This window comes from Erinaceus europaeus, chromosome 13, assembly GCF_950295315.1.
Source record: "Erinaceus europaeus chromosome 13, mEriEur2.1, whole genome shotgun sequence".
NCBI lineage: Eukaryota > Metazoa > Chordata > Mammalia > Eulipotyphla > Erinaceidae > Erinaceus > Erinaceus europaeus.
This window is the reverse complement of record NC_080174.1, coordinates 63,931,340-63,986,650: the sequence shown is the minus strand read 5'-3', so window position 1 is coordinate 63,986,650 and position 55,311 is coordinate 63,931,340. Positions and strand designations below refer to the sequence as shown.

The following is a 55,311-nucleotide window of genomic DNA, read 5'->3' as shown; positions in this document are numbered from 1 at the left end:
GCACTGTTCAGCTTTGGGTTGTGGTGATGCAGGGCACTGAACCTGAGACTTTGGAGTCACCAGCATAACCATTATGTTATCGCTACTCTCCCCCCACTCTCCTTCACAATTTTATCAGCGTCCTCTGACAGAACCAAGGCTGCCTAGGAAACGTGACTTTCATAGACAGCAGACAGGAGAAGAGGACAGTTGTTTATCTGAAGCACTGATAACTGCTTCTTCCAACAGCAGAAATGCCAGGATTCTAAGTTGTCCACAGTTCATGGCATAATGAAGAGGTTTTTGTTTGTTTGTTTTTTGTTTGTTTTTTCCCCACCTTTTACGGTCGGATTACATTTTATCCTTTCACCTCATCCAGGTTAGGGTTCTTCAGGACCCACCTAAATTCCTGGTCGCACATAACTGCAGTGGGGTGGGGTGTGGGCCTACGGGTTCTCGCTGGCTGGGTAGCAGACAATCACCACCGAGCTGGAGAGAGATGGGCCTCACGCAGCCGCAGCTGCAACTGTAGTCAGGAAGCTTCGCCCTAGCAGGTTACTAGGCAATTAGCTGCCTTGGTAGTTGGGAATCAGAGGAAAAAAACTTTAAAAAAATTTTAAAATTATTTTTTTATTTTCCCTTTTGTTGCCCTTGTTGTTTTTTATTGTTGTTGTAGTTATCATTGTAGCTGTTATTGATATTGTAGTTGTCAGATAGGAAAGAGAGAAATGGAGAGAGGAGGGGAAGACAGAGACAGGGAGAGAAAGACACCTGTAGACCTGCTTCACTGCCTGTGAAGCGACTCCCCTGCAGGTGGGGAGCCAGGGGCTCGAACCCATATTCTTAATCCGGTCCCTGCGCTTCACACCAAGTGCGCTTAACCCGTTGTGCTACCGCCCAACTGCTGAAAAACTTCTTTACAGGGCTCACGGAACAGAGCCCAGGGGAAGCTGGAGCTATCGCACTCATCCTTGGTGCTCTGAGCCTTTGTACTGATAAGTCTTTTTAAATTTAAATCTTTTGCAACTCAGTTAGGAAATATACAGTCTTCACCTTCAAATTTTCAAGGGGCTTCTTTTATTTATTTTATCTCGTTTCTTGACTTTATTTTATTTTTTTTAGATTAAAAAAATAAATTAAATTGTCTTTATTTATTGGTTAGAGACAGTCAGAAATCGAGAGGGAAGTGGGTGATATATATAGAGAGAGACAGAGAGATACCTGCAACACTGCTTCACCACTTGCAAAGCTTTCTCCCTGTACGTGGGGACTGGGTCCTTGAACCTGGGTCCTTGAGTATTGTAACTTGTGCCCTCAACCAGGTATACCACCACCCTGCTCCTTTGCCTTTCCTTTTTTGTAGTCTCTTGTTTTTATATTGTGGACTCAGGATTTGCTCATTTGTGTAATTCTGAGGATATCAGCTATGATTTGTGCAGTTTCCTTCTGCTTCTATTGTTTCTGTTGTGTATTTTTGGTCTTTGTCTTTCTACTGGGAAACTTTCCTCAGATAACAATAACTACATGTTTTAACTAATTTAGTCCTTACATGAGTCCAGAGAAGTAGTTGCCATTTCCCCCCCATCAATTTTTTCAATAGGGCAGAGAGAAATTGAGAAAGGAGGGGAAAATAGAAAAAGCGAAGAACGACATGCAAACCAGGAAACATCAAGATTGTTCTTTGCAGCACAGTTTGCAAAAGAAAAAAGCCCAGAAACAACACACATTTTTTTTTCTATCAGTGAAGGAATGATGAAACTATTGGTATAATCATACAACAAATATAGCAGTGAATGAATGTATTAGAGTGGAATGGGCAGAGCTGGGTGGGTTCAGTGTCTTAATTTAACTCTACCAAGAAAAAAGGGGAAGTAGTCCTTCAGTCCAAGAGTTTATTTAAGAGGCAATCCCAGGAATTAAAAACTGTGAGTGAACAGAAAGGAGAAAAACAAACACTAGAAAATACATTTTTAAGCTTCTCATAACCATGGACCACTGTAATCAGTCATGCTGTCATTGCTGAGGAATTGTGTGGACTATGGCTCAGAACTGCCCCTCTGAAGGTGTACAGAAAGAACATTTTCCATTTACTCTTTTCATAGCAAATTGATGACCTGTAGCATGAACTTTCCTGAGCTCCTTGAGTGTACATACTCAGAACAACGTCCCTAGGCTTTGTAGATAACTCCAGCCTAATCCTTGAAGAGATGCTGTGGTTTTTGAGTGGCATGCTGGCAGCTTGTCTCAAGTCTTAGCTACCCTAAAATCAGATGGGCTGAGAAGACATTGTGTGGGTCACCACTACTGTCTGCTAGAATTAAGACACTGATGTTGACAGAGCAGCCCCTATAGAAAAGACCATAGAGAAGGGGCTGGGCAGTAGCACACCCAGTTAAGACTATATAGTACTAACCACAAGGACCTGCGCAAGGTTCTGGATTCAAGCCCCTGGCTCCCCGTCTGCAGGGGGGAAGCATCATAAGCAGCGAAGCAGGTCTATAGTTTTCTGTCTTTCTACCTCCCATTCTTCATTTTCTCTCTCTGTCCTAACCAATAAAATGGAAAAAATGAATGCCAGGAGCAGTAGATCAGTAATGCTGGCACTGAGCCCCATTGATAACCCTAGAACCAAAAAAAAAAAAAAAGCAGAAGAAAGAAAAGACCACAGAGAGTCCTTAGAGGATCTAGTGGGGGCTGAAAAAAATTTTTTAATTGATATCATTGTTGTTGGATAGGACAGAGAGAAATGGAGAGAGGAGGGGAAGACAGAGAGGGGGAGAGAAAGATAGACACCTGCAGACCTGCTTCACAGCTTGTGAAGTGAGTCCCCTGCAGGTGGGAAGCCGGGGGCTCGAACTGAGATCCTTAAGCAGGTCCTTGCACTTTGCGCCACGTGCACTTAACCTTCTGCGCTACCACCTGACTCCCCTGGGGATTGTACTGTTATGTGGAAAACTGAGAATTATTATGCATGTACAAACTATTGTATTTACTGTTAATGGTAAAACATTAATACCCTAATAAAGAAATTTTAAAAAGTAGAAAATTGAAATGAAAAAAAAGAGTCCTTAAACAGGTAAAAATGGAATTAACTGATGAACCAGCAATAGCACTCCTAGGCATATATCCAAAAGACATGAATTCATAGTGACATATGCTCCCCTATGTTCATGTGGCCAAGAGTTCACAGTGGCCAAAGAGTAGAAGCAGCCTAAATGCCCATCACAGATGACTGGACAAAATACTACAATGAAATTAAATAAAGATGATATAATTTCCTTTGGGATAAAATGGACATATTGGAACTGGAGGAGGTTATACTAAGTGAAATAAGCAAAGAGGTGAAAGACAAATACTGGATCATTTTACTTATGTGAAATATAGATAATCAAAGCATATGAACTTTCAAAAAAAAAAGAAGACTATCAGACTTTATGAAGACTATGGTGGTTATTGGGGTAGGGCAGAGAACTTTGGTGGTGGGTGAAGTGTAAAATTATAACCCTAAAAATCTTAATTTTTAACCAGTATCAAATAACTAATAAAATTTATTATAAAAAACACTAATGGTGAGTTCTTTGAAAAAGAAAAATCATGAAAATTAGGTGCAGTGTGTTCTATCATTATAAGGTTCAAAGTACATCAAAGCACATAATGCATTTCCATGGGGACATTTTCAGAAGTCAATGTTATGAATATGTAATTACGGATATTCTGAAAACAAAACATGCGTTTATCACATGTGGGAGACAGTAGATGAACTTACTGGTTAGAAAATACATGTCATGGTGTTGCTGGAGATAAGTGTAATGAGTTAAGGAAGGTAGCTAGTTGGAGGGAGTCTTGGGGACCTGTCTTCAAATTTACTCTGATTTGGAAAGTTAAGGAGAGCAGGTCTTCCAGAATAAGACCGACAGGATCTAAAGGTATCCAAGGAAATCACCTAGTAAGAAGCCTGTGAAGGAGCTGAGAGGTGAAGGGCAGGCAACAGAGGTTCTCTCACTTTTAGGGAGGCATGTCTGGGTTCTGTTTCTTTATCAGGAGGTGACAGGCAGGGAGTGGCTTATTGGTGTGTAGGGTCAACTAGATGAGTTTGTTGGGTAGAGGTAGAACCTGAAGGAAAGCTGAAGATATTAGAATCTGTGAAGAGCTTTTCCTAGGCCTGCCTCCACAGCTCTTCCCAAAACTCCTGCCTGATGCCTAAGCTCCTTGAATCAGGGGAGGGAAAGTTTTGGGCTTGGAGACTCCAGCTGAGGTGGTGAGGGACAAAGGGCTTCTGACTCCAAAGTTGGTAAGTCCTCCCTCTCCCCTCTCTTGCGGCACTTGTTTATGCTGAACTCCTTGTTTTCCTTCTCTTTACTTACTAAAGATTCCTTTTCCTTATACAAACAGTTTAAAGAATGAAATTGGATAACAATTAATTGCTATTTGAGGAACAAAAAGGGGACATGTGACATCTAGCAACCTTACCTAGATGGGTTTTTGTCTAAAGACTTAAAAAAAATTTATTATTTATTTTCTCTTTTGTTGCCCTTGTTGTTTTATTGTTGCTGTAGTTATTATTGTTGTTGTTGATGTCATTATTGTTAGATAGGACAGAGAGAAATGGAGAGAGGAGGGGAAGATAGAGAGGGGGAGAGAAAGACACCTGCAGACCTGCTTCACAGCCTGTGAAGCGACTCTGAGCCTGCAGTTGGGGAGCCGGGGGCTCAAACTGGGATCCTTACTCTGGTCCTTGCACTTTGCTACCTGCGCTTAACCCACTGCTCTACCACCCGAACCCCCAAGACTTTTCCTTAATATCGTCATAGTTATTAATTATTAAACCTAAGATTTTCCAGTACTTGCTGTTAGGTTGATCCTGTGCTCTGTGCTTTCAGAATGGTTATTTGCAGATTTGCAGGGTTTTCTTAATCTTCTTGGTGTTACTAAGGGAATTTGGTGCATTTTTTTCTCCTTTAGAATAATTTGAAATTAAACAATTTTTATTTATTTATTTTAAAATATTTATTTATTTATTTCCTTTTTGTTGCCCTTGTTGTTTCCATTGTTGTTGATGCTATTATTGTTGTTGATGTTGTCGTTGTTGGATAGGACAGAGAGAAATGGAGAGAGGAGGGGAGACAGAGAGGGGGGAGAGAAAGACAGACACCTGCAGACCTGCTTTACCGCTTGTGAAGCGACTCCCCTGCAGGTGGGGAGCCGGGGGCTCGAACTGGGATCCTTGAGCGGGTCCCTGCGCTTTGCGCTATATGCGCTTAACCTGCTGCGCTACCTCCCGACTCCCTAATTAAGCAATTTTAAACTTATGCTAATGACTGCCTGGATCAAGAATATTTCCAACATATATAGCAGAAAAAAAAGTTACTATGTGAAGAAATTTTGCAAGGCATTAAAGAAACATATACCCAAGTAAGAAAAAGAAAAAATATAGAGAGAGACAAAGAATGAAAGAAGTCTAGGTAGCAAATAAATAATCAAAGAAATACAAATGGAAAATCATTAATTCCTTTTTAAAAGTTCTCATATTTACTCATTAAATTGGCAATTTTTTAAAAAGGATAAAATCCAATAATGGCAAATAGTAAGAAAACAAGCAATATCATACACGTTAGAAATTTGCTATTACCTTTCTGAAGGTAAATTTATATATTTATTTATTTATTTTTAAGTTAAAAAATTATTTATTTATTTATTTTCCCTTTTGTTGCCCTTGTTTTTATTGTTGCTGTAGTTATTACTGTTGTCATCATTGTTAGATAGGACAGAGAGAAATGGAGAGAGGAGGGGAAGACAGAGAGGGAGAGAGAAAGATAGACACTTGCAGACTTGCTTCACCGCTTGTGAAGTGACTCCCCTGCAGATGGGGACCCGGGGGCTCGAACCAGGATCCTTACTCTGGTCCTTGAGCTTCGCACCAAGTGCGCATAACCCACTGCACTACCTCCCGACTCCCTTTGAAGGTAAATTTAAGAGTGCAAATTAACCCTCCTCATTTTAAAGATACAGATTTAAGACATAAGAGTTTAAGTGACTTAGGTGAGGTTACAAATAGAACCAAGCTAAACCTAATAAACTTAAATTTCTCCTCAATGCACTATCAATCATGGCAATGTTTATAGTAGCAATTTATAACTCTAATGTATACATTAGAATTACAGTTTTTTTGAAAACTTTTGTCCTAGTTGGGGAGACAGCATAGTAGTTATACAGAAAGTCTTTCATGCCTGAGGCACTGAAGGTCTCAGTTTCACTTTTATTACAACCATAAGCCAGACCTGGAGCAGTGCTCTATAAAAATTTTTTTTCTTCCATTTTATTTATTTCTAGATTTCCCATCATTAATAGGATAGAAAAAGTAATACATTATACTTAATAAGAATCTAAAAATGTAATTCAGGACTAGCGAAATAGCTCACTTGGATAGTATGCTGGGTGGCCATGCATGTGACCCAGTTTGGAGCCCAGCATCCATTGCATTGAAGGAAACCTTGGTGCTGTAATCTCTTTCCCTCTCTCCCTTGGTCTCTCTGACCCAGTCTATAAAAAAGTCAGCATAGGGCAGGAGAGATAGCATAATGGTTATGCAGAAACACTCCTCTATCTGAGACTTAGAGGTCCCAGGTTTAATCCCTCTCATGGCCATAAACTGGAGCTAAGCAGTGCTCTGGTTAAAAAAAAAATTAGTTCAAGTGGCATGAGGCTGGACAGGTGGTAAGGTGAGTTGGCTGACTGATGGAGGCCTGTCAGAGCAGGAAGAACCCATGCCAGGTGACAGTGTGAGGAACTCAGAGTCTAAGGAAATTTGAGACCATGAACTAGCAGAGATAAGAAGAGAGGGCTCATGGGCAGGAGAAATAGTTGATGGGGGAGGGTACATGCCTTGCCATGCACAAGGCTCAGGTTCAAGCCATGGCACACATGGGAGGTGCTACAGCAAAGGAAGGAAGCTCCAGCACTGTGATGTCTGTCCTTCTCTGTCTCTTTGTTTATATTTTAAATAATTATTTATTTATTATTTTCAATGAAAGATAGATAGATACAAGAGCACTGCACAGCTCTGCTTTATGGTGGTGTTAAGGACTGGACCTGGGACCTCAGAACCTCAGGTATGAAAGCCTTTTGCATAATCATTATGCTGTCTCCCCAACCCCGAGTGGTGAAATCATGCATGTGTGAGACCTGGGCTCTGAAAAAGAGTGAAAGAGATGTCTTGGCTCCCTGAAGTTGGCAGGGTATGAATAACAAATTAAAATATGAGATATTGCAATGAAAATATATATTTACATAGCAATGTATTTTGAAAAATCAAGTATATTTGATGTGACTTTATTGACTCACTACAAATTACTGTGCACATTTGCTTTAAGGTATATATTTTCTCCTAACTTATTGGTACATGTACATATGCCCTATCTTATGGGCCCTGGTCTATATATAGGTTTTGAGGTTTTGTTAAGAAGTGGTTAACTTTGAAAATCCCATTGTTAGGATTTGCTATATCAAAAATTCCCCTGTATATGGAATACTCAAGTGCTCTTATGCATCACATTTCTAAATTAAATTATTTCTAGCAGGTAATTGAAAGTTAGACAAATGCTCTTGAAATATAATTTTATCCTTTTTTTGAAAAAATATTCCCTTTTGTTGCCCTTGTTTTATTGTTGTATTTATGATTGATGTCATTGTTGTTGGATAGGACAGAGAGAAATGGAGAGAGGAGGGGAAGACAGAGAGGGGGAGAGAAAGATAGACACCTGCAGACCTGCTTCACCGCTTGTGAAGCAATTCCCCTGCAGGTGGGGAGCTGGGGGTTTGAACCGGGGGCTCGAACTGGAATCCTTACGCTGGTGCTTGTGCTTTGCACTGCATGCCTGTGCTACCACCTGACTCCCATAATTTTATCCTTTTTACAAGGCAGAATAACAGGCTACTGGAGATGGGAAAGAAATGCAAAGCTTTTTGCTAGTTAAAATTCCTTAATTAAATAAATTAATCCCTTTGCAATTTAAATGGTGTTACACAATTTGTTACTGTTATACCATGTTGGTCTGCTTCTAATTCTGCTTCAAAGACCCCTTCTGTTTTGGTCATCACATTAGGTTAGCTTCCATTGCTTAACACTGTGGTCTATTTACATAATCATTGCTTTACCTGAGACCCACCCTGCCTACAGGGCATTGGTTTAATCCCACTGGTTCACACTCTCTTTTTGCTCTGCCCCCTCTCCTAGTCACATCCTGTTTTCCACTGTTTAATCCTCACTGGTTCGTGTTCTTTTTCCACTCCACCCCCTATCCTACGTACTTCTTCTTCCTGACACTTCCGCCTCAGGAGATATAAAGGACAGGATTTTCTAATGAAGAGAAATTAGATAGATTGCACTGAATTCCTGCTCATCAATAAAGATTGAACTGCGTTCCCAGCTTAGCCATGAGTCCCTGGTCGGCTCTCTCCTGCCTGCAAAGCTAACCCGTCACCTGGTGCCTGAACAGGGACTGGCAATACCATACTTTATTAATAAGTTTGGGAATAGAAATAAGAAGAAAGTGTTTCTGCCACCTTAATTATTAACAACTATATATATATATATTTTTTTTAACTTTATTTTATTTTATTTTATTTATTTATTCCCTTTTGTTGCCCTTGTTGTTTTATTGTTGTAGTTATTATTGTTGTTGTCGTTGTTGGATAGGACAGAGAGAAATGGAGAAAGGAGGGGAAGACAGAGAGGAGGAGAGAAAGATAGACACCTGCAGACCTGCTTCACCGCCTGTGAAGCGACTCCCTTGCAGGTGGGGAGCCGGGGTTCGAACCGTTATCCTTATGCCGGTCCTTGTGCTTTGCGCCACCTGCGCTTAACCTGCTGTGCTACAGCCCGACTCCCACAACTATTTATATTTTATGGGTTCCTTTCTTATGCACTATTTAATGTAGTCATAATCACTGTAAAATATTTTTTTACTTGGCTTTTAACACATAATTAACAGTTTTTTTATTTATTCACTTTTGTTACCCTTGTTGTTTTATTGTTGTAGTTATTATTGTTGTTGTTATTGATTTTGTCATTGTTGGATAGGACAGAGAGAAATGGAGAGAGGAGAGGAAGACAGAGAGAGGGAGAGGAAGATAGACACCTGCAGGCCTACTTCAATGCTTGTGAAACAACTCCCCTGCAGGTGGGGAGCCAGGGGCTCCAACCGGAACCCTTACCAGTCCTTGGGCTTTGTGCCACGTGCGCTTAACCTGCTGTGCTACTGCTCAACTCCTACATCATTAATAGTTTTCATTTGAAACACTGACTTGAGTGGGAGAGATAGCATTATGGTTATGTAAAAGGCTTTCATGCCTGAGGACTGAAAGTCCCAGGTTCAGTCTCCCCTATCCCCCCATCATAATCTAGAGTCAAGCAGTGCAGTGGTTAAAGGAAAGAGAGAAAGAGAGAAGGAAACATTGACTTGGTAAGCCATATTTTATTAAGCCACCTCCTTTTTATATACTGGCAGATAGTCCAGTTTTTCACAATCACAAAAATGCTACTGAGTTATATGATTATTTGTATTTTATTTATTTATTTATTTATTTATTTATTTATTTTTTACCAGAGCACTGTTCAGCTCTGGCTTATGGTGGTATGGGGCCTTGAACCTAGGACTTTGGAGCCTCAGGTGTGAGAGTCTGTTTGCATAACCATTATGCTGTCTGCCTTTTGCCCTGATTATTTGTATTTTATATATTTTCCCTTAAAGTAGACTTACAGAATGGGGCCAGGTGGTGGTGCACCTGGTTAAGCACATACATTACAGTGCACAAGGACCCAGGTTCAAGCCCCTGGTCCCCACCTGCAGGGGGAAGGTTTCACAAGTGGTGGAGCAGGGCTATAGGTGTCTCTCTGTTTCTCTTCCTCTCTATCTCCCCCTCCCCCTCTCAATTTTTCTCTGTCTCTATCCACTAATAAATAAATAAAATAAAGATTCAAAAGTAGACTTACAGAAAATGTTTACTATTTTTTTCTTTTTTAATTTTTTAAAAATTATCTTTATTTTATTTAATGGATAGAGACAGCCAGAAATTGAGAGGGAAAGGGATGATAGGGAGAGAGACAGAGAGACACCTGCAGCACTGCTTCACCACTTGCACAGCTTTCCCCCTGCAGGTGGGGGCTGGGGGCTTGAACCCAGGTCCTTGCACATTGTAACATGTGTGCTCAATCAAATGCACCACCACATATCTATACTAATTAAGCAAATTGCTTGAATGTCGTATGCTTTACATTGGTTTGTTCTAGCCCTCCCCCGCCAAGAGAATTGGATCAGTCCTGTTAATTTTGCGGGCCTGCTTGGCCCCGCCCCAAGGAAGCCCGAGAGAGGGTTCCTGAGTTCGAGAGTGCCAGAGTTGGAGGGTTCCTGAGTTCCTGAGTTCGAGAGTTTCAGGGTTACAGAGTAAGAGAGAGTTCCACAGTGGATGAGTTTCAGGGGGTTCCCCAGTGCCAGAGTTACAGAGTTCCAGAGTTGGAGAGTTCCCGAGTTACAGAGTAAGAGAAAGAGTGCTTGCGCCGCCGCAAAGAGACAGCAGAGTTCTGTTTGGTGATTAGTTTGTCTTAGTTTATGAATCATTGTTCCTGAATAAAGAAATACAGCTTCCCTGCCCAGCCGTTTTCTCCGCGTCTCTGTTCACCACCGTGAAGCAAGCCAGCACGGCAAGAGCCTTCCGAAATTTTAACAACACTTGAAAGAACTGATCTGCTAAAAACTCACTCAAGAAAAACATAAATAGCTCAAATTATCCTATAAATAAATTGAATGTGGTACCAGGTGGTGGCACACCTAGTTGAGCATACATATTATATGCAAGGACCAGGGTTTAAGTCCCCAGTCCCCCCCTGCAGGGAGGAAGCTTCATGCGCAGTGAAGTAGTGTTATAGGTATCTCTTTCTCCCTGTCTCTTCTTCCCCTCTCAGTTTCTCTTTGTCCTATTAACAACTACACACACACACACACACACACACACACACACACACACACACACACACACGATTCATAGTTATAAGCCTTTGTGTAAAGAAAATTCCAGGTCCAGATGGCTTTACTGGTGAGTCCCATCAGATATCAAAGAAAGAAATATCATTGTTGCACATACTTTTTCAGAAAACTGAAAAGAAGCAAATATCTTTCATTTCAATGGATGTGGTCAACATTACTCTAATTACCAAGATCAGAAAACAATGTTACAAGAAAAGTATTGGTCGCCATTCCTCACAGATGTAAAAGAAAACTTTCTAAAATTTTACTAAAATAGATACATAAAAGGATGCTATACAGTGATTGATTGGGATTTTTTAAATGTGTCACCTCCAGAACCACATTTTATTATTTTTTTTAACCAGAGCACTGGTCAACTCTGGCTTATGGTGGTGCAGGGGATTGAACCTGGGACTTCAGAGCCTCAGGCATGAGTCTCTTTGCAATTATGTTATCTTCCCCCACCTCAGAAACTTCATTTGATGAAATATATTATGCATTCCTGACTAAATTATCAGAAAACAAGGAATTGAAGGGAATTTTCTTGACTTGACAAACATGACTAACAGTGTACTTAAGATTTTACAACAAAAAATGTTATTATAAAAATGAGGGGTACTGTTGAATGTAAAACACTAATTCCCCAATAAAGAAATTAAAAAATAAAAAAAGAGGGGCAGGCAGTGGCATATCTGATTAAGAGCACACATCACAGTATGCAAGGACCCAGGTTCAAGCCCCTGCTCCCCACCTGCAGGGGGAAAGCTTCACAAGTGGTGAGGCAGTACTTGAAACAGGCATTTCCTAAGGCTGGCCTGGGACGTTGAATGTGACCAGACACTGTTACTCTGGTGTTTACTTGATTAGTTTGGGGTGGAAACATCCTATCTTCCAGACTTCTCCCTATACCTTCTCTCTTTTTTATTTTTAAATTTTTATTTATTTATTTATTTATTGGATAGAGACAGCCAGAAATTGAGAGGGGAGGGCAGATAGAGATCCAGAGAGACAGAAAGACACCTGCAGCCCTACTCCACCACTTGTGAAGCTTCCCACCTGCAAGTGAGGACCAGGGGCTTGAACTGGGACCTTGTGCACTTAACCAGGTGCCCCACCTCCTGGCCCCTCCCTGTACCTTCTCATCCACACACAGTCTCATCACACCTATCTCATGTCCATCCTTCTCCCCATCTACATCATTTATAGGCTTAATCATGATGCCAACTTCCACAATAGACACTTGCCTCCATCACTTCTCACAATAATCTTACAAGAGGACACAATTTTTATACCAATTAAAAGAAAATGAAGAAACAGAATCTCCGAAAATCTGTCACAATGTTACCTAGAGGTAAGCAGCAGAACTGGTTCTTCTGCCCAAACCCCTCCCCCCTGGTTTGTACAGCTCACCGATACTCCCTGGTGTCTCCCTCTGTCTCACCTCTAGTTTGGATGGAGATGGCAAGTTCCTGGCTCCTTAGTTGCCTCATCATGTTGGTCTTTCTCCAACTAATGGTCCCCATGTCAGGTAGGAGATTCTGAACCTCTTTGCTGCCTACTCCATCTAAAGGTGGATCCCAAGAATTAAGAGGCCTAGCCAGAGGCCTTATTTCTTCTTGGTTTCAGTTCTTCTCTTAGTCCTTTCTGGTGCCTCCCCACCTCACCCTACCCCAACCCCCATGATCTATACCTTTTCTTTTTGACTTATTGAATTCTTGTTCTCTTGTCTTCCCATTTTTGCCCCCTCCACACAGGGGACAGCAAGTCCCACATGGCCCCACTAGGGGGCACAGCCGAGCTGCTCTGCCCTCTCTCCCTCTGGCCGGTCACTGTGCCCAACCAGGTGAGGTGGCTGCGGTCCCCACATTTGGGGCACTCTCAGGCTGTTCACGTGTTCCTGAATGGACAAGACCAGGATGACGAACAAATGCCTGAGTATAAGGGGAGGACTGCACTGGTGAGAGACTCCCAAGAGGGAAGTGTCACTCTGAATATCCATGATGTTAGACTGGAGGACCGAGGGTTGTACCTGTGTCAGGTTCACATTGGAAACCTGAGTCGAGAAGGCTCCGTTACTTTGCAGGTTGCAGGTTAGTCACTCCATCCCCAGCCCAATATTTCCCCTTCAGACCTTAGCTCTGATTTACCGAGGTGCTGGGAATTGGTGTCTCAGGCATGAAAGTCTTCTTTGCATAACCACTGTGCCATTTTCTCAGCTCCATTTTTTTTTTTAAAGGGAGACACAGGTACCCATAAGACCTATATCACCTGAGGCAGTGACATTAGGGAAGGATTTACAAAGGTGTTAGCCTGAATCTAGAGAGGCTCTTGGGGGAAGGCAGGGGGAAGGGAGGAACACTTGCCTGGGTGCACATTTTACAATGCACAAGGACCCAGGTTCAGAGTCCCAGGTCCCCACCTGCAGGGGAAAAGCTTCACAAGTCTCTTTGCCTCTCTTCCTCTCTATCTTCCCCTTCCCTCTCAATTTCTGACTTTATCCATTAAATAAATAAAGATAATAAAAGAGAGAGAGAGAGGCTCATGGGATTGGCGAGATGGCAGGCATCCAAAGTACCACTGAAAGCGGAGGAGGTTGTGGGAAAGGGAAGTGTCTGCTAGCAGTCACTTTGTAAGGACATATAGGACTTCTTTACTCTCCATTTTCCCTCCAGTTCTAGGCTCTGACCCTTACATACAGGTGAGGGGCTTCGATGCAGGGTGGATCCAGCTAGTGTGCAGGTCTGTGGGATGGTTCCCAAAGCCTTGGGCAGAATGGAGAGACCCTCAAGGCAGGGTACTTCCATCCTTGTCGGAAGACCATTCCCTGAATGAAGCTGGACTCTTCGAAACAACAGTCTCCAACGAAGTCAGGGATAGCACCCTGGGGAATGTGACCTGCATCCTCCGCAACAGGGAGCTTGGCCAAGAGAAGACCACAGCCATGCTCATAGCAGGTAAGCTCTGGAGCAGAAAACAGGCCCAAGGCACCTAATGCTGCCAAGAGAAAATGCTAACCCTTGTGGAAGGACTATAGAGTTTTTTTTAAAGAAAATATTTTAAATTATTTATTATTAGGTAGAGACAGAAAGAACTTAAGAAAGCGTGGGGGAGAGAGAGAGGGAGAGAGAGAGAGAGAGATACCTGCAGCCCCGCTTCACCACTTGTGAAGCTTTCCCCCTGCAGGTGGGGAGCAGGGGACTGAACCTGGGTGCTTGAGCATTGTAATGTGTGCACTTAACCAGATGCGCCACTGCTTGACTCCCCCCTTTTTATAATAACATCTTTTTGTTGTAATATCTTGAAAAATACAGAAAGTTTAAAGATTTTTTTAAAGGCCTATGATCTCACCAGTTGGAGAATACTATTGCTAACACTTGGGGGCATTTCAAGATTTTTTTTCTTTATTTTATTTGAGAGGACATTGAGAACTTGAGAGAGGAGGGGGAGATAGAGAGGGAGAGAGAAGAGGCCAGGCAGTGGTGCACCTCATTAAGTGCACACATCACCGTGGACAAGGACACAAGTTCAAGCCTCTGGTCCCCACCTGCAGAGGAAAAGCTTCATAAGTGGTGAAGAAAAGCTGCAGGTGTCTCTCTGTTTCTTACCCTCTCTATCTCTTCCCCCTATCAATTTCTTTGTGTTTCTACCCAATAATAAATAAATGAAAATACAGTTAAAAATTTTTTTTTAAAAAAGAGAGAGCAGGAGAGAAAAAGAGAAACATCTGCAGCCCTGCTTCACTGCTCCTGAAGTGTCCCCTGCACCCCCGCAGGCTTATGGTAATGTGTGCACTCACCTAGGTCCATCACAGCCTGCTCACTGGTGTATATATTTTTGAAACACTGCTAAGCCAGTTGTTTTCTCATGCTTAGGTTGTTGTTGGTGTTAATATGCTAGAAGTTTCTCTTTTTTTGATGGAAAAATACATTTAAATTTTTAATTTTCAGGTCTTGAATAGACATTACTATTGCAATAGGTTATAGTAATCACTGCTTTTTTTTTTTTTACCTACAGAGACAGCTATAATTATTCTTGTCTTTCTCATATTTTTAAATTTCTTTATTGGGGAATTAATGTTTTACATTCAACAGTAAATACAATATTTTGTACATGCATAACATTTCCCAGTTTTCCATATAACAATACGACCCCCACTAGGTCCTCTATTATCCTTCTTGGATCTGTGTTCTCCCCACCCACCCACCACAGAGTCTTTTACTTTGGTGCAATACGCCAATTCCAGTTCAGGTTCTACTTGTGTTTTCTTTTTTTTTGTTGTTGGGGTAGAACCTTGTATAATTTATTTTATTCTTTATATTTTTCTAGTTTGGACAGATATTTTATAAATTATTAACTGTTTAGTATAAGAAAAAATTTTTTACAATATTTTTTATTGAATTAATGTTTTACATTCAACAGTAAATACAATAGTTTGTACATGGATAAAATTCCCCAGTTTCCCATATAACAATACAACCCCCACTAGGTCCTCTGAATCCTTCTTGGACCTGTATTCTCCCCACCCAACCACCCACCCCAGAGTCTTTTACTTTGGTGTAATACTCCAATTCCATTTCAGGTTCTACTTCTGTTTTCTTTTCTGATCTTGTTTTTCACCTTCTGCCTGAGAGTGAGATCAACCCATAATCATCCTTCTGTTTCTGACTTATTTCACTTAACATGATTTTTTCAAGGTCCATCCAAGATCGGCTGAAAATGGTGAATTCACCATTTTTTAGAGCTAAGTAGTATTCCATTGTGTATATATACCACAAATTGCTCAGCCACTCATCTGTTGTTGGACACCTGGGTTGCTTCCAGGTTTTGGCTATTACAAATTGTGGTGCCAAGAACATATGTGTACACAGATCTTTTTGGATGGGTGTGTTGTGTTCCTTAGGATATATCCCCAGGAGAGGAATTGCAGGGTCATAGGGTAGGTCCATTGCTAGCCTTCCAAGAGTTCTCCAGATTGTTCTCTACAGAGGTTGGACCAATTGACATTCCCACCAGCAGTGTAGGGGGGTTCCTTTGACCCCACACCCTCTCCAGCATTTGCTGCTGTTACCTTTTCTGATGTGTGACATTCTCACAGGAGTGAAGTGGTATATCACTGTTGTCTTTATTTGCATTTCTCTGACGATCATATACTTGGAGCATTTTTTCATGTGTTTCTCGGCCATTTGGATCTCTTCTGTAGTGAGTATTCTGTCCATGTCCTCCCTCCATTTTTGGATGGGGTTATTTGTTGTCTTGTTGTTGAGTTTGGCAAGCTCTTTATATATTGTGGTTATTAAACTCTTATCTGATATATGGCATGTAAAGATCTTCTCCCATTCTGTGAGGGGTCTCTTGGTTTAGGTAGTGGTTTCTTTTTCTGTGAAGAAGCTTTTTAATTTGATGTAGTCCCATAGGTTTATACTTGCCTTAGTCTTCCTTGTAATTGGATTCGTTTCATTGAAGATGTCTTTAAAATTTATGTGGAAAAGAATTCTGCCAATATTTTCCTCTAAGTATCTGATAGTTTGTGGTCTAACATTCAAGTCCTTGATCCACTTGGAATTTACTTTTGTATTTGGTGAAATACAGTGATTCAGTTTCATTCTTCTGCATGTTTCAACCCATTGTTTCCAACACCATTTGTTGAAGAGACTCTGCTTTCCCCATTTAATAGTCCGGACATCTTTGTCAAAGATTAGATGTCCATAGGAGTGGGGGCTCACTTCTGGGCTCTCAATTCTATTCTACTGGTCAGTGTGTCTATTCATGTTCCAGTACTAGGCAGTTTTGATGACAGTGGCCCTATAATACAATTTGAGATCTGGGAGTGTGATACCTCCGGTTCTGTTCTTTTTTCTCAAGATTGTTTTGTCAATTCTGGGTCTTTTCTGGTTCCAGATAAACATTTGTAGCATTTGTTCTATTCTCCTAAAAAATGTGCTTGGGATCTTGATGGGGATAGCATTAAATTTGTAGATGACTCTGGGTAGTATATTAATTTTGATGATGTTAATTCTTCCAACCCATGAACATGGAATATCTTTCCACTTCTTTGTGTCTTTTTCAATTTCTTTGAGTAGTGACTCATAATTTTCAGTATACAAGTCTTTCACTTCTTTGGTTAGGTTTACTCCTAGATATTTTATTGTTTTAGTTGCTATAGTAAAAGGAATTGATTTCTGTATTTCAATTTCTTCTAGCTTAGTGTTTGCATAGAGGAATGCCACTGACTTTTGAATGTTAATTTTTTAGCCTAACACCTTACTATATTGCCTGATGATTTCCAAAAGCTTCTTGCTGGATTTCTTAGGTTTTTCTGTGTATACTACCATATCATCTGTAAATAGGGAGAGTTTGACTTCTTCTCTTCCAATCTGTATGCCTTTAATTCCTTGCTCCTGCCTGATTGCTATGGTAAGAACTTCCAACACTATGTTGAATAGTAATGGTGATAGTGGGCAGCCTTGTCTAGTACCTGATCTGAGTGGAAATGCTTCCAGTTTTTCACCATTGAGTATGATGTTGGCTGTAGGTTTTCTATGTATAAACTCCACTATCTTCGGGAATTTTCCATCTATTTCCATTTTTTGTAGTGTTTTGATCATAAAGGGATGTTGTATTTTGTCAAAGGCTTTCTCTGCATCTATTGATATGACCATGTGGTTTTTGGTCTTGCTTTTGTGGATGTGGTGGATCACGTTGATTGATTTACGTATATTAAACCAACCTTGCATGCCTGGGATAAACCCCACTTGGTCGTGATGAACAATATTTTTAGTATACTGCTGTATCTGGTTGGTTAGGATTTTGTTCAATATTTTAGCATCTATGTTCATCAGAGATATTGGTCTGTAGTTTTCTTTTTTGGTTGTGTCCCTGTCTGCTTTTGGTATCAGAGTGATGTTGGCTTCATAGAAGCTGGCAGGGAGTATTCCAGTGTCTTCAATCTTCTGGAAGACTTTTTTTTTTTTATAATTTATTTCTTTATTGGGGAATTAATGTTTTACATTCAACAGTAAATACAATAGTTTGTACATGCATAACATTCCCCAGATTCCCATTTAACAATACAACCCCCACTATGTCATTCATCATCTTTCATGGACCTGTATTCTCCCCACCCAACCACCCACCCCAGAGTCTTTTACTTTGGTGTAATACTCCAATTCCATTTCAGGTTCGACTTGTGTTTTCTTTTCTAATCTTGTTTTTCAACTTCGGCCTGAGAGTGAGATCATCCCGTATTCATCCTTCTGTTTCTGACTTATTTCACGCAACATGATTTTTTCAAGGTCCATCCAAGATCGGCTGAAAACAGTGAAGTCACCATTTTTTACAGCTGAGTAGTATTCCATTGTGTATATATACCACAACTTGCTCAGCCACTCATCTGTTGTTGGACACCTGGGTTGCTTCCAGGTTTTGGCTATTACAAATTGTGGTGCCAAGAACATATGTGTACACAGATCTTTTTGGATGGATGTGTTGGGTTCCTTAGGATATATCCCCAGGAGGGGAATTGCAGGGTCATAGGGTAGGTCCATTTCTAGCCTTCTGAGAGTTCTCCAGACTGTTCTCCACAGAGGTTGGACCAATTGACATTCCCACCAGCAGTGCAGGAGGGTTCCTTTGACCCCACACCCTCTCCAGCATTTGCTGCTGTTACCTTTTCTGATGTATGACATTCTCACAGGAGTGAAGTGATATCTCACTGTTGTCTTTATTTGCATTTCTCTGACAATCAGATACTTGGAACATTTTTTCATGTGTTTCTCGGCCTTTTGGATCTCTTCTGTGGTGAATATTCTGTCCACGTCCTCCCCCCATTTTTGGATGGGGTTATTTGTTGTCTTGTTGTTGAGTTTGGCAAGTTCTTTATATATGTTGGTTATTAAACTCTTATCTGATGTATGGCATGTAAAGATCTTCTCCCATTCTGTGAGGGGTCTCTTGGTTTGGGTAGTGGTTTCTTTTTCTGTGAAGAAGCTTTTTAATTTGATATAGTCCCATAGGTTTATACTTGCCTTAGTCTTCCTTGTAATTGGATTCGTTTCATTGAAAATGTCTTTAAAATTTATGCGGAAAAAAGTTCTGCCAATATTTTCCTCTAAGTATCTGATAGTTTCTGGTCTAACATCCAAGTCCTTGATCCACTTGGAATTTACTTTTGTATTTGGTGAAATACAGTGATTCAGTTTCATTCTTCTGCATGTTTCAACCCATTGTTTCCAACACCATTTGTTGAAGAGACTCTGCTTTCCTCATGTAATAGTCTGGGCCCCTTTGTCTAAGATTAGATGTCCATATGTGTGGGGCCTCATTTCTGGGCTCTCAATTCTATTCCACTGGTCAGTGTGTCTGTTCATGTTCCAGTACCAAGCAGTTTTGATGACAATGGCCCTATAATACAGTTTGAGATCTGGGAGTGTGATGCCTCCGGTTCTGTTCTTTTTTCTCAAGATTGTTTTGTCAATTCTGGGTCTTTTCTGGTTCCAGATAAACATTTGTAGCATTTGTTCTATTCTCCTAAAAAATGTGCTTGGGATCTTGATGGGGATAGCATTAAATTTGTAGATGGCTCTGGGTAGTATATTAATTTTGATGATGTTAATTCTTCCAACCCATGAACATGGAATATCTTTCCACTTCTTTGTGTCTTTTTCAATTTCTTTGAGTAGTGACTCATAATTTTCAGTATACAAGTCTTTCACTTCTTTGGTTAGGTTTACTCCTAGATATTTTATTGTTTTTGTTGCTATAGAAAAAGGAACTGATTTCTGAATTTCAATTTCTTCTAACTTAGTGTTTGAATAGAGGAATGCCACTGACTTTTGAATGTTAATTTTATAGCCTGACACATTACCGTATTGCCTGATGATTTCCAAAAGCTTCTTGCTGGATTCCTTAGGTTTTTCCATGTATACTATCATGTCATCTGCAAATAAGGAGAGTTTGACTTCTTCTCTTCCAATCTGTATGCCTTTAATTCCTTGCTCCTGCCTGATTGCTATGGCAAGAACTTCCAACACTATGTTGAATAGTAATGGTGATAGTGGGCAGCCCTGTCTAGTACCTGATCTGAGGGGAAATGCTTCCAGTTTTTCACCATTGAGTATGATGTTGGCTGTAGGTTTGCTATATATAGACTCCACTATCTTCAGGAATTTTCCATCTATTCCCATTTTTTGTAGTGTTTTGATTATAAAGGGATGTTGTATTTTGTCAAAGGCTTTCTCTGCATCTATTGATATGACCATGTGGTTTTTGGTCTTGCTTTTGTTGATGTGGTGGATCACATTGATTGATTTACGTATATTAAATCAACCTTGCATGCCTGGGATAAACCCCACTTGGTCATGATGAACAATCTTTTTGATATACTGCTGTATCCGGTTGGCTAGAATTTTGTTCAATATTTTAGCATCTATGTTCATCAGAGATATTGGTCTGTAGTTTTCTTTTTTGGTTGTGTCCCTGTCTGCTTCTGGTATCAGGGTGATGTTGGCTTCATAGAAGCTGGCAGGGAGTATTCCAGTGTCTTAATCTTCTGGAAGACTTTTAAAAGTAGAGGTATTAGTTCTTCTTTGAAAGTTTTGTAGAATTCATTTGTAAAACCATCTGGTCCAGGACTTTTATTTTTGGGAAGATTTTTGATAACTGTTTCAATTTCATTAGCTGTGATGGGCCTATTCATGTTATCCACTTCCTCTTTACTTAGTTTTGGAAGTTGGTAGGTATCTAGGAAATCATTCATTTCTTCCAGGTTCTCTAGCTTGGTGGCATATAGTTAGTTGTTCATAGAAGCCTCACATGATATGTGGAATTTCTGCAGTGTCTGTTGTGATTTCTCCTCTTTCATTTACTATCCGATTTATTTGGGTCTTCTCCCTTTTTTGTTTTGTGAGTCTGGCTAAAGGTTTGTCGATTTTGTTTCCTCTTTCGAAGAACCAACATTTACTTTCATTGATCTTTTGTATGGTTTTCCTATTCTCAATGTTATTTATTTCTGCCCTAACTTTAGTGATTTCTGTCCTTCTGGTTGCTTTAGGATTCCTTTGTTGTTCTTCTTCTAGGTCTTTGAGATGTGCAATCAGGCTGTTTATTTGTGCCTTTTCTTGTTTCCTAATGTGTGCTTGTATAGCTATGAACTTCCCTCTTAGGACTGCTTTAGCTGTGTCCCAAATATTTTGATAGCTTGTGTCTTCATTTTCATTGAACTCTCAAAACATTTTGATTTCTTCCTTGATTTCCTCTTTGACCCAGAAGTTGTTAAGAAGTGTACTGTTGAGCTTCCACATTTTGGCACTGTTACTAATCTTTTGTTGATTGTTAAGTGTTAGTTTAATTCCACTGTGGTCTGAGAAGATGCTTGGGATGATATCAGTGCTCTTGAATAGGCTGATGCTGTCTTTGTGGCCTAACATATGGTCTATCCTTGAGAATGATCCATGTGGATTTGAGTAAAATGTGTATTCTAGTTTCTTGGGATGAATGACTCTGAAAATGTCCAATAGTTCTAGTTTATCTATCTCTTCATTTAGCTCCCTTATGTCTTTACTGATTTTCTTCCTGGGTGATCTGTCAAGTTGAGAGAGTGGGGTGTTGAAGTCCCCTACTATGATTGTGTTACTGTTAATATATTGCTGTAGCTCTTTCAGTAGAAGTTTGATGTATTTAGATGGCTTCTCATTGGGTGCATAGATGTTAATAATTGTTAAGTCCTCTTGATTGACTGATCCTCTGAGCATTAAGTAGTGTCCATTCCTATCTTTTTTAATCTTATCTATTTTAAAGTCTATCATGTCAGATATGAGAATAGCTGTTCCTGCCCTTTTTTGTGGGCCATTGGCTTGAATGATAGTTTTCCATCCTTTCACTTTAAGTCTGTGTTTGTCTTGTTGAGTTAGGTGAGTTTCCTGTAGACAACATATTGTTGGGTTGTGTTTTCTGATCCATCTTCCTACTCTGTGTCTTTTAATAGGTGAATTCAGGCCATTGACATTTATTGATATCAAAGATTGAAGATATTTTAACGCCATTCTTGTAGAGTTTTAGAGTGTTTTGATATATGTCCTATTTGTGGTGGTCTGGTTGTTTATAGGAGACCTTTCAGAACTTCTTTCAGGGCAGGCTTGGTGATGGTTGCTTCCTTCAACTGTTGCTTGTCTGAGAAGGTTTTGATGCTTCCATCTAGTCTGAATGACAATCTAGCAGGATATAGTATTCTTGGCTGAAAGCCTTTCTCATTGAGCACTCGATAGATATCTTGCCATTCTCTTCTGGCCTGTAGTGTTTGTATGGATAAGTCTGCTGCTAATCTTATGGGTTTTCCTTTGTAGGTGACTCTGTTTTTCTCTTGCAGCCTTGAGGATCCTTTCTTTATCCTTATTCCTTTCCATTCTAAGTATGACGTGTCTTGGTGTCTTTAGGTCTGGGTTAATTCTGTTTGGGACCCTCTGGGCTTCTTGAATCTTTATGTCTTTGGTGTTGTCTAGACTAGAGAAATTTTCAGCGATTATGGCCTGGAGAATGCTTTCTTCCTCTCCTTCTCTTTCTTCCTCTGGTAAGCCAATAATGCGTATATTGTTTCTTTTGAAGTCATCCCATAGGACTCTGTTGTTGTTTTCAGCATCTCTTAATCTCTTTTTGAGATCTCTTACTTCTTTTGTAGTTGTCTCTAATTCATCCTCAATCTTGTTACCAGCCACTTAATCTCTCCCTAGGCTCCTCTCTGACGACCAGCCACATGTGTTTGCACTCACTGGTGATTTGGTGGGTTTCTGGAGTCGTTCTAGTCCTGTCTTGTTGTGGTCCCAGGTGGTCTCTTTTGGTATTCCTAGTTGATCCAGGAGAGGAGAGGAGAGGAGAGATACAGATCTACTACTGCTCATAGCCCCGCCTCATTTTTTTTTTAAATTGGGGAGATTGGCGGTTTACAGTTGACAGTAATATAGTAGTTGGTAACATGTTCAAGATTTTAAAATAATTTTTTAAATTAATATCTTTGGGTGGTGGCACACCTGGTTGAGTACACATGTTAACAATTTGCAAGGACCTGGGTTTGAGCCCCCACTCCCCACCTGCAGGGGGAAAGCTTTGTGAGTGGTGAAGCAGTGTTGCAGGTATCTGTCTCTCAGTCTCTCTCCATTTCTATCTCCTCTACCCTCTCAATTTCTGACTGTCTCTATCCAATAAATAATTATAATTAAAATTTATTTAAAAAATTATCTTCATTTATTAGATAAAGACAGTCAGAAACTGAGAGGGAAGGAGGTGATATAGAGGGAGACAGAGAGACACCTTCAACACTGCTTAAACCTGGGTTAATCTGGGGTCCTTGTGCATTGTAACGTGTGCTCAACTAGGTGAGCCACTACTCAGTTACCATGTTCAAGATTTTTAAAAAACATATTGTTATTTACTAATGAGAGAATGAGGGGAAGGAAGAAGCAGAGCATCGCTCTGGCACATTTGACACTAGGGATCAAACTTAGGACCTCATGTTTGAGAGTTTAGTACTTTACCCACCACACCAACTCCCAGACCATTTAAAACATTCTTGTATGAATGAATATATCTCTCTGAGTGAGCATATGCTGACATGTGTTTATTTTTGTGCCTCAGTTTTTTTCCTCTTCACTTATAATGACTTTATCATTAGTATTCTTTGTCCATGTCTTTAAGAATTCTCTGCAGTAAGACTTCTTTATTTTATTTTATTTATTTAATTTTTTGAGGATTATTTTTTATATTTATTTATTTATTTTCCCTTTTGTTGCCCTTGTTTTTTTATTGTTTTGTAGTTATTGTTATTGATGTCATCATTGTTAGGACAGAGAGAAATGGAAAGAGGAGGGGAAGGCAGGGGTAGGAGAGGAAGACAGACATCTGTAGACCTGCTTCACTGTCTATGAAGTGACTCCTCTGCAGGTGTCGAGCCCGGAGCTTGAACTGGATTCCTTATGCCAGTCCTTGTGCTTAACCCACTGCGCTACCATCCAACTCCCTGCAATAAGACTTCTAAAAAATAATTAGTTTTATTTCATTGATAGAGAGATTAGAGAACTGCTCAACTCTGGCTTATAGTGGTGCTCAAGATTGAACCTGGGAGCTCTGGGTCCCAGACATGAAAGCACTACCTTGAGCATACACGTTACCACATGCAAAGACCCAGTCTCAAACTTCTAGTTCCTGCCTTCAAAGGGAAGTTTCATGAGTAGTGAAGCAGTATTTCAAGTAGCTCTCTTTCTCTTTCCCTATCTATTTCTTTCTCCTCTCTCAATTTCTCTCTGTCCTGTCAAATAAAATGAAAGGAAAAAAATTAAGCTTTTTATTTATTATTGGATAGAGACAAAGAGAAATTGAGACAGAATGGGGACATAGAAAGATAGAGACAGAGAGACACCTGCAGTCCTGTTTTACTATTTGTGAAGCTTTTCCCCCTGCAGGTGGGGACCAAGAGTTTGAACCCGAATCCTTGTGCACTATAATGTGTGCACTTCACGAGATACGCCACCTCCTGGCCCCTAAAAACTGATTTGTTTTTTGGCCCCTGAACTCTGATGATAACCCTGGTGGTGGTGGTGGGGCAGTGGGGAACAGAGAGAAAGAAAAAAGAAAAGAAAGGAAAGGAAATCTGGTGTGCACAATTACTGTTATCTCCCTGGTCTGCAGCAGGACTTTTAAAATTTTTAAAAAATATTTATTTATTTTCCCTTTTGTTACCCTTGTGTTTTTTTTATTTGTTGCTGTAGTTATTGTTGATGACGTCATAGTTGTTAGGACAGAGAGAAATGGAGAGAGGAGGGTAAGACAGAGAGGGGGAGAGAAAGATAGATACCTGCAGACCTGTTTCACTGCGCATGAAGGGACCCCCTTGCAGGTGGGGAGTCGGGGCTCCAACCGGGGATCCTAAGGCTTGTCCTTGCGTTTCGTGCCATGTGTGCTTAACCCGCTGTGCTACCGCTACTGCCTGATTCCTTGCAGCAGGACTTTTAAGGGTTGTGTAATAATTTATTGTGAGCTAATAGTCTAATACAGTTCATCAAAACCTTACTTCTGGATCTGCACATGTGGATGATTTCTAATTTTTCTTCATGTGATGGTGCAGTGAACATCTTTAACATAAGTTGGAAAGTGATTCAGGTTATTTTACTAGAATGTATTTCTAGAATTAGAATTAATGGATCCAAGTGGAATGGACATCTTAAAGATCCTTGAAACATGGGGCAATGTGGCAGAGAAGGGTGGTTTTGGAACCATGAAAGAGAGACAGAAGCGGTTGACAAAATTGTTCATTTGGATAATGCAGTGCTTTGCATGACCTATGTTTGAGCCTACCTCTTACTAAATTGAAGGAATCTTTGGTGCTGTAGTGTCTCTTATAGAGACAGAGTCAGACAGACAGATATGGAGGCCTGGGACACCAGGTAGGCTGAAGGCATGGACCTCTAATCTCCTTTCCTGCTTTACACTCTACACCCTCCTATTTCATACTGTGATCAGTGCCTCTCATTAAGTGCTTAAGGTATCTGATCTTTAAATCTCCCAACAACTCAGTGGGCGGGACAGGATTGTTGCCACTTTGGCTTATTAGATTTGTATTGGTTCACACAATGGTTGAGCAAGGCCTCTTCAACAGTTACCATTGCACCTCTTTTATTCCCCCACCCCCTTTCTATTTCTTCTTGCCTTTTCTCCTTTCTCTTCTGTCTGGGCTTTTTAGACTTGCTGCTTTGGCACTAAATAAATTGTTTTTCTGCTACTGGTAGAGCTCAGGACAAAAGGCTGGTAGGGGAAGGCAAATGATTGCTCAGGAAGAGACCACAAACAGCGACTACTGGAGAAGCATCTCCCTTTCTACAAAGTCCCTCAATGATTTTTTCCCACTGAAATATAGGGCAAAATGAGGTTGCTATTCACCCCTTGAGTTGGGGTCTTGGCAGGGGAGAAGCTCTTGTACAGCTCCTGAGAATGGCCATTTGTGGTTTCTATTTCAGCCCCGTCTCCTGGGAGAATTTCCTCCTCAGAAGTGGTTCTTGCTGTGACTCTGCCTGTTTTGGGACTCCTGATTTTGGCTGGCATTGGCCTTATCTGGAAGCAAAGAAGATCAAAAGGTAAGTAAGTGGTTAGAGAGCTCAGGATTGGAGTAGGAACTTCTTTGTAAAGTGGTCTGGAGAAAGGAGATGTGGACAGGATGGTTCTCAATTAGTGGGAGACCTTGAAAATTGGCTTGGAAGTAACTGCTGGGACTGTGTTCTTGGGTTTAGGCAGTAGGGAGGGTCAAAGAGACACTATAGAGAGCTCTTGGGAAAAGCTGTAACTTCTCATATTTTGAAAAATTATAGGGCATCTAATCATACCAGTCTTTTAATGAATTAGGAAATCCAAATTCTATCAAGTTATCTTTATACATATAGTGGCATTTCACAGAATCTCAGGTTTGCAGAGGACTTTGAAAGTCATAGTTCAGTACTCCTTCTGATAGTTTGAAAAGGAGAAAAGTTCTACTCATGCAGCTTGGGCTGTTTGTGGACAATTCCACCTGTTAGAAAAAATCCTCTTGAAAACTAATATCTCCCCCCTCCCCCACAGAGAAACTTCTCTATGAACAGGTGATGGAGGTAGGTAAGTGTCTTGGGCTGGGTGAGGATGCTTCTCTGTTTTGCTCATATTTATGCTCCTTGTACCCACTAATCTAAATTCTCTTCTTGAAACCCCCAACATATGCTGTCTTTGGTGGTGGAATCAAACCTGTCATTTCTACTTTTTACTGACTTCTCATTGTAATAGCTTGCCCCCTGATATGTTGAAGACTTTTGTCTCTAGACTTTTTTCTTTTTTTTTTTTCTTTTTTTTTTTATGCTGTGGGAATCATGTAGGTTTCATGCTGAAGTGAAACCATTTATTCATCCAGCAGTAAGTGATAATTGTCTACAAAACTACAAGTTGCTAGAGTTACAGTGGTGATTGGCAGTGGACATAGTCTTTGCTCCCCTTGGAGTTTTCAATCTGGCCAGGAAACTAATGTGTGGATTAAAAAAAGGTACATGACAACCATACAGACGCTACACAGGAGTTCTGAGGGCTGTAGAGACCATGATCAGGAGAAGCTGAAAATGCTGAAGAGATGGGAGCCGACTGACTGCCCAGAGGAAGTCCTATTTGATTTGGAGAATGGGCATGTACTAGCAAGAGGGATGAAAAACCATCCCCAGCAGAAAGAACAACTTGAGAAAGAAACACGGTCAGGTAGAGTGCAGAGTTTATTTGAAGAACTAAGAAGGTGGAGCAGTAAGGGGAGCAATGACAGGGGACCAAACTGTAAGATCTTGCAGATCTTGGAATGGGTTTTAGTGTTTCTCCAGAGCAGTGACAAAGCAGCAAACAGAGGTATGCTGGCTATAATTGTGCTAGAGAAACTCTGTAGTACTGAGATGATTGCAAAGGGAACAAGGTAAAACCTGGGCAAAACATTGGACCACTATTTCTGCAGTCTGCATGAGAAATTATGGTTTAGAGTTAATGATAGTTACAAAGGCAGCAAAATCAGTTAAGAGTCAGGGACCCTCAAGATAATGGCATACAATGTCATTTTTTTTAAACTTTCCTTCCTCCAGAAAATCTTCTCTCAGACCACGCAAAAGAAAAAGGTAATTATAAATTCAGAGTAAGGGATACATAGATATAACAAATAACAACATTTTTTCTTCTATATAAATGCTGATAGTCGGGGATGAGTGGTGGAACACCTGGTTGAGCACACATGTTACAGAGCACAAGGACCTGGGTTCAAGCCCCTGGTCCCCACTTATATAGGGATAGCTTTGTGAGTGGTGAAGCAGTACTTCAGGTTTCTCTCTGTTTCCCTCCAAATCACTTCCTTCCCTCTCAATTTCTGGCTGTGTCTATCCAATAAATAAAGATAATAAAAACTAAAAATTAAAAAAATAAATGCTGATAGTCTATACATTACATATGTACACACACATATATATTATCCATTAAAATCATTGGGATTTACTTTCCATTGTCAATGGGGCCATAAGGCTGATGGAAATGCCACCAAGCCCTTTTAAAATGTATGAATTTTGACCTTGGACCCATGGCTCAGGAGAAGAAATGAGATGCCAAGATCACTGCATCTGGAACCATTCCTGAGCCAGTGACTAGTCTTCCCAGCTAGACTTTCAAAAGACAGAGCTGTTGGGGGTGGGGGGCGGGGGCAGGGGGCGGGGATGAGATATGGCCAAGACTCAGGCAGACTTGGGTTTGAATTCTGACTCCTTGGTCAGATTTCCATGCCACAGACCACTATAAGAACTCTGTAAAATTGGAACAGTGATAATTGTATGCACTTTACATTGTTGAGAAGATTTAATGCCTACTTCATTATAAGAACTGAACACAACAGATGGAGGCTATTAATGGTATAAATGGTAAAAAATGGATTCTCAGAGGTCATAGCCTCTGCACTTTCATCACCTCAATACCTAATGCCTAAAATATGCTCAGACCTTAGTGCAGGGCCTGACAGTGGACTCAAATATGTAGATTAAACTCTTACTCACTCAATCCCCTGCTTTTCTTTCTTTCTTTTTTTTAGGGAGACTCCACAAAGCCCTGAGTAAGTTCTGCTCTTCTTTGTCACAAACCTACTTCTGCTGCCATCTTTGTTTTAGAATGAATGTTTCAGTTTCACTTCCTGGGGCAGAAGGGAGGGCAATGGTATATCAAGCTATGGAGGTTGGGTATTGCAAGGCTTTCAGAGGTCTCTTTTTCTCAAATATTTCCTGCATGATTGTCAACTAGTCTCAAAATGGGAAAGGCTTTACTGAGAAGATAAGTTTTGGTGAAGTCACTTGGATGATCCATATATATCTTTATTGGGGGATTAATGTTTTACAGTTGACAGTTAATACAATAGTTTGTACATGCATAACATTTTCCAGGTTTCCACATTACAATACAACCCCCACTAGGTCCATCCTGTTCCATGGATGATCCTTTTATGGCCTAGGCATGCCATCCTCTGGTAGGGTCCAAGATGAATGGATTCTTACTAAATCTTATATGTAGAGCAGTGCTTCTCCATCCTTACATGTGAGAGAGCCTCCTTAGAACAACAAACTTCACACCTGGTTTTCCATCTTCTATTAAAATATGCATGAGTGGCCCAAGAGATGGTATACTTGGATCTAACAGTATGAGGTCCTGAGTTCAATCACTGGCATTGCTGGAATCATGTTCTGGTTCTCTTGCCCTCTCTTATAAATAAGTAAACCTATTAAAATATGCTTGAGAAAATTCAGTAAACAGTGAGAACTTTTTTTTCCGTTAGTGATAGCTTTTTGTAAACTTAAAAAATTTGAATTTATTTTCTTGATAGAACAGAAAGAAATTGAGAGGGAGTGAGATAGAGAGGTAGGGAGGGTGGTGTAGAGAGAGAGAGGGAGAGAGGGAGAGACCTGCAGCACTGCTTCACTATGAAGCTTTCCTTTTGGTGGTGAGGAATAAGGGCTTGAACCTGAGTCCTTGTGCATGATAATACATCTACCACCCAACCCCACCTTAATGATAATTTTAAATGAATGTACATTTTATTACTATTTTAAAAAATATTTAAAAATATTTATTTATTTATTTCCTTTTGTTGCCCTTGTTGTTTTATTGTTGTAGTTATTATTGTTGTTGTTATTGCTGGATAGGATAGAGAGAAATGGAGAGAGGAGGGGAAGACAGAGAAAGGGAGAGAAAGATAGACACCTGCAGACCTGCTTCACCACTTGTGAAGTGACTCCCCTGCAGGTGGAGAGCTGGGGGCTCGAATAGGGATCCTTATGCTAGTCCTTGCGTTTTGTGCCATCTGCTCTTAACCCACTGCACTACTGCCCGACTCCTTTATTATTTTTTCTAACATCTTTTGCACACATTAATATTCTCATTACCTATGTGTGTGGGGTATATTATCTCTAGTCTGCAGGTCAGGGCTGACATATACAGGAATTGTTGGGGCCCCGTGACCCATGGCTGAGAGCAATTGCTGTTGTTAACATTGTTGATCTGGGGAGCAGGAAAGGGGGATTCAGGCTATTGCTTTCAAGATGTGCCAATGGCATATAAATAGAATGGGACTGTAGCATTAAGGGAATGTAGATAAACCCTTGTTCTGATTTGTCACACTGTCTTTTTATTCTTTAGAGAAACTCCGGAGTGAACTGAGTAAGTTTCACATGTTTTTATAACTTCCAAACCAACTTACCTCATCTTTATTTTACATTGTTTGGGATTCTATATTTTTAAATCATGACTTTTGTTTTCTCTCTTACAGAGTTAAAAAGAGCGGCAGCAAATTCTGGTGAGATGCACTTTCTGTTTGCAAAGTTTTCCCTTGTAGGTATCATATGCACTTAACCCAAGTGTGCCACAGCTTGTCCCCCATTTTCCTCGTACTAGACCCCCACATTCTGAAAATTCTCTATTTTTCCTTTGCTTTAAGATTTAAAAAAAAATTTTTTTTTATATATCTTTCAGGCTGGAGGAGGGCCCGGCTACATTTTGGTAAGTTAAAACTGCCAAATAGATTAACATTTAAGAGTTTTACTGCTCTATTTCTTTGGCATGGAGACTGTACTTAAGATTTTAATAAGGGAGTCGGGCTGTAGCGCAGAGGGTTAAGCACAGGTGGCGCTAAGAACAAGGACCGGAGCAAGGATCCCGGTTCAAGCCCTGATTCCCCACCTGCAGGGGAGTCACCTCACAAGTGGTGAAGCAGGTCTGCAGGTGTTTATCTTTCTCTCTCCCTCCCTCTGTCTTCCCCTCCTCTCGCCATTTCTCTCTGTCCTATCCAACAACAATGACAACAATAATAACTACAACAATAAAACAAGGGCAACAAAAGGGAATAAATGAATAAAATATTTTTAAAAATCCTTAAAAAAAGATTTTAATAAAATCTGCATGTCTATGAAATTTAAATGTTTTTCATGATTTTTGGGAGTCAAATTTAAGATTTAGAAAGTCCCCCTTCCTTTAGAACAATGTTTGATTTAACTTTTTACATATTTAAAGTAGTTTTTCTTATGTTTGTTGGTTACTTGTGTTTCTTTTTCTTTCTTTCTTTTTTTTTTTTTTTTTTTTTGCCTCCAGGGTTATTGCCCTGGTTCGGTGCCTGCACAATGAATCCACTTCTCCTGGAGATCATTTTTTCCCCTTTTGTTGCTCTTTTTTTTTTTCATTGTTGTGGTTATTATTATTGTTATTGTTGTTGCTGTCGTTGGATAGGACAGAGGGAAATGGAGAGAGGAGGGGAAGACAGAGAGGGGGAGAGAAAGACAGACACCTGCAGACCTGCTTCACCACTTGTAAAGCGACTCCCCTGCAGGTGCAGAGCCGGGGGCTCAAAGCCGGATCCTTACTCCAGTCCTCGCACTTCGCACCATGTGCGCTTAACCTGCTGTGCTACCGCCCGACTCCTGGTTACTTGTATTTCTCAACTGTGACTTTTCTGCTCCTGTTATTCTCGTTGCTTTTTGATTTGTGAGGATGTTGTGCAAAGTTTATTAACTCAGACAGGGAAGACAGCATAATGGTTCTACAAAAAGCTTTTTTGCCTAAGGCTCCAAGGTCCCAGGTTTCAATCCCCAGTGCCACAATAAGCTAGAGCTGATGAGGCTTTAATGTCTGTATTTCTCTCTCATTAAAATAAAACAAAATAAAATAAAATAACATAACATAAAACAAAACAAAACAAAATAAAGCAAAGCATATTAACTTTCAATATTTCCCCAACTTATATTTATGACTATTTGCATTTTAATTTATGTATAGCATTTGTTTGTATGTTTGTTTTTGATGCATGATGTTTTTTTTTAGATAGTCAGATTATTGATCATTTCCTGTGTAGTCTTTTCCATACTTTCAGGCTTGGAAAGTTCTTTCAGTTTTGCAGCTGGATAAGTAAACAGTGCTTCTGTCTCTTTCTACACATCTATCACATTCCTTTTTCACTGCAGGGTCAATTTTCTTGGGGGTGAGTGACTGACAGTATCAGGGGAGAAGGAAATATGCTGGGCAGGTGTCACTACAATGTAGACCACCAAAAGCTGTCTTATTTTATTCTAAAATGTTTATTCTTCTCTCAATTTACTCCTGTTTCGTTTTTTGAAGCTATTTGAATGCTATTTTTTGTTTTCATCACTTTGAAGTCCTTATTAATTTTCCACACTGGTGAGTTAGGTGGTGGTGCACATATCACCCTGTGCAAAGACCTTCACAATCGGTGAAGCAAGTCTGCAGGTGTCTATCTTTCTCTCTACTTCCCCTTCCCTTCCAACTTCTCTCTATCCTATATAGAGAATAATAGAGAGGAAAGAAGAGAAGAGAAAAAAAGAAAATAATGGCCACCAAAAGTCACACTGTCTTCTGAATTGACCACTTGAGAGAAAGCCAGGTCACCTTGTCTGGCATTCTGGAAACTCAAATGCTTCTCACACTCAGTCTATCTTACTCCCAATAGATTTTTATGGATTTAACTCTCCAAGGAAAACCCTGTTCTTAGGGAAGCTGGGAGACTTACTGTAACCTTCATAATTCATAATTTTATTTGTTTACTTATAACCAGATTACTGCTCAGATTTGACTTGTGATGGTGCCAGGGGTTGAACCTGGGACCTCAAAGTCTCAGGCATGAAAGTTTTGGCATAGCTACTATGCTATCTCCTTGGCTGCAATTAACAATTTTAAAGAAGCATCTATATAGTATCATTTAAAAAAAGATAATAATAGGGCAAGGAGTTATCATAATGGTTACACAAAAGACACTAAGGTCCTAGGTTCAAGCCTCCACATCACTGTAAGTTAGAGCTGAAAAGTTTTCTGGCTAAAAAGAAAAACAAACAAAAAACACAGAGTAAAAAAGAAAATAATAAGCAATAATTTTAGGTAACAAAGTACATATCATTCACTCATTGTGTCAAGGAGGCACCACCTCATGCACTAGCTCTTCAATTCTACACAACAACTCTATCATATAAGTGCTATTTTTTATTATTTATTTATAAAGAGGAAACACTGACAAAACCATAGGCTAAGAGGGGTACAACTCCACACAGTTCCCACCACCAGAACTTCACATCCCATTCCCTCCCTTGATAGCTTTCCTATTCTTTAACTTTCTGGGAGTATGGACCCAAGGTCATTGTGGGATGCAGAAGGTGGAAGGTCTGGCTTCTTGCTTCCCCACTGAACATGGGCATTGACAGGTTGATCCATTATCCCAGTCTGCCTCTCTCTTTCCCTAGTGGGGAAGGGCTCTGGGGAAGCTGAGCTCCAGGACATATTGGTGGGGTTGTCTGTCCAGGGAAGTCTGGTTGGCATCATGCTAGCATCTGGAACCTGGTGGCTGAAAAGAGAGTTAACATATAAAGCCAAACAAGTTGTTGACTAATCATGAACCTAAAGGCTGGAGTAGTGCAGATGAAGGGGAGAGGGTCCTCTGTTTTGTAGATAGCTAGTAGGCATATTTTAGTTATATTCCAAGGGCCTGTGGCTATACTAGTTTTTTTTTTTTTTCCCTGAGCCTGAAATCTGATATGCAGGTGAATCCAAGTTATTGTCTGGGGAGATGATGCCATGGCTGGCTGGAAAAAGGACCAGAAAGCTGGACCAGGGAAGAGAGTAGCTCCCACATATGGGAAAGATGTATAAATACTGTTGACTGTAAACCCCATTGATTTGATGTGACCTGGGGTCCATAATCAGCTTAGGAGGCTATGTGACCTCTGCATCCCTGTAGATCTGACCTCACATTCTGTGGTCATGAGTAGGAACATTTCAAGCTGCCCCAATATCAGGACCAATCTTCCTTAGATGTAGCATAGAGTATGTTGTCCAGCCTCCCTTCGGAGGATGGAACATTCTCTACCGTTGTTGATCTAAGTTGAGGGATAAGTGCTATTATTATCATTATTCCCACTTGTAGATGAAGAAACTAAGTTTGGAGATGAGTAACAAGTCATGGGTAGGGGTAGATAGCATAATGGTTATGCAAATTGTCTCTCATGCCTGAGGCTCTACAGTCCCAAGTTCAGTCCCCTACACCACCATAAACCTGAGGTAAAATAATGCTCTGGTAAAATAATAATAATAATAATAATAATCATCATCATCCAAGGTTACATAACTAACATACTGCTAGTACTCAAACATTTTACATAGCTGCTGGGTCTAACATCAGAACTCACTATTTATATAATAAATATAATGTGCAAAAGAAGTAATTTTTTTTAGAAAGTCATTCTTTTTTTAAATATTTATTTTCCCTTAAAAAAAAAAGAACTCACTATTTATACATTAGATTCTTTTGTACCACCAAGGTCAAAGGCTTCCTTAAGGCCTAAGGCAACATCACAGAGTACACATCTTACTCTTTTACTTAATTTAATACCAGGAGATCTAGAAGACTAGAAAACAGTACTTTTTGGTTCTAGGACAAAAGGAGGAAGGGGAACCAGGAATTAAAGTATGTCAATGACAAGAGTTGCAGACCTAGAGGTTCTTTTCCTTTTTTTTTTAAAAATTGTTATTATTGCATAGACACAGAAAGAAATTGAGAGGGGAGGAAGAAATAGAGAAGGAGAGAGACAGAGAGACACCTACAGCCCTGCTTCATCACTTGTGAAGCTTTCCTTGTATAGTTGGGGAACGGCCTTGAACTTGGGTCCTTCCTCACTGTGATGTGAGTGCTTACTGATGTGCACCACCACCTAGCCCCTGAGATTATTTTTCCCTCTAAGTGACTGAATAATCCTTTAATATCTATCCTTCTGAAACCTCACAACTCTCTTGACTATCTGCAGTGGCGGTGACCTTGGACCCAGATACAGCACATCCCAAACTCATCCTGTCTGAAGACCGGAGATGCGTGAAGCTTGGAGACAGGAGGCAGCCTGTGCTTGACAACCCCCAGAGATTTGACTTTGTCGTTAGCGTGCTGGGCTCTGAATACTTCACAGGAGGCTGCCACTACTGGGAGGTGTACGTGGGGGACAAGACCAAATGGATCCTGGGGGTGTGCAGTGAGTCAGTGAGCCGGAAGGGGAAGGTCACCGCCTCACCTGCCAATGGGCATTGGCTTCTGCGACAAAATCGTGGGATGGAGTATGAAGCACTCACCTCCCCACAGACCATCTTCCGATTGAAGGAGGCCCCGCAGTGTGTGGGCATTTTCCTGGACTATGAAGCAGGAGTGATTTCCTTCTACAACGTGACTGACAAATCCCACATCTTTACTTTCATCCACAGTTTCTCTGGCCCTCTTCGCCCTTTCTTTGAACCTTGCCTTCACGATGGAGGGAAAAACACGGCTCCCCTAATCATTTGTTCAGAACTCCAGAAATTAGAGTCATCAGTAGTCTCCAAGCCAGAAAAAAAAAGCTGTGCGAATGGAGACGTGGCCCTGAAGGCAGACCCTTCCTTACATCCCATTCCCGGTGAACTCTTCCCACATACAGATAGCATCCTGCCCTGGTCCTCTGACCTTGGCCCTGCCCTGCAAGGACTCAAAGCTCCCTCTTTCTAGACAGCCTCATTTCTTGCTCTCCCACTATCCCACCCAGTGCCTGATTCTGGAACATCCTCTTTCCTCTTTAGATTTAAGTTTTCCTTTACCCTGGAAGGGAATTTTGAAAACACAAATAGACAATCAGACTAAGTCTAGGTGATGATGTTGAGTGTGTCACTGAGCTATGAGGGTTCTCTAATCTATGGAGTATTTAGAAGAAAGTCATTCTGTTTCATCCTGCAAATGGATGTTAGTCAGGCCTACTTACTTAACCCTGCCAAAAATTGCTTTTCTCCTTTTTTTCTCTTTGAAACCAAAACTTCTAAGCCCCAAAGCCAGTTTTTGAAAATTAGACAGTTTTGTACCATATTAACTTTTTTTTTCCAGGAATATGGAGTGGGGACAAAGGCAGAGGGGCAAAACCTGTCATCTTTATTTCCTAATGTCTAGTACAGCAAAGTTTGGTGACATTTAGAGTTGAAATACATATTTTGAAACCAATTTATCTATCGATGACAGTCAGGTGCAAAAATTTTTAAACATGGCAGTCATAATCCTTAGAAGACTCAGGAGTACCATCAGTTGGGAGCAAGGAATAGTTTGACTTTAAATCTGGCTTTCAAAAGACAGATGGAACTAGCCTGTTATGCTGACCATTTTGAGCTCTCTCCTGGGATTCAGAGAAGCCCAGCTTGAAGAAATAGCAGTTAATATTTAATAAACCATTTAGGGGTTCCTTTCACCAAATACATTATACTGGAAAACTTGACTGTGTAACAAACAGCCTGCAGAGAATCGACAGAATCATGAGATCGAGTATGAAACACTCACTTCCTCACAGACCACCTTCTGATTGAAGGAGCCCCCATAGCATGTGAGGCTATTTAGAATGTTGATTTCATATAGGAAGTTGGTAGACCAGATAGATATAAGGATAAAATAACATTGGGAGAGGGTACAGAAAGATCTCTTGCCCCATTAAGTCATACCACAAATGTGATCTGGTCTCTTTGTGGAGATACTGGATATTAGCTCACAGAGGGGTAGACAGTTTTACTTAGCAGAAACTAGAACTGTATATTTTTCAGAGACAATTCTACTAGTTTCTACATTAGTCAAGACTTACCAGATTGAAGGCTAACAGGCTTGAAACTCAGGAAAAACTGTTTCATCTTGAGTTAAGTAGAAAAATAGAAAGTCAGGTAAGAAGACCTCTCTCTTACTTGGGATTACTTTTTTTTTCCTATTCAACTGATTAGTGGGACCCACCCACACTAGGAAGGCAAACACTCAGTCTACCAATTTGAATGTGAATTTCATCCAAAAACGTTCCAATGAAAACACTTAGAACAATATTTCACCAAATATCTGGGCATCCTTTGGCCTGTCAGTTTTTGACACATTAGCTCAATTATCACAGTGGCTAAGGGGTATTTTTGTTTTCTTTTGTATAGTTGTTAAATAAAAGTTTGGTGACTGTTATTTGGCATGCTATTCTTTTCATTGTGAATGAGAATGAAAGGAGATGCTGTTATTTTCAGTGTTTACTTTGGGGTGGTAAGAGAAAAACACATTATAGGGACTGGCATGAGGAACCTGGTTCAAGCTCCCAGCTACCCACCTGTGGGGGTCACCTCACAAGCGGTGAAGCAGGTCTGCAGGTGTCTATCTTTCTCTCCCCCTCTCTGTCTTCCCCTCCTCTCTCCATTTCTTTTTGTCCTATCCAACAACAATGACATCAACAATAATAACTACAACAACATTAAAAAAGGATTAGTTTCCAAACCATCCTAACACATCCTAAGCTCTAGCCACAGTTAAAAACAGTCACATTTTTTGTTTGAATCTATCTTCTCAGCACTTTATATATCAATTTATAAACTAATGATATTTGTGAAGGATTTATATTTCAATCATCAATACACAGTTTCAAACATGCTTTCCTGAATATATTAATCTTTTTAAATTTAAAAAAATTATCTTTATTTATTTATTGGATAGAGACAGGTAGAAATTGAGAGGGAGGGGGTGAGAGGGAGGAAGAGAGACAGAGAGACACCTGCAGCCCTATTTCACCACTAGTGTGGCTTTCTCCCTGCAGGTGGGAACCAGGGAATCAAACCTCGGTCCTCTTGCATTGTAACATGTGCGCTCAACCAGGTGCGTCACCACCTGGCCCCAAATATCTCAATCTTAAAGCTAACTTACATTGTCCACACAGGGCACACCCAAGATAATTTACCATAGGGAAAGAGAAATGACATTTGTGGAAGCATAAGCTATATTTGTCAGCTCACTTAATCCTTACAACAATTCTGCCAGGAATTTCATTTACTTATTTTAATTTTATTAGTTATTTAATATTAATTTACAAAATTAGAAGGTAACAGGGGTATAATTTCACCTTTCTCACCACCAGAATTCTGTGTTCCTATTCCCTCCATTGGAAACTGCATTAGTTCTCCCAAAATTACAGGTATGAGTTGACTATTATTTTTGTAACTAACTATATTTATATATACTTGACTATTTTTTTTCTATGGTCCTACCTTCTCTTCTTTTCTAAGTCACACCTATACCTCTTACTACTTCTGAGTGCCCTTCCTCTTTTCCTAACTTTTCTTCCCCTCTGGGAGTATGGAATAAAATTCTTTTTGGGGTGCAGAAGGTGGGAGTTCTGGCTTCTGTAATTGCTTCTCTGCTGGACATGGACATTGGCAGGTTTATCCATACCCTCAGTCTATTTCTATCTTTCCTTAGTGGGGTAGGGCTCTGGAGAGGTGAGGTTCCAGGACATATTGGTGAGGTCATCTGCCCAGGGAGTTCAGGATGGAATCATCTGCAACTTGGTGGCTTAAAGACAGTAAGATATAAAGTAGAACAAAATGCTTAATAAAAGGGGACCAAAAAGTAGCAATGGGGCAGATGGGAATAGGGATCTTAGGGTGGAAAAGAAGGTAGGAAGTCTATTTAAGGTGTATACCTAGGGTCCCATGACTTTGGTAATTTTTTCTGGAGTTTGATAGCTAAAATGGAGTTGGTCTAAAAATATTGTCTGGGAAGATGGTATCAAAGTTGAGAACAGGACTAGAAAGCTGGATCAGGACAGAGAGTAGCTCCCAAACTTGAAGAAAATATATAAAAACAAGTAACTATTTACTATGTCTATCTCATCTAGGGCCCACATATATTCATACATAGCACAGGAGCTTGTCTAATCTCTGAGTCTCTGTTAGTCTTTGCAATACATGGTCACAACTGGGAACATTCTAGGCTGCACTCACTTCAGAAACAGTTTTCCTCAAGTGTCAGAGTAGGCTGACCCAGCCTCCCTTTGAAGAATAGGGTAATCCCTGCCACTGATAGTTCATAGTGAGGGTACAGTCTTGGAAAAGCCCACATGAGGGCTTATAATGACATTCCTGATGTAAGTGACCAGTGAGTGAGAGAGAGAGAGGTCTATCAGAGGTTTAGCTAGGCCCAATGAATCTATAGGTAGCAGGTGACGAGGTCTGCCAGGGGTTTTATAGGGGAGAAAAATGGTGCTTCAGATGGCTAGATGCTAGAACTTGGATTATAAGTTTGGTTTATTTAGCTCTGATGTATGCTCTGAAATACTGAGCAGATAAAAGAAACTTGTAGAATTTTACCCTACATATTGGGTTTTGTTTGTCTGCTTGTTTAATGAGAGAGACCAGAGTATTACTTAGGCATATACAGTGCTAGGGAATGAAACCAGGACCTCAAGTTCACAAAATATGCAGTTTACCCTCTGACCTACCTCCCACTATCTTCCTTCCTTTTCCTCCCTTATTTCCTTTCTCTCTCCCCCTTCCTTCATTTTACATATATATATGTAAAGTGGACCAGGTCCATTTTACAAGGCCTGCTTCAGAACCTTAATACCCCCCAAGATTGGAGGGATGTAACTCGCGCTATACTCCCAGGCCCCCTCTTCCTGCAATGGGAGGCATTCTTTCGCGACGAATGTTTACAACAATCACAGAAAAATATTCAAAATCAGCCAGAGGGGAATTTTGATGCATTGTTTGGAACAGGCCAATTAGAAACAGGGATTCAACAGGCAGAAGCCAAGTTTCCACCGGGGTATTTTGATCAAGTACGCCTGTGTGCATTAAAAGCATGGGAGCAATTAACACCACCCATGGGAGCGGCCTCAGCCCCCATTCTCTCCCTTCAACAAGAACCTGATGAATCCCTCGCTAAATTCATTGCCAGGGTCCAGTTTGGAAAGGAAGATTTATAAACCTGACGCTCGTTTTCTCCTCCTGCGATCCATAGTCTTGGATGGAATGCTTCCGCATTTTCAACAGGCCTGTATCACTTTTAAAAACGAACACCCAGATACTTGGATTATAGCTACACAGGATCTCAGATCAAGCTCTTTTCAAGGACCTATGTTACAGGCCTATGCAGCTACCTTACATAAGCAAAAAGGGGCTTGCTTTCAGTGCGGTCGCCAAGGGCATTGGCGTAACCAATGTCCAGAAAATAGACCGCGACTCCGCCTCCAGTCAGGGAAACCCCGCCTCCAGTCAGGGCAACCCCGCCTCCAGACAGGGAATCAGAGACCACGAATGCCTTGTCCCAGATGCCAGAAAGGATTTCACTGGAGAAGAGATTGTTGGTCAAGGTTCCATAGGAACGGCACGCCTCTGCCAAATGTAAACAGGGATTTAAACTAGGTGTGGGACTTCCCTTAGCCCCGCCCCCAAGAGGGAAGGAAGCAGGTCACCCGCTTGGTGCTGTGCCCTTCTTCCACAAACAGAAGCCCAGCTTGGGACCCAACCCGTCGCTACACCCACCACGCCAAGTAACAATAACAGAGGGCGAGCAGAAGGAGGAACCCGTGCTATGTGGGAACTTCCGGCATAGAAATAACTGGCTGGAGCAAGAGAACAGCTCGAATTCAGAGCCTGAGATTTTATGGACCACCCCTGTTTTAGAAAGGGGTCACCCAACTATGACAGTAAAGATTGGTAATATTCCTTTTAAGTGTTTGATTGAAACGGGAGCAGATAAGACAATCTTAAGACAAGCAGAGGTTCCCCAGAGTTGGGAACTCCTCCCAGGACCACGCTTACATGGTGTTGGAGGATTGACTCAGGCATTCCGCACATGAGATTCCCTTGTGTGGGAAGATCCAGAAAGGACTACCAGATGCTTTCAGCCTTTAATAGCTGATATAAGCACCAATTTATTGGGAAGAGACTTGCTGGAATCTTTAGATGTAGTGATATCCTCAGACACCTCTGCAGGACACCACACTCACTCCTGTGAGACTGCTAGACCCAACCAGCACCCCCAATACTAACTGCCACTGTTCGTAACAGAACTCCCCGCTTAGATTGGCTTTCTAATGAGCCTGTCTGGGTGGAACAGTGGCCTTTGCCTAGGGAGAAGCTAGAAATTTTAAAAGAACTCGTCCAAGAGCAGTTATCTTTGGGACACATTTGTCGTTCTCGGAGCCCATGGAATACCCCAGTCTTTGTGATTAAAAAGCACTCAGGAAAATGGCGCCTCCTCCAAGATCTTCGTGCAGTTAATAAAACCATGCAGGTTTGGGGCTCCCCCCAAAGGGGTTTGCCTCTTGCTTCCGCGATTCCCACAGGAATTCCAATCATAGCTATTGATATACAGGATTGCTTTTTCTCTATTCCCTTACACCCACAAGATTGTAAACGTTTTGCTTTTTCTGTTCCTTCTATTAATAATGCCAGCCCTGCCAATAGATTTGAATGGGTGGTACTGCCCCAGGGCATGGCTAATAGTCCTACTATTTGTCAAGAGGCTGTTAAATCTGCCCTTTTTCCATATATTCATAAGGGCCTTAAGGTTTTTCATTATATGGATGACGTGTTAATATGGGGAGAATTAGATACAGATCTCTCTGCCCTACGTGATTTTCTAATCCCTGCCTTAAGGAGAAGTGGACTTAATGTAGCTCCTGAGAAGATACAGCTAATTCCTCCAATATCTTTCTTAGGCTCAGAGATTTCCCTAACACAGATTCGTCCTTTAAAACCTTGTGTTCCTTTTCCTTCTAATATCACTCTTGCTTCTTTACAAAGTTTTCTTGGAAATTTGAATTGGCTTAGGCAGTATCTTTATCTGCCCACGAGCTGTCTGCAACCACTGTTCGATCTGTTAAAAGGAAACAAACAGCCTTCCTCAAAGCGTATGTTAACCACTGAAGCCTCCTTGGCACTGGAAAAAGTTAACCAGGCTCTCCAGGACATGCACCTCGTTCGGTTCTCCCCCTCCTCTCCAGTAAATCTTCTAATCTTTAACTCCAACCCCATGGTAGTAGGGGCATTGTGGCAGAAATATGGCGTTCTCGAATGGCTTCATACACCAGTAGGTGGAGCTCCAAGACTCCTTACCGAGATTGATGCCTTAGCATTTATGGTTCGCCAAGGAAGAAACAGATCGGTTCAGGTCTTAGGAAGGGAACCAGATTCAATCATTCTTCCCTTTTCTCTCACAGATACAGAATGGCTCATACGCCACCATTCTTGTTTTGCCATAAGTTTAATGGGTTTTCCAGGAGAATTAGATTATCATTTTCCCTCTAATAATTTGATAGCTTCTTTACCTCTGTTGCCTCTACTAGTACCTAAACTTTTCTCTCGAGATCCCATCCCCTCTGCTCCTACAGTGTTCACTGATGGTGGAAAAAAAGGGAGCTGCTGCCCTTATATATTATCCAGACCAGCAATACCCCAAACCTCTCTTTACTGAACTTCCTGATAATTCCCCTCAGTACAAAGAACTTTATCCTGTTTTCCTTGCATTAAAAGCTTTACCAGAATCCTTCAACCTTTTTTCTGACAGTGTGTATACTGTTAACTTACTTCCATGGCTTGCTCGATCTTATGTAAGAATTGATGACAACCCACTTTCTCCTCTTTTAATTCAAATTGTCTCTATGCGCTGTTCTCGAACCCAACCACTGTATGTTCAGCATGTACGTTCCCACAGCCCTCTTCCTGGTCCCCTGTCCGAAGGGAATGTTGCAGCCGACCACCTTGCTTCCACAGGAATTCTCCTAGCCTCTGTCTCTAATCCTGCTGACTTTCATTCCCTAAACCATGTTAATCTTAAAGGTCTTCAAGCTCGATTTCCTGATATTCCTCTGCCACAGTTAAAACGTATTCTTGCTACATGTTCCTCCTGTGCAGGTCTAATCAAAACACCTGCTATTCAAACTCTGGGGGTTAATCCTCGAGGTTTAAAAGCCAATGCTCTTTGGCAAATTGATGTTACCCACATACCTAACTTTGGCAAACAAGAATATGTGTTCGTCTCAATTGATACCTTCTCTAAGTTTATGTGGGCTACAGCTCAGACTGGAGAAAACTCAGAAAAGCTTATAAGCCATATGCTCTCCTGTTTTGTTGTAATGGGCTTACATCTTCAACTTAAAATGGATAGTGGACCTGCTTTTACCAGCAAACAATTTAAAGATTTTTGTTCCCTCTGGAACATTACTCATACTACAGGCATTCCGTATAATCCACAGGGACAAGGCATTGTTGAGAGGGCCCATCAAACTCTTAAGGCTCAATTAAATAAAGAAAAAGGGGAAATGTACCCCCCAATATCTAGCTGGCAAAAGCCTTAACTACATTAAATCTCTTTAATATTTACAAAAACCAACCTCCTATTATTCTTCATTGGCAAACACCACCCACACTCCCAGCTATTAAAGTCAAATGGAAAGACCCACTTGATAAAATTTGGAAAGGACCTGACCCCCTGTTGACTATGGGGAGGGGTTTCGCATGCATTTTTTCCACAAAATTACTCCAAGCCTGTTTGGGTTCCTGCCTGCCATGTCCGGCAATACCCACATGATGGCGCTGATATCCCTGAAGACAAGAAACACTGCAAGAAGACTGGCTGCAAGAGGACTGGCTGCAGGATGCACCCCAGGATCCATAATACAGCATGGCAGAATAAAAAAAAATCTGATTCACAGAACTCTTTACCCCCCCCGCCCCCCGAATGTCTTATGCTATGACTGGCCAGTTGTGTTTTGTGAGTGAGTGAGTGAGTGAGTGAGTAAAAAAGAAAAAAAATTGAGTGAGTTGAGTGACCAAAATTTTTGTACAACCCATTGTGCTCAGAGTACTCTGAAAGTTAACTGACTTTATATAAAACAGCTGGACGCAGCCATGGTTTCTGGAGATGTCCAGAAACAGTCCAAAAATTGTTCATTCCCCTTTTTGATTTCTTTTTTAAGTCTTGATATAAATATGAAGTGTTTAGTCTTAAACTGTGTGAGTAAAGATGGTTCAGCTATGACAATAGATCTAAATTCACATTTGAAATGATATGTCTTATTTACAAGTTTTTCTCCTCCTGTGTGTTATAAACTATATGTTTAATATGCATGTTTCAAGTTTGGTAAACATTAACTTAATGGTTAAATTGTAACTTTGAAGCTACATTCTTACGAGAAGAGGTAAAATCAATTCATTAAAGTAACTGAGTGTTTAAGGTAAAACTCTAAATATTCAATGTGACAATTCATCATCTCCTAAGTTAAAATACAAATCCTCTGTACAGGACATTTTTGGAGGGCCCCAAAAATGTCCTGTAAGCTATCTTGTGGAAATTAATCCACAACAAATTTGGCATCAATCTGACATTGTAAATGTAAAAAAAAAGTCACTAAAATGTGTTAACTCTAGTAACCTGAGTTTGCTTAAAAACCCAATGTAAAAATAGTTAAGAATCAATATATGTGACTTAAATTCGGTATGAAAATTTTGCTATATAGAGACTGCTATATGAGGTCACAGAAGATGACCTTTACACGAAATTATAAAGATACCTAAACCAATTATAATCATTGAGTTATCAATTGTAGTAAACTTCTAATTTGTTACAAAGTTTTTTCATAAGTAATTGACTACAGCTATGACAAGCCTTCGCATAAAGAAGCATCTGCTCATATAGAATCCCCAGAAATCCATCTTGGACCCCTGACCTCTGACATCACCTACAATTACAGCCATCCCCCGAAACCCATGATGTGACCTGACACGATCTGGAGAACCTGATTCACAGACTCCAAAGGACAAGACTTTCCTACTGCCTTTCTCTCAACCATCGGTGTCTGCTCTTCCTGCTTCTGTTTCGCCCATCATGTTTTGGCGGTTCCAGGTCACTCTCTACAGAGAAGAAAAGTTCCAGTGGCTGTCCTCCTCCATCAAGATAGACGTGTGGCATTTCTTTCCTGGCCGTTGACATTGGACTGATGCTTCAATAGAACTTGCTGGACACTCCCTTTATACTGCTGGACTTCTTGAAGAATGACTGTAGCAGTTCATAGAACTTTCTGCCAGCTGACTCGGGATTTTGCAATGCCAGATCACCCCTCTAGCCCCTCGGCTTATCAGGCCCCCACTCCTCCACCCATCAGGCTCACTCTGTCTCTTGCTACTCTTACTTATCCCTCCCTGTTTTGTGCTAGTTCTTTTTGAAGACACTTGCATGCTATCATTCTGCTTTTTTCCCAACAGGTTTCTGTTCACCCCTACACTGCTATTCCCCTGACAGAGATGAAGCCTTTTACAGACATTGACCCAGTTATATATGGCCATTAAGTAAGAGGGAGATGTTGGGGAATTGTGAGGATATGGTTGAGCTTGGAAGGGCTTGAGCCTGAGGGGTGTGTCAATCCTGTTAGCCTCTCTCTCTATGGAGAGGTTGAGCAAGAAGGGACAGTAGAAACCCAAAAAGTGTGCCTCTTATCAGTCTCCCTGCCTCACAAAGTGCCCTGCACTCCTGATACTATGGCAAATAGTTAAAAAGAAAGGGGGAGATGTTGGATAGTATGCCAGCTCCCCCTGGCTTCTGCTTAACCATATGCCTATATAGGGATAGATTTGATCCCATTCAAAGCTTTGGTCTATTTACATAAATCACTTTTACATTTACATAAAGCACCACACTCCCTCCAGAGCATTGGTGGTTTAGTGGTAGAATTCTCACCTGCTCCACCCCCTCTCCTTGTCACACCCTGATCCTCTTCTTGTCACACCCTGATCTTCCACCAGTCACTTTTCGCTCCACCCTCTCTATATCACATCCTGTTTCCACCCTACTTGGAGAGTATAAAAACAGCTGCTCTTCTGATTAAAGACACTTGGAAATTGCTTTCCGGCTCCTAGAGTTTCAGAGTGTATCTCCTGCAAAGTTAGTGCGGCATGAGTTCCTGATCCCTCTCCCACGCAGCAGCCTAGATCAGCTCCAGTTGAGTTCTCTCCAACCCAGAGAGCACTAGCTCAGGAAGAAGCACCCTCAGGCTATCCCGGCAGGGTACAATTCCATACAGTTATTTCATTTTATTTATAGAAAAGAACACTAATAAAACCATAGGATAAGAGGGGTACATAAAACTCCACACAATTTCCACCACCAGAACTCCGTATCCCATCCCCTCTCTTGATAGCTTTCCTATTCTTTAACTTTCTGGGAGTATGGACCCAAGGTCATTGTGGGATGCAGAAGGTGGAAAGTCTGGCTTCTGTAATTGCTTCCCCACTGAACAAGGGCACTGACAGGTCGATCCATACTCCCAGTCTGCCCTCTCTTTCCCTAGTGGGGAAGGGCTCTGTGGAAGCTGAACTCCAGGACACATTGGTGGGGTTGTCTGTCCAGGGAAGTCTGGTTGGCGTCATGCTAGCATCTGGAACTTGGTGGCTGAAAAGAGAGTTAACATATGAAGCCAAACAAGCTGTTGACTAATCATGAACCTAAAGGCTGGAGTAGTGCAGATGAAGGGGAGAGAGTCCTCTGTTTTGTAGATAGCTAGTGGGCATATTTTAGTTATATTCCAAGGGCCTGTGGCTATACTAGTTTTTTTTTTCCCTGAGCCTGAAATCTGATATGCAGGTGGATCCAAGTTATTGTCTGGGGAGATGATGTCATGGCTGGCTGGAAAAAGGACCAGAAAGCTGGACCAGGGAAGAGAGTAGCTCCCAAATATGGGAAAGGTGTATAAATATTGTTGACTGTAAACCCCATTGATTTGATGTGACCTGGGAGTCACATCAAATCAGTCAGCTTAGGAGGCTATGTGACCTCTGCATCCCTGTAGATCTGACCTCACATTCTATGGTCATGAGTAGGAACATTTCAAGCTGCCCCAATATCAGGACCAATCTTCCTTAGATGTAGCATAGAGTATGTTGTCCAGCCTCCCTTTGGAAGATGGAACATTCTCTACAGTTGTTGATCCCAGTTGAGGGCAAGGTCCTATGGGGGCCCACAAAAGGGTCTATTTTGTTGTTCCTGATAGAGATGACCGGTAACCATGGGAGAGAGGGATTTATTAAGGTCTAGGCCTATCATGTCTGTTTGGGAATCTCAGGACTCTCCAGATAGGGCCCTAGCTTATGGGGTGGCCTGATAGTGACTAAGGCATCATCGTTAAAGTATGCCAGTCTCTTGCCCTTACTCAGCTTTTGCAGTCCTTGCTTTGATAAGATTAGCTATGGAGTGAGTGAGGGAAGTATAAGAGGTAGTAGGTGAGGAGGGTATCTAAGTCTAAGTAGACAATATTTCATTATGCACTTTATACTGTCTTACTGCAGACTATTGTGTACTTTTGCTTTCAGGTATATATTTTGCCTTAATTTATGGATACATGTGAATATATGCCCTATATCATGGGACCTGGTCTATATCTAGGCTTTGGGACTTTGTTAGGATAACCTGGAATGGAACTAGAAAATCCTATGAAAGGAAAGTTCTCAACCAATAATGAGTCTGAAGGGTTGACATGCCATGCCTGATGTCTCTGGACACAGTCTGAAGTGAAGCATGCTGAGGTGGTACTCATTGCGTTGATTAGGTTGGGATCAGCAGATGCAATATCATTTGGTATGAATTGAGAGAAGCATGCAAGAAAGTGAGCCCCACCCTAGAGGTTCCAGGACTGGGGGAAATATAGGTTCTATAGAGAAAGTGGGAGGTTCCTGCTGTCTTAGGGTTTAAGAAGGCAATAGAATGGTCCGGGAGGTGGCGCAGTGGTAAAGCATGGGGTCCCGAGTTCAATCCCTGGCATCACATATGCAGAGTAATGTCTCATTCTTTCTCTCTCCTTCTATCTTTCTCATAAATAAATAAAAACATAAAAAAAGAAGGCAATAGATAGCTATTGTTATAATCACATTATTTGGCAATTGGGTTAACTTTGAAAAACCCTTTGTTAGGATTTTCTGTATCATACACAACATCACCATAATTTATGTCCTTTGACATTATTTATATATAGCTGTGACACCGGTTGCTTCTGTTTTCCCTTGTCTAAGCTTTTAAGAGAGTCAATGTATCCAAGACTCAGCCTATGGCCTGTGCATTAAAAAGTTTGAGAAATTCAATTTTACCCCCTCATATTAATTAAGTAGTGATTTATATAACTACAAACTAATAGGTGTGTACATAAACACCATTCTCACCACCAAAAGACTGTTGTTCCCCTCCTCCCCAACCCCAAGCTGAACATCCACTCTCTCCTTCAACCCAGGGTTTTTACTTTGGTGCCCTACTCCAATCCACACAGTTCTGAACATCAGAGTTCCATGTACCATTCCCTCTATTGGAAGAGGGTTGACATCTCACAGCTTGGCATATCTGGATACAGTCGGAAGTAAAATATGGCTTGGAGGTACTGGTTACGTTGATTTCTATTCTTTCTTTCCTAATCCCCAGATGTAGCTCCAAGGTACAACACATACTTTGAATGAATGAGTTCCCAATTTTAATTTCTAGCACTCCTCTCCTCCTCCAAAATCAAACTTGGGGAAAAAAAAAACTAACTCTGGATCATATAATGTAATAGTTACTCATTCATTGGATAGAGATAGAGAGGAGAGGGGGAGATAGGGAGAAAGAGAGACCCCTGCTGCACTGCTTCACTGCTCATGAAGCTTTTCCTCAGCAGGTGGGGTCCAGGGGGCTTGAAAACAGATCTTTGAACACTGTAACATGTACCAGGTGTACCACCGCTTGGGCCCTCTGGATATAATTTAAAGGACTTGTGTGTCTGGACTGATGGTCAGGTTAAAGTACATAGGGCCTGGGAAATCTCAGGGGCATTGGAAGGTCTGGAAGTTTCCTTGGACAGGAAACATTTAGTTTCTTAGTCAAGTGGATTGGATCAGTTCATGTTCTAATGCCTGCAGGTCTGCCAAGAATCACTCAAACCAAACAAGAAGCTTTGAGTTCATTACTTCTTGGAGAATATGTATGTTGACTCTATATATTCTACAACTTTCCATCCCAGCGGTCCTGCATGTTGGGAATTTATCCCCCGAGCGTCGAAGGAAATTCGATGACCTTGGAAAGGAGCCCCAGTCTTCAGGTGGAGGTTCTAAACTTGTAAGTTTTCCTCCGAGTCTACGATCTTTCTCAGGACTACGACTCCCAGCAGGCTAGATCCACGGTTAAAGCTTATTGGCGGGACAGCCTGGCTTCTTATGTTGTGGCAGCTGATGCAGCCAATGAAAAGGAAGGTCATTCCTCAGCAGCCAATCCTGGAGTGGTAAGGTGGGTCCTTCTGCGGTTCCGGCTCCGGCTCCTCCCCGGCCCGCCGAAGAGGTTCTGTCCCTGACGAGCGGCAAGAGCGAGGTTGGTCAGGGCTGGGCCTGAGGTCGCGGCTGGGGGAGGCGGACACCCCTTCTCGGAGAGCTGAGTGTGCCCCCTTCCTTCTCATTCGGGAGTCGGAGGTTCTGACTTTGTCCTCCTACACTGTGGGGAGCAAATGGGAGCCTGGGGTCCCTCCGTCCCTGACCTCTGCCCCCCTCCCCCTCCCCCCCGTGTTTCCTAGTCGGGTTGGTGAGGCTGGTCTCTGCCCTTGCCTTCTGTCCATCTCCTGTTGGCCTTAGGGTGCTCTAGCCTCCCTGCTGCTGACCATACGTTTGGGGTCAGTCCCTCCGCCTCTCCCACCTCGCCGTCCCGAGCCCAGCCCCTGTCCTCTGGACCCCACTGGTGTCCGAGGCCTCCATCTGTCCCTCCTCACACCACCACACACCGCCCAGGCTCTGGGGTCCTGACCTCTGACTCCTCCGATTGCACCTTTGACTCCTGATCACTGTCCTTCTCGGACCCACTGATTCTTTCGTTCTTCTCTGACCTGTTATCCAGCCTCCCTGTACACTTTCCTAGTCTAAAGTACTTTGCCCCGGTCTTTCCAAGCTCCTCTCCCGCTGCGGTTCTTGACCTGTTTTTTTTTTTTTTTAACTACTTTCCAACTTGACCCTTAACCTTCTTCTATCCCAGGTCCTTGGCCATCAGCATCTCTGATCTCCATCCCAATCTTTTTGACTCTCAGATATGGTCCCTTTCTGTTGCCTCAATTCCTTCCACCTTCGGTCCTTCCTGTACCTCTGAACCTGCTAGGAAGACAAGTACAGTGGGCACCCCCCCACACACACACACACCCTGCCAAATCTCTGAAATGTGATATTGCAGCCCCACCTCTTCAACTCTGGATCTGGGTTACTCACCATCCTACAAGCCCTAGCTCAGAGCCCACCTTTCCCACAAAGTAGCTCAGCCCTCATCTCTTCAGGGAGATATGCCTGTGTCATCTGATGTATGCCTGTACTGTTTTTATTCCTTCCTTTCCTCCTCCCTTTTCCCTCTCCACATGGCTTTGAAGTGATGGGAATAGGGCCCAATTCATTTAGTGTATACCCTTGGGCAAGTCACAGTTTTGCAAATTCTCAATTTCCTCATGTCAAACCTAAGTTGTGAAAGTGAAGTTAGATGATTTGTATATAGTGGTTACCCCAAGGCCTCACACTTGGCATGAGCTTAAAAGATATTAATTATTATTATTGGTTTCTGTGTGATGTGTAAGACACCACAGGTAACACTGAGGAGTGGGCACAAGGTTGGTTAAGGCCCAGTTTCTGTCCCTCTGCAACTAACCCTTTTACACCTTACGATAGTTTCAAGAGTTCATGACAGTTGATCATAGAGTCCACAGTTAGTGACCATAATTCTGAATCTTTCTTTTTTTTTTTACTTTTTTAAAAAAAAATTCTTTATTGGGGGATTAATGTTTTACAGTCTACAGTAAACAGAAATAGTTTACACATGCATAACATTTCTCAGTTTTCCACATAACAATACAACCCCCATTAGGTCTTCTGTCATCCTATTCTAGGACCTGAATTCTCACCCCCCCCCCCCAACCCCACTCCCCTAGAGTCTTTTACTTTGGTGCAATACACCACTACTGCTGTTTTGATCTGGTATTCAGCCCTGGGTAGAGCCAGATCTTTGCATATTAGAGACTTTCAGAGCAACAGGATTACCAGTGAATGGGGGCTGAGTAGTTTTTGAACCCAGCTACTGTGGATCTACGTATGTAGGCAAGCATGGGGAATGGGTTAAGATCACATCAATTCACTTGTGCATTCTAAACACTTTTGAGCACTGGCTTTATGTGGATGAGAGTTTATTAAAGTGACTCAGTCCCTGCCCTCAAGTTGATTACGAGTTACTTGTGGAAGCACATGTAAAGAGACTTACGAATCACTGTAAAAGCAGATACAAGATTCTGTGCTTGAACAAAGAAGAACGGGACAGGGATTAAGATATTACTGAGGAACAGTGGGCAAGAAGAAACATCAGTAAGCAAGAAATGAATTATGGAGATGAGCCAGGCCTTTATTCAGCAAATATTTACTTATTTATGATTACTTTTTAAAATTGAGGGGTAGAGAGAGAGAGAGGCCACAGCATGGAAGCTTCCTTCAACGCAGTGGGAGCAGGGCTTGAATCTGGGTCCTCTCAACAAATATTTATTTATTTATTTATTTATTTATTTATTTATTTATTTTTGCCTCCACGGTTATTGCTGGGGCTTGGTGCCTGCACCATGAATCCACTGCACCTAGAGGCTATTTTTTTCCCCTTTTGTTGCCCTTGTTGTTTTATCATTGTTGTGGTTATTATTATTGTTGCTATTGATGACATTGTTGGATAGGACAGAGAGAAATGGAGAAAGGAAGGGAAGACAGGGAGAGAGAAAGACACCTGCAGACCTGCTTTACCACTTGTGAAACTTCCTTGCTGCAAGTGGGAAATGGGGGTTCGAACCCAGGTTCTTATGCATGGTAATGTGTGTACATAACCGGGTATGCCACTGTCTGGCCCCTGAGAACTATTTTTACACAGCCGTCATGCTATTTCCCCCTTCTTAAGAATAGAGGGCTTTTTAAAAAATCATTTTTAGGGGGGTGGGTGGTAGCGCAGCGGGTTAAGTGCACATGGCACAAAGCTCAAGGATCCTAGTTCAGTCTCTGGCTCTCCTGCAGGGGGGTCGCTTCACAAACGGTGAAGCAGGTCTGCAAGTGTCTCTCTTTCTCTCCCCATCTCTGTCTTTCCCTCCTCTCTCGATTTCTCTCTGTCCTATCTAACAACAATGAAAGCAATAATAATAACAAAAACAACAGTAAACAACAATGGCAACAAAAGGGAAAAAAATAGCCTACAGGAGTGGTGGATTTGTAGTGCAGGCACTGAGCCACAACAATAACCCTGGAGGTTAAAATTATTTTTAAAGGATTCTATTTATTTATTGGATAGCAGCAGAAGCTGAGTGATGAGGTAAATAGGGAGAGAGAAAGATAGACACTTGCAGCACTGCTTCACTGCTTGTGAAGCTTCCCCCTGCAGATGGGGACGAACATCTTGAACATGGGCCCTTGCACATAGTAACGTGTGCTCAACCAGGTAAGCCAGTAACCAGGCCCTGAATCTTATTTTCTTTTTTTTTTAATATTTATTTATTTATTCCCTTTTGCTGTCCTTGTTGTTTTATTGTTGTAGTTATTATTATTGTCGTCATTGTTGGATAGGACAGAGAGAAATTGAGAGAGGAGGGGAAGACAAAGGGGAAGAGAGAAAGATAGACACCTGCAGACCTGCTTCACCGCTTGTGAAGTGACTCCCCTGCAGGTGGTGAGCCAGGTCTTGAACCGTGAATCTTATTTTCTATCACTGATATTCTATCCTAGCCTGTGCTTCCTTCCCTCATCCCTTTGTTTATATCACTGTCACTTCCCTCACTCCTTTTCATGTCAGTAGCCAATCTTTTGAAATGTCATTATTTTTGGGTATGGAACCTAGGCCTTATGCATGTGTGTAGTTTCACCACTCTGGAACACTTTTTTTTTCATATATATATATATATATATATATATATAGAGAGAGAGAGAGAGAGAGACAGAGAGAGACAGAGAGACAGAGAGAGAGAGGGAGATACCACACCACTGGAGCTTCCTCCATTGCCACAGCACCTCACATGCAGTGCTGGGCCTTGAACTTGGGTTGTGTACATGATAATATAGATATACTACCCAGTGAGATAATGAGGAAGAAGAAAAGAGACAACTGAAGACCTGCTTCCCCCCTTGTAGCTGGCGACTGGGGGATTGAACTTGGGTCCTTCTGCATGGTAATGTGTGCTTTTAACCAGGTGCACCATTACTCCCTGACCCAGCCCCACCCCACCCCAGTCCTATTTATTTGTTTGTTTGTTTATTTATTTTATTTATTTATTTTTACCAGAGCACTGGGACTTTGAATTTTCAGGCAGAGTATCTCTGCATAACCATTATACTATCTACCCCTGCCGCCCCACCCCCAGTACTTTCTTATCCTCATTCTCTGAACATGACTATAGGAACTTAGAGGAGGAGTCTGTGTAGTTTAGTAAGCATTTACTGATATTTGCCCTGTGGTAGGTACAGTGTATGTGTGTAGCTATATGTGTGAGGATGTGTGGTTTGTGTATCGGTGCCTGTGAATAACTCTGTATGTGACATGTGACTGACTGTTTGTGTGATTGTGCAGTATAAGAATATAGCTGTATGTATGTATGGTGTGTGACTCTGTAACTATGTGTAGGAGAGTTGGTTATGGTACATTTGATGCTTATTATGTGGCTCTTTGTAGTGTGAGTGTGTATGGCATGTGTAATATGAGAATGGCTGAATATGTTGGTATGCAGTTGACTGTGAGTAGCATGTGTGTATATACTTGTGACTGTATGTGGTACTGAAAAGTGGAAGTGGATACTGATCATCTGAAAAATAGCCCAGTCTCTCCAAGAAGATCTTGGGGCATTCATATATTAATTCTTTAGTTGCTAGGTTATGAAGTCTGGGAATAGGAGGGTGGTCGAACACTTTATAGAGAATTCAATGTTGGACCTTGTGAACAACTGAGAGCCTTAAGAATTAGGCTTTCTGTGTCTCAGGAGGTGGTGCAATGGATAAAATCTTGGATTCTCAAGTATGATGTCCTGAGTTTGATCCCTGGTATCATGTGTGCCAAAGTGATACTCTGGTTCTCTTCTTCTCCTTGATAAATGTTTTGATACAAAGAACTAGAGGCCCTATTATATTCATTTTGAAAGTAGAAAAGTATTATGAATACTTTTCTTTTTTTTCAAAGAAGGTTTTTCAAAGAGTGAACATAAAGGTGTTTCAGTTAACTATTAGGCAGAAATATTGAACTCCTTCCCAAATAGAAACTCATTTTCCTGCACATGAATTATGGTCTAGACTTATTGTTTAGTGGTATTTAGAAAATTAACAGTATTCACGTTGTGTAGATGTCATCTGTTGATGGTGAACAAAGCTCATGCCTTCTTTTTGCTTCAGTGGGTAGTTTTAAATATCTGGGAAAGATTGTCACTTGTAAGTTAGTAAAGACATTCAGTCCAAATACTCTAATTGAAGTTACTTCTGAGGGATTGTTCCATGGGGGAAAGTGTACATCCCTTCAACCAGAACAAAAGATTCTCTGTAGTTGGGTCTGTCTCACCCCAGGAATAAAAGTGTTGACATTTACTTTTCATTCTCAGGGTTCAGAAATGGGCAGTGAGAAGGAGCAGAATCCAGAACAGCACCTGCCAGAGGAAGGGGAACAGGGAGAGCCTTGGAGAGTGAATAACTCAGAGGATTTTCAGATCCTAGATGGAGAAAAAGAACATGGACAGGAGAGTCTGTCAGAGGCACCACAAAGCTTCCAAATCAGAAAGCCATGGCAGAAAGTCACTAACCCCACTGGAAAGCCAGAGGACTCCACTTCTCACCCAAGTCCTGAGGTTGAAGAGAAGCCCTTCATATGTGCCCAGTGTGGCAAAACCTTCAACAATACCTCCAACCTGAGAACACACCAGAGGATCCATACCGGTGAAAAACCTTACAAGTGCTCTGAATGTGGCAAGAGCTTCTCAAGAAGCTCCAACCGCATCCGGCATGAGCGGATCCACCTTGAAGAGAAGCACTACAAATGTCCCAAGTGTCAGGAGAGTTTTCGGCGGCGCTCTGATCTCACCACACACCAGCAAGATCACCTGGGCAAGCGACCATACCGCTGTGACACCTGTGGCAAGAGCTTTAGTCAGAGTGCCACGCTGGCTGTACATCACCGGACCCATCTGGAGCCAGCACCCTACATCTGCTGTGAGTGTGGGAAGAGCTTCAGCAACAGCTCCAGCTTTGGCGTGCACCACCGCACCCATACAGGCGAGAGGCCTTACGAGTGCACTGAGTGTGGGCGGACTTTCAGTGATATATCTAACTTTGGAGCACATCAGAGGACCCACAGAGGGGAGAAACCCTACCGGTGCACTCTCTGTGGGAAACATTTCTCCCGGAGCTCAAATCTCATCCGCCATCAGAAGACACA

The 55,311-nt window shown here is 41.4% G+C and overlaps 2 protein-coding genes across 2 annotated transcripts in view; both read left to right on the top strand.

Annotated features, from left to right (window-relative positions):
• Positions 1-4,134: 4,134 nt before the first annotated feature.
• On the top strand, positions 4,135-37,042 carry ERMAP (erythroblast membrane associated protein (Scianna blood group)). The gene is made up of 13 exons (XM_060206078.1): positions 4,135-4,270; positions 12,207-12,351; positions 12,448-12,528; positions 12,755-13,090; positions 13,673-13,954; positions 26,000-26,116; positions 26,595-26,627; positions 27,620-27,652; positions 28,606-28,626; positions 30,201-30,221; positions 30,331-30,357; positions 30,534-30,560; positions 34,859-37,042. The coding sequence occupies exons 2-13, from the start codon at positions 12,306-12,308 to the stop codon at positions 35,578-35,580; spliced, it is 1,746 nt and encodes a 581-aa protein (XP_060062061.1). The 5' UTR covers positions 4,135-4,270; positions 12,207-12,305; the 3' UTR covers positions 35,581-37,042.
• Positions 37,043-49,174: 12,132 nt separating this feature from the next.
• Positions 49,175-55,311, top strand: part of ZNF691 (zinc finger protein 691) — a 7,685-nt gene continuing 1,548 nt past the window's right edge. The window contains exons 1-2 of the mRNA XM_007526097.3: positions 49,175-49,227; positions 54,482-55,311. The exon at positions 54,482-55,311 is cut by the window's right edge and continues 1,548 nt beyond it. Of these exons, the coding sequence (XP_007526159.1) occupies positions 54,491-55,311 (821 nt within the window). The 5' untranslated portion in view covers positions 49,175-49,227; positions 54,482-54,490. The remainder of the gene's footprint in view (positions 49,228-54,481) is intronic.

Coding starts and splice junctions, on each gene's coding strand:
- ERMAP (XM_060206078.1), top strand. CDS start 12,306: ATGAAGAAACAGAATCTCCGAAAATCTGTCACAATGTTACCTAGAG. Junction 12,352..12,447: donor TGTCACAATGTTACCTAGAG/GTAAGCAGCAGA, acceptor TCTCACCTCTAG/TTTGGATGGAGATGGCAAGT. Junction 12,529..12,754: donor ACTAATGGTCCCCATGTCAG/GTAGGAGATTCT, acceptor CCCTCCACACAG/GGGACAGCAAGTCCCACATG.